Source organism: Saccopteryx bilineata, chromosome 5 (genome assembly GCF_036850765.1).
Source record: "Saccopteryx bilineata isolate mSacBil1 chromosome 5, mSacBil1_pri_phased_curated, whole genome shotgun sequence".
NCBI classification, from domain to species: Eukaryota; Metazoa; Chordata; class Mammalia; order Chiroptera; family Emballonuridae; genus Saccopteryx; species Saccopteryx bilineata.
Window position 1 is genome coordinate 226,985,649 of NC_089494.1, and position 72,089 is coordinate 227,057,737.

A 72,089-nucleotide genomic window follows, 5' to 3' on the forward strand; every position below is an offset into this window, starting at 1 on the left:
CCTGGCACGCCCACCAGGGGCAACGCTCTGCCCACCAGGGGGCGATGCTCTGCCCCTCCGGGGTGTCGCTCTGTCGCGACCAGAGCCACTCTAGCTCCTGGGGAAGAGGCCAAGGAGCCATTGCCAGCGCCCGGGCCATCTTTGCTCCAATGGAGCCTTGGCTGCGGAAGGGGAAGAGAGAGACAGAGAGGAAGGAGAGGGGGAGGGGTGGAGAAGCAGATGGGTGCTTCTCCTGTGTGCCCTGGCCAGGAATCGAACCCAGGACTTCTGCACGCCAGGCTGACGCTCTACCACTGAGCCAACCGGCCAGGGCCTCTCTCTCTCTCTCTTGATTAAAAATTATTTTTAAATGCAATCAATCAATTGATGTAAAATAAAAAAATATATGGACCAAACCCTGTATATCAAAACTTCTTTTTTTGTATATATGTGTGACAGAGACAGAGAGGACAGAGAGAGAGAGATAGACAGAAGGAAGGGAGAGAGATGAGAAGCATCAATTCTTTGTTGCGGCACCTTAGTTGTTCATTGATTGCTTTCTCATATGTGCCTTGACGGGGGGGGGGGGGAAGGGGGGCTACAGCAGACCGAATGACCCCTTGCTCAAGCCAGCGACCTTGGGTTCAAGCCAGTGAGCCTTGCTCAAACCAGATGAGCCCACACTCAAGCTGGCAACCTTGGGGTTTTGAATTTGGGTCCTCTCTTAATTCCACACTCTATCCACTGCACCACAGCCTGGTCAGGCCAGAACTTCTTCATATAGAATTTTACTAAGCCTTGGCCTGACCTGTGGAGGCACAGTGGATAAAGTGTTGACCTGGTATACTGAGGTTGCTGGTTTGAAACTCTGGGGCTTGCCAGGTTAAGGCACATACAAGAAGCAACTATTACGAGTTGAAGCTTCTAGCTGCTCCTCCATCTCTCTCTCTATCTTCCCTCTAAAATCAGTAAGTAAAATTTTTAAGAAATTTTTAAAAAAGTATTGCTTTAAAAATTTTTTTTAAGCCATTAATATATGTAAATGTAGAAGAAATGATATAAAGGAAAGAATATTGATGAATTTGAGTATAGTTATAAAGGAAAATATTGGATGCTGGAAGCAGAAAGTTTAGCAGAAAGCTCTCAGATATTGTCTCAGAGCTTATTTAGTCAAACACTTGGACTTCTGAGAAACTTCAAGGCTATCGTGCTTCCAGCAATCTCAGCAGAACCCTAAGGTGGAGAAATACGTATCTCAAAAAGATTTGTGGATGTGGGTTTTGACTAATAGAGTGAATATCAAGAAGAATTGTAGAACTACAAAGTTTTTAAGAGAATTATTATTACTATTATTATTATTTTTTTTTTCATTTTTCTGAAGCTGGAAATGGGGAGAGACAGTCAGACAGACTCCCGCATGCGCCCGACCGGGATCCACCCGGCACGCCCACCAGGGGCGACGCTCTGCCCACCAGGGGGCGATGCTCTGCCCATCCTGGGCGTGGCCATGTTGCGACCAGAGCCACTCTAGCGCCTGAGGTAGAGGCCACAGAGCCATCCCCAGCGCCCGGGCCATCTTTGCTCCAATGGAGCCTTGGCTGCGGGAGGGGAAGAGAGAGACAGAGAGGAAAGCGCGGCGGAGGGGTGGAGAAGCAAATGGGCGCTTCTCCTGTGTGCCCTGGCCGGAAATCAAACCCGGGTCCTCCGCACGCTAGGCCGACGCTCTACCGCTGAGCCAACCGGCCAGGGCCAGTTTTTAAGAGAATTATGTCAGCAGAAATATTATCCACTTAGACTGGTATCCACTTATTGTTCAAATTTCCTGATTGCTTCACAATTTTCTTTCCATTTTAGGGCACTGATTTGTGAGGTTAGAAAATGTAGACTTAATCCTGACTCTTTCATTTCTTAGTGATGTGGGCTGTCAAAAATGCTTACATTTTCTGAGCCTCATAGGATTATTTTGAAGAGAAAATGAGATAATATATAAGAGAATGTTTTCTACAGCAAGAGCTTAATACATTTTAACTTTTACCATAAATTATTATTGAGAACTTTTGACTTCTCATAGGTCAAGATCCTGTTTTAGTGCCACCATAAAACGCACGAGGAAGCAGGGAGAATTATAACTACTCCATGCTCTCTAAGCAGGAGAGAGAAGACCAAGCCCAGTTCACTTTTTCTTACTCAACTGGGCAAATGAAAGTGTTGAATATGGCCTTTAATAGCTTTCTAAAAATTCAAAATTTATTAACACATGTTTATTAAAGTTTAAAATATAAGTTATCAATTAAAATACTCAAAAACGTGAATATTGAGTAATAAATGAAATCTCTTCTATCCTCCCATTGTTGATCCTTCAAAGTAATTATTTTTAAGTTTCATGGGTGCCTTTCAAGAATTTGTTTCTGCATATATATATAAAAATTTATGATGCAGAAAATTTAAGTCATCCGTATTTCTCTCAGCAAGGAATGATCACGGTTAAATTCTGATGTGTATGTTTTTAGTTTATTTTCTGTACACAAATAAATATATACAGACATTTACAAACTTTTAGAAATAAAAGCTTATAAAGAATTTTAAGAATGGTTGTAGTTCTGGGATCCTCATTTTGGACTGTGAAGAATTCTTGTAACTAGATGTATGCGCTAGCTTTACATGTTACTTCATTTCGTTGGAATTGGTTTTTGACTTTGGGCGCTAGAAAGGGTGAAAGACAAAATCATGTACTACATTGATTTCAGCAGTGTTTCTAGATCAGAGAAACTGATTTAAATGATTCATCTTTCTTGAAATTCAATTTTGGTGTCTTCCTCCTTCCAAGCCTCCCCCAAGCAGTTCCTTCATCTGAAATGGCACTTAACAAAACGCATAACTCAGAAAAAAATGGGAGAGTTGTTTCAATAAACATAAAAGCTTATCTTCTATTTGAGGCTAAGGCCTGGGAAGCTATAAATCTTTCTATCAAAATGAATTGCTGTTACCAAACTGTTGACTTCAGACTCTTATTGCCTTGACATTTTCTTCAGCAGTAGATAGAAACATTTTATGCTATAAATATGAAATTGTCATTTGAAGTACTAGAGGTTGCTATAAGACCTTTATATTTTGTTAAATTTCTTGGGTGATACTGGTTAATAAAATTATATAGGTTTCAAGTGTACAGCTCCATAATATATCATCTGTATAGGGTAGTGTGTGTTCAGCACCTCGGCTCAAGTTTCCTTCTATCACCATTTACCGCCTCTACCCTCTTCCACTTGCCCCCACCCACTCCCTCTCTGGTTATAAGACCTTTTTACATTGTAGGTGTTCTTTTGAAAGACTCCTCCTGTATCATGTCAAATACATTAAAATGCACTCCTCACATTAAAGATATTTTTTTTGGTTGAAGAATATTTATAACTGTTTTAAAATAATTTTGAGTATGCTAAAAGTAAATTACTTTGTTCTTATGAGTTATACTTTTAAAATTTCTCACATATTTTTCATATTCTTTAGAAAGCTCACAGCGACTATAGTACAGAATGGATAAAATAGTCTTGAAGTTATAATGAGTGTTTTTTATTTCTCTGTTTTGAAAATATCTTTTTATTCTTATGAACAAGAGTTTAACAAGAGTTTAATGTGGTTAGAGTTACATTAAAACACACACACACACACATACACACACACACCTGTTGGTCAGGTTTTCCTCCCAGAGATTCAGATTTAATTGATGTAGGATACTGCCGGGTACCAGTATTTTTTCAAAACTCCCTAGACTCAGGAGATTTTAATGTATATCCAGGAGTGAGTACCACTGGCTTAACACTGATAAATAAATTTTCTAATTAATAAATAAAATAATAAAATAACTTTAAAATAAAAATAAAATAATAAATGCCTAATAAACCCTCTAATAAAAAACAAGAACAGTCCAGTACATCTAGTTCATAGGTAATACCTTTTAAACATCTAAAATTCTTGTGTTTTCATAGATATGTTGTAATTACCTTGTTACTGAAAAGAAAACGAACAATTTGCTGAGTGAATAAGGATTGCTCAGTAGTTTGCCACCTGTACTTAGGGACGAATCTCTGGCATTACAGTAGGTTTCTGAGCACAGAGTGTGGGACAAAACCTCATAGTGTTGACATTTTGGGAGGACTCTGTGGCAGTCACATGCTAGAAAAAATTCTATGTTGCTGTTGGGCAGATAAAATATATTATGCTCACTTTGTTAAAGACTGCGCTGCCCACAAGGAGGCTGCTGCCCAGGTGATATTAATGTGTGTCTCTGTGGGCAGGTAGAATCCTTGTAGCCTGGGGCTTGGTTTTGGGATTAGGCCTTTCCCACCCCATTTTGATGTGGGGCGGTACAATCCAATCATGCCTCAGAGAAGTGTCTTTGTATTAGAGACTTCCCTGTTTTGTATATTGGATTAAAGGTTTGAATTTCTACACTATAAAATGGGGGGCAGAACGAGAGCTTGCACTCTTGGTTCCTGGGATGATTAGCATGAGAGAGCAGAGGGAGCAGAACAGAGAGCAGAAAGAGGTCATGTGGCCAGGAGAAGCAGCCAAGATGGCGGAGTGCTGAGTGAGATACCAGTTTGTGCAGTTTGACGCTGGAGAAGGAAGGAGATGGGGAACAGAGGTGAATAAGGCTGGTGAGCTAGAAACCTTTGATTCTAGGAAACTCGGATAAGTCAGTGGCTTTGTGAGCACTGAATGTGAGTGGGTTTTGGAGCCCAGTGTGTATTTTTACTTGCCCGCCGGGTGCAAGCTAGAATTAAAGAAAATGGCCTATCAGTGTTTGGCTCCATTGTTTCTTTACTGACTGTCCGAATCCAATGCGAACCTGCACTGGCCAGGCTGCTCTGATGGTGGCCCTGGCCCTGGCTTCTGGCTTTACAGTTGCCAAGTGTGGTTGTAGAGAATCTTCTCAATACTTTTTCAAGATGTAAATAATCATGATTTGTCTTTAGTGGCTAATGACTTGTTGACTGAAAACAGGAGACTAGTTTGTATAATCTCTTGAGGGGCCCTACAGTTCTAAGAGTTCATCTCAGAAAAAGCAACATCAAGGAGTCAATGGACACACTGTCCCATAAGAATTATTGTCAGGAACAACTCCGATTATTACCCAACGTTTGTTTCTTATACTTTTGTTCTCTTATGATTATGAGCTGAAAGACATTAAACATTTGATATTGGAGATCAGGTCAGGAAGCAAAATATTGGGGACAGGAGGATAGTTTTGGCTGAAGTTATGAGATTGACTAATTCTCAAATATATGATTCTAGAAGTCTAGCCAAGAGATGGTCAGAACTTGGATGCTGGTTTAATATAAGAACAAAGTAGAAATAACAGATGTTAGTAAAGACTGAGTGATGCTCTGAATGAGAGGGCTGAAGGACAAAAAGTAGTTTTTTAGATTTTTTTTTTTTTTTACCAGGAAGTGTATTTTACAGAGAGATGAATCAACGTAAGAGTCTGCTTTAGAGTATTCGCTCAAATCCTGGCCCCACCCCACGGAAAGCTACATGGCCTGGGGCAAGTTACTTACACTCTAATCCTTAGTTTCCACATCTATCAAATGAGAATAATAATAGTTCATCCTTTATAGGTTGGTGGTGAAGATAAAGGGAGTAAACACATGTAAAATGCTTACAACAGGGCCCGTCACATGGTAACCCAAAAAATGTTAGTTATTGTTATAATGATACCAGTAGATGAAGAGGAAGTATTTCAGAGGAAGAATGAAAAAAAAAAAACTTGCCCTCAGGTAACTGGAAGTTTAGGAAAAATCATTATGAAAACTACACTGAACCTGCTTTCTAACTCACTATATAATGAGAAAGACAGACATGCATGCCCAAATTAATGTAATGGCATCATTCCTGCCTGCTCTATGGTCTGAATGTTTGTGTCTGTCTCCACACCCCTATTCATAAGTTGAAATCAAAAAGTGATGGTCATGGTAGGTAGCGCCTTCGGAAGATGCTTAGGTCATGAGGGTAAAGGCTCATGAATGGGATTAGTGCTTTTATGAAAGAGACCCAACAGAGCTCCCCAGCTTCTTTGGCCATCTGAGAATACAAGGAGAAATCTGCAGAAGAGGGCCCTAACTTGACCACACTGGCACCCTGATCTCAGACTCCCAGGCTCCAGAACTGTGAGAAATACTCTTCTGTTTGTTATCAGTCACCCCGTCTGCAGGGTCTCACTACAGCAGCCAGAACAGACTACGTCACTGCACTCTGGTAATTGATGTCGGAATAAGCAAATGAGATGAAAAATGTTTGCTAAAGACAAAAAGTCTTCTTCATTATTCCTCAAGAGCTTCTGGCAAAGGGTTTCCTCTTGCTTTGGACAGTGTGGTGTCAGGATGGACAGCCATTCATTTTGTACTATGAAGAGAGCCCGAGGGCCAGATTGAGAAGATCACAGAGAGAAATAACAGGATTATACAATGTGGTTCTGACCAAACTAGATGAAGCCAGCCTATAACGTACAGCAGCATGGTCTTATACATTTAAACCAACTCGAGTTGGTTTTTCTGTTGCTTAAGCCCCGAGGAATCCTGATTGTTGTATCAGTGAAGGAGTAATTCAAATGGGTAGAGTGGGAGGGTGAAGAGGGAGGAGATGTCTTAAGGCCTGGTTTCAAAGGAAGGCCAGCTTCTTCTAGGCAGGTATGGGAATAAAGTACATTCTAAAAAAAAAATACATGGAGCCTGAGACAAGAGAGTATAAAGCATTTTCTGTAAGTGGCAGTGGATCCTATACAGCTGGAATATTGAGCATCCATATGGTATACTGGAAGCTAAGCTGGACAATCGGGACATGGGCAAAGAATGAAGCCTTAGGATGAACCTCGTGTTTTAAGGAGATAACTTTGGCAACAGAGTGATAGAGAAATCAAAATATCATTCCAGGACAAAGGCAAAATGGTCATGAATGGAGGCAGACTGAAGAATGAAAATAGGGAGTGGTTACGAGAGATGTAAACAGTGCACACAAGATTGGATTTAGGTGGAAGGTAAAAGGCTGGAGAATAACAGGGCAGGAAGGTGTGGAGGATAAGCATCTAGAAGGACTCTGTGGATGAGAAGGCTAAAGGAGCCAGTGTACAAGTGAAAAAACAGAGTCTCGTTGGAGACACTTTGAACTTAAGAGATTGGTGGAACATACACAGAGTCTCGTTGGAGACACTTTGAACTTAAGAGATTGGTGGAACATACGCATGGAGATGTCCAGGAAGGGTGGCAGATTAGAGTCTGGAGCTATGGTAGGAAGTCAGAACTGAAAAGCACAATTTTGCCAGTTATCCCTACAAAGAAGATGGTTGGAGACACAAAGGAGAATGAGATTCTCAAGAAAATCATGAAAGAAGACAAAGAATGTCTTCTTTCCCTATGTTTAGGGTTGAGTAAAGAATCTTAAGCCACTGAAGGGCACTGGCCAAATAGGTATGTGGTTCAGCGTTATGAGTATTAAGCAGAGATTGAGCTTCAAGAAGGGTGGACAATGGGATGCAAGTTATAGAGACACTGGACAGTCAAGACTGGAAGAAGCTATTGTATTTGAGGAGACAAGGTGAAGGAGGAGGACTTCCCTTTCAAGACATTTTCTGATGAAGGAAAGGTAAAAGTAACAGACAACTAGGTAGATTTAGGGAGAAGCAAGGACAAGGTTTCTTAGACAAGGAAATGTGTTTTTGTATACAGTCCAAAGGCCAATTTTATTGTTTAATATTTTCGATGTGTTGCTTTGTTACTGGACTCATTTTCTCCACATCTGGAACTTCTATTGATATTATGTGGTCAGATGCATGAAATGACTCCCCTCTGGCTTTTCATCTGCCTATATCCAGCCTGACCAATTTTTGGATGATTATCAGTGAGATCTGAAGTTGTAGGTTTCATTTTATTTATAAATTTCTCTGTGTGAGGTGTTCTTTAGTGAATTGTTTTATTTGGTTTTATTATGTGCTCCAATGTAGTGAAGTATTAGAAATAAATGTTTAGAAACACTCCCAGAGAGAAAGGTTTTATTTGTGCCTCAGGGGACTTACTCACCAATGTTTTGGAAACTCTGGAGACTAAATTTATATACAAAATGCATAAAACTTTTCTGCTGTCATTGCCTAGCAATGCTGGTGAAACCCATTACTGGGGAACACTACCTTTATTATGTATAAATGTGAAAAACACTGCAAATGAATACAACTGAGCTAGAAATGTATATATATCTTTCTGTGAGAGATGAGTGACTGGTAACAATTTGCTTGGAAATGAGCATTTTTCTTTTTTCATTATTTGGTTCTTGGGAGAGATGATAAGGTTTTAAGAGGGGAGATAGTATTAATTCATTGGAAAATGCTTACAATCTGTAAAAGGCACAGACCTGAAGGTCAAGTCACACATTTCTTGTATAGCACATGCAAATCTTACAAATGCTCTTTTTCTTCTCCTTTCATTTACTCAAAATCAAAATCAACACTGCTTAGCAAATTAAGGACTCTTTCACTCTATGTCTGTGTTGCTTTTCTATAGTTCTATTTATTTCAACAAATTGCTCTCTGTAAAGACAATTGGGGTGGATACTCAAGAGGCATATGACTCTGGGAAGATGGAGGAGGCGGAGAGGAAGGAAAGAGCAGAAGAAAGGGAAATGACAAAAATTATTTGAAATTCATCAATGTCTTTAGAACTGAGTATCCACAGAGACTGTTAGGCACTGAAAACACAAATAATTTGACCTAATTTTGTCTTTTGAGGGAAAATCATTCATATAAACATATGACTATATTATCATATATCATCTATTATATTGTATAAATGCTATGTGTATATAAAAAAAGAAAAGTCATTTCCTAGCTCTATCAATAACAAAATAACACATATTAATTTTTCTAGGATAAAGTATAAATTCATTACAGTTCTGGATATATTTATTAAATGTGTAACAGTACAACAATGATCTAAATGTCAATTTAAGAATGGTCATGTAAAGTACATGATACATAGCTAGCACAAACATTTTTAACCCCCCAGTCTCTTTGATAATAGCTGTATTTAATTAGACATATCACACTAAGTCTATAGCATACAAAATACATTTTATTAAATAAGCATCATTAGCATGCATTTCACCACTCTTTTTATAACTTAACAACTGTCCTTCTAAACCCAATTACCTACTCAGGTAAGGTTTAAAATATCTGCCTATTTCTTCTGAAAGGGTCTTACTTGAAGAAGACAGCTGATTAAAAAGCTAAAGCAGGCCCTGGCCGGTTGGCTCAGTGGTAGAGCGTCGGCCTAGCGTGCGGAGGACCCGGGTTCGATTCCCAGCCAGGGCACACAGGAGAAGCGCACATTTGCTTCTCCACCCCTCCGCCGCGCCTTCCTCTCTGTCTCTCTCTTCCCCTCCCGCAGCCAAGGCTCCATTGGAGCAGAGATGGCCCGGGCGCTGGGGTATGGCTCTGTGGCCTCTGCCCCAGGCGCTAGAGTGGCTCTGGTCGCAACATGGCGACGCCCAGGGTGGGGCAGAACATCGTCCCCTGGTGGGCAGAGCTTCGCCCCTGGTGGGCGTGCCGGGTGGATCCCGGTCGGGCGCATGCGGGAGTCTGTCTGACTGTCTCTCCCCGTTTCCAGCTTCAGAAAAAGGAAAAAAAAAAAAAAAAAAAAGCTAAAACATATCACTTGGGAAGGGCATTGAGCTGGAGATTGAAAGATGAATTCAAGTTTTTCAGAAAAATAAAGGACAAAAATTAATCCTGGCAGAAAAGAAATCCCCCGAATGCCCAAGTAATTACGTGCAGAGGAGCAATTGCTTTTCTTCAGAGGAAAAGATCAGCACTGTAGGGGTTGGGTGGAAGGTGAAGATCCAGTCGGGTTGGGATTCCCGGGGTGGGGGGAGGGGAGATCTAATGACCTGCCTTTCATTCTTCCTTGGGCATTTGGCCCAGCGTGAGTCTCCTGAGTGACTTGATCTCCCATCCACCTAGGAAAGTGAAAGAGGCTGAGGAAGCTGATGGCGTCAATTCACTCAGCCTCCTCCTCTGAAAGAGACAAGTCTTCAACAAGAAACTGTATGTGCCAGTGGGGTCTGTCTGGAATGTTTTGTACCTTCTTTGCTGATTCCACCACTTACTTTGTAAACCTCATCTCGCCCCAGTCCCCCATGAGAATAATTACTGTATCTTCTTCGAGTCACTGTGAACATTAAAATAAGATAATCCAAAAAAAAAAAGTACCTGGCACATAAAATCTACTTATTATTATTAGTATTATTACTATTTTTAAAAAACAAAGTGTCTTCATTAGGATCATGTCATTAATTAATGGAGAGAAAACTATACATTAACTGTTCAAAAACAGATAAAACAACTTTTTATTTCGCAAGACTTTTAAGAAGGCAAAGGAACGTTCACTTAAATCAAGAAGAGATCATTTCTTTTCCTTACCCTCTTCCTCACTAAGAAGTGCTCACAGTGCTCCCTGCCCTCACGGGATGCTGTAGAATGAGGGAAGGGGTGAAGGGAAGCACTCATGAACAGCACCCCCTCAAAGGACATGCTCAGTGAGTGTTGGCTACTCTCACTTTCTAACATACTTTCCCGGTAGAGGGTGGATTTCTAGTTAATTACTTAAATTCCCTGCATGCTTCCCACATTTAAAACTTGTTCTATTTGTCCTTCTGTGAGACACAACAAGAAACTATATGGGAGAGTGTGTAGGAGAGCACCTGGGCATACATATTTCTAGTAACAGAGATTTCTCCTTTGCAGGTGGAAGTGATGAAGCTCTGTCTCATCTGCTTCAAAAAAAGGACGGAGAGTTTGTTTCATATTTATTAGAACGTAAGACTTTATATATAAAACCAAACACCGATAGACACACCCAAGGCAAGCCCGACTTCGTGGCGATGTAGCCTTCTTTTCCTTGAACATACAGATCCATTTTAAGTTTAAGTTAAAAATATAAATCACACAGAGAGTAAAGCAAACGTGGGCATGTAAGGAATGTGGATGATGAGAAAGAAAGGGTATGCTCATAATCTCTTAACGCATGATAGTCGTGAGTACACACCAGCTACGGAGTTTAGCCCACATCTGGCAAGGTAGTCGTGGGTTCTGGTAAGTTACAGCATAAATAAATATTGAAAACACTAAATGAAGTAAACATGAAAAAAAGAGAAAGTGTCAGGGGATTATGTAATCAACAAACGGCAATATTGGAAAATGTAGCAGCCACTAGAAGACAGAGTTGATCTTGATTTATACGTTTTTGTAAAAGTAACAGTTCTTGTTTTGACAAAATGTTATAAAAATGTATGAAGTCAAAAGTGCCAGTTCTCATCCACCAGCCTCTCTGCTTCAATCATTTCCCAGAGGTGAGGTATTATACTAGACCAGGCATCACTTTAATTAGGGTTTCTGAAAACAAAAAAAAAATTTTATCATGGAAAAGCATGTAAAAGTAGACAGAATAGTAAAAATAAACCCTTATGTACTCATATTTCAACTTCCACAATTATTAACCTTTGCTCACTTTCATATTTACTCTTTAAGATCTGAAGTCCAAAATATTGCTGGCAATGGAACCAGATTACAGAGTGTAATTTGTGCAGTGTGCTCTGGTGAGATGAACAATGCATATTTTGTGTACATAAAGCCCTGAGCAGAGCTATTGTGAAGACTGCTCATTTATGCTCTCATTGCCTTTGTTTTTACCATTGTAACCTCAGTTCTTAATACAGTGCCTAGCACATAGTAGGTGCTCAAAAACTGTTGTGGAATGAAGGAGCCTTATTAGCAGTCTCGGTCATGGCAGCAGGATGGAGACCATGCATTGCAGTGTAACTCTGCAGAATACTTCTTAATGTGTATAGGGTACTTAATGTGCGCTAGGCATCTGTGCTTACCAGATGATAGGTCCAGTCTAAGTGCCTTACGTGCACTAAATCACTTAATTGTTGCAAAAACTCTATTGAAAAGCACTATTTATAATTTTTTGTGTTTTTTTTTATAGATATGCAACCAGTAAGTAATTGGAGACCACATGGATAGTAAGGGGTTAATCTGAGAGTCAAGCCCAGGCAGTGTGGCCCTAGAGTCTGTCAACCCAGCACCACACTGTTCTCACCCCCCCACACCCCAATGTGTCTGAGTACCATCTATGGAGCATTGAACACACTTGTGCACTTTGATAGCTGGTGGTCATATGTGTACTGACAGATTAACTCATAAAATCACTCCTCTGTAGTGGTGTCTGATAAGGAAGGGTGTTGAATATGGAACAGGTTTTTCTGTTTGTTTTGTTTTCTGTTTTTTAAACAGACTTTGTCATTTTTCCTGAACATAAGGCACTTCTGAATGCTGTGTGGGAGGGACTGTGGTAGACTGATTTCATTGAGACCCTGCCAAATTCTGGTCTTGCGGCCATCAAAGACACATCATTTCCTTCCAAGACTTCTAAAGGGGGCTATTACCATGGCCTGCAGGTTCTGGTTTGCATTCGGAGGAGACACTATCTTCTTAAGTGAGACGTGGAAAAGGAAGTGTCATGATTTGTAAATAAGGCAGGGAGAAGAATTGTTCGGAGATAGAGATGGAGAAAAGTTGTCTTCTCCAAATCAGGTTCCATCTTTCTCCCCCTCATCCAAATTTGCCAGAGCCCATCCTGTTTTCTTTGCTAAGTTTACTAGCAGGAAGCGAGGAGTTTCTTTAAGGATACTCCTGCCCCTGACAAATAAATAACTCATAGATTAGATATTAGCACATGTATATAGTGAAAACCATGCCTCTATTAAAAATAACAAGATGGGGGCTGAGGGTTGATGTAGAATGACCCAGAAGTTATATTTTATTTTATTTTAATTTTTGTTTTTTACAGGAACAGAGAGAGAGTCAGAGAGAGGGATAGATAGGGACAGACAGGAACGGAGAGAGATGAGAAGCATCAATCATCAGCTTTTCGTTGTGACACCTTAGTTGTTCATTGATTGCTTTCTCATATGTGCCTTGACCACGGGCCTTCAGCAGACCGAGTAACCCCTTGCTCAAGCCAGAGACCTTGGGTCCAAGGTGATGAGCTTTTTTTTCCCCTCAAGCCAGATGAGCCCGCGCTCAAGCTGGCGACCTCAGGGTCTCGAACCTGGGTTCTTCCGCATCCCAGTCCGATACTCTATCCACTGCGCCACCGCCTGGTCAGACCACAAGTTATATTTTAAAGTGAAAAAAGCCAACACACAAACAGTATTTATACCAAGACTACTCTTTGTGGACAGAGGAGAATGATATAGCTATACTTACACATGCATAGAATTTGCTTAGAAAAAAAAAAAAGGAAAGGTAAAAATGCTTGCTTCTGCCTAAGGAAAGGCTTTTCATTCTAACCCTTTTTATATTAAAAAAAATTTAACGATATACATGCGTTATATTTCAGGGTTAAAGTATTTCGATTGTTAACCTGTCAAAGTAGGAGAGTTATTACAGTAAAATATTTTTTAAAATAGTGAAACAAAAGCAATAGTTTACATTAATTGTGTATTTCAGTAGGAGAGGTTTGGACTAGTTAGAAATAATAATTCTACCTCTTCCTCTCCGGGAAGGACTGTCCTTTTGTCATTCAAAAACACCTGAGAAGTAGGAGACAGTGATCTGGAAGATCCGTATTTAATGAGGTTAGAAGACATCTGATGTCATTCTCCACATGTGGGGAGAAATGGAGAGAAGAAAAGAAGGAACACCTGTGGTTAGAAAGGAATCTTGAGTTTTCTACCTAATAGCGCCACAAGGAGTCTACACATGCGGAGAGGGTTGTGAGGTTTGGCCCACACTGTTCTGGATGCCCAGGGGCTGGGAGCTCCTGCTTCACTGCTTCTCCAGAGAAGCTGGCAGCTGGGCCTCAGTCCCCTCTGCCTAAGGCACTCTTGTCTGGAAGCTGTGCTTTGAAAAGGGGCCTGGCCTAAGACCTAAGAAGTGTCACACTAGTGGCTCCTTGTAGGGTGGCATGGTGCACAAAAGTCCTTTCTCAAGGAAAGCCCCACGGGGCGGGGCGGGTGACCCTCAAGCCCTTTACCTGTCCGCCACAGCCCTGGTACCTCTAGGTTTTCGACGAAAGCAACATAATGGAAGGGGTGTGTGTGTGTGTGTGTGCGTGTGTGTGTGTGTGTGTCAAATTTAAATGCCGGCTAGGCAGGTAACTGTTAGGCAGGTAACTTAAAAACAGTTGAAGCCTCCAGGTAGAAGAGAAATAGCGGGAACGTTGGAGAACCGAGCAAGTACCTGTAGTCGCTAAAGGCATTCAGATTCGGATTTTTACTGTACGACTGTGCTGGCCAACCAAACACCCGCGCTGGCCGCAGTCACGGGCAGACTGCGCCCCTGCGTTCGCTTCGCTCAGCGTCCGCTTCTCCCTAGTGGCTTCAACCTGCTGCGCATCCTCAACCTGTCCCCCAGCCACTCGAGGCTCGCGTGGTGACGAAGACCGTCCCAAACTTGGGCGCGCGTCCCGAAGGCCATGGTGTTGAGCTCAACAAGAGTGTGAGCTCCCAGCACTGCTCCCCAACATCTCGGTGATTCAGCAACCCATTGAACCTCGGAGTAGCTCAGAACCTGTTACGAGCTGCATTTTATTCCTACCAGAAACAGGCTGGTTGCGCCTGAGACGTCTCCCTCCAGCGACTCGGGGCCAGGAGAGGTTCCTGGCCAAGCGGAGGGATAAGATATAATGGGCTTCGGGAGCCTGCGATCCAGGCTGGGCACCGTCGGCGGGGCGGGGCCGGCAGCAGGCGTGGGAGCCCCGCCCCGGCCCCGCCCCGCCCCGCCCCCGGGCTGAAGAGTTGCGGCCGCGCTCCCCCCCTGCACTGAGTCCCGGGACCCCGGGCGAGAGAGGCTTGTATGGTTGCGTCCCCTCTGCCCGCGCGGGCATCACTCGCGCGGTACAAAAAGTCCAGAGCTGTCCCGCAGCCGGGACATCCTCTCCTGCCGGGACCCTCAGACGCCTTCGCAGCCGCGCCGGGAGCCGAGGCGCCCTCGCCCTGCGCGACCCGGAGTCCTGCGCTGCAGCGCGCGTTCCACCTCCACTCCCTCTTTGCGGGGCCGGCCCGGGCAGAAAGAACCCGGGCTCGAGTTCCGGGCACCGTGCCCGGCGTGAGGGGCAGGATGGAGCGCAAGGCGCTGCTGGCCATCGCTCTGTGGCTCTGCGCGGAGACCCGGGCCGCCTCTGTGGGTAAGGAGCCCACCTCCCAGAAGGAAGGCGGAGAGGTCGGGGCCGGGGAGAGATGGGGATGCGGAGAGGACCTGCAGGCGGGATCTAACTCGGAATCGTAGAGCTGCGGGGTTGAAAGTGACCTGACACTGTGTGTTCTTTCATTTGCCAGCGAGGAAACTGAGGCTCAGCTACTAGCCCAAGATTACCTGGCGAGTTGGTAGTCACCTGATCCCTGTTCCCTGTTCACGACTCGGACAGGGGCCTCTGCTGGGCCGTGCCCGGCGGACCCGAGGCACCCTGGGGCTCTCCGGAGGCGGGGGTGGGAAGGCGCCCCAGGCCGGCAGGCGGGAGGGGCCCCCGCGGGCGGGACCGGGCGGTGGAACGCTGTGCCGCTGCTCGCACCATCCTCGCCCGGCGCGGAGAAGGAAGCCTTGCCGGGAGCGCGAGCCAGCTCGCTGGGATCGCAGAGGGCACTCGGTTCTGCCTCAGTAGGAGTCGAGCGGTGACCCGGGTCTGCTCTTCCCTTTTGGCTCGAACTCACATACACCCCCCACCCCCATATGAGCTGGGGTCCGGAGGGAGAAAAACGGTTTTTCCCTTCTTGGTGCAGGATGCGGCTTTCCTTGCAGAAAGAAGGGGGTAATTGGGACGGGACTTGGATCCGGGACTTTGACAGCTTCCCAAAGTGTCTCCAAGTAACAGACACCTTCCTCTGAAAAACAATTTCAACATCTTTCCAAGCCAAGCGCTTTGGTCCTTGCCCTAAGCGCATGGTCAGAAGTTCCCGTTCTGAAAACGAACACTGCGGGACTTGGTACCTAGATTTAGCGCCACCCAGCACTCTCCTTGCCAACAAATATCTATCTCCTTCAAGATTAGGAACACATATGCTCTTGATGCAATCAGTTCTCTTTTCTCTTCTTCTTTCCCCCACCTCTCCTCCCTTTCTGTTTTCTGTAGCCACAGATAGCTGATTTCCAGAGTTGCACCCTTTGGAGGGCGAGAAAGGCGAGAGGGTGGAGACCATGGGAAAAGGGTAAAGTAACTCAGGGAAAAATGCCTTCTATCAATAGAAAAGAATCAGGTCTTTAAAAAAGACACACACATAAAGTAAGAAGATCATCTGTCTATAGTTATTGAATTTTCTTAATGATTTAGTTCATCAGGGCCAGCTCCACCATGGACATTCATTTGTCCCTGACAAGCTCTCTCTCTCTCTCTCTTCCCTGTTATGGGGATAGAATGAAGGTCTGGAACATGTGGTTGTTCTGTATCCCACAAAGAAGTGGGTTGCTTTAAAGCCTGGGGTGTTTCATAGCGCAGCAGTAGTAAACTAATCGGGTTGCACTGAATATAATGATGAGGTTGCCCTTTTGGAGTGTGTGACTTGCTTAATTGGATTGGACTATAATTGGTGCCATCAAATTTTAGAGACAGAGGCACTGTTGTTTTTCCTTCCTGTCTTTGGAAGGGTAACAGTGCACAAATTAATTAATTTTGGTTATGGGATTTGAACATAGAAGGGCTTTTTATTGAGCAGTAGCATATGTACTTCTTATAGTTATTTATTTAGAACTTTCTGAAGAGTAGTAGCACTTGAACTTGCACTGAGAATGAATGAAGCTTAATGGAGCAAAAAAAAATAATAATAAATTGAGCATTGGTGTACAGATATGAACTGAAAGCTACCATTTTTGATAGCCTTGTTATATAGTTTTTTGTTGTTGATATGTCTCTAGAATAGCATGGTGTTGTTTTGGCTTTCCACAAAGAATAACATTTTTTTTTTCTAACATAGGAAAGTACATCTAGAGTGTGAGATAATCTGTTGCAATAATTTATGAAGATATTCAAGAATCTCTTATTTTGTTAGTGGGTGGACAGAGCCACCATTTCTCTTTTCTCGCATAAATGTGCCCAAATAATGGGTTCTTTCTCTTTTGGATCATTGTGTGAAATAGATTGTTATACTGCTTTTGAAATGTTTCTAGTGTTTTTCAGTAGAGTTTGGTATCTATGCTTATCCAAATGACTTGTTTTCATTTTCCTTTTCTTAGACAAAGTGCGATTCCATTATTGAAAGGCTTTTCTTTTGCTTTTAAACATTTTGCTTTATTGTCTACTTTGGGGGTGGTTATTTCCTTCATATTGAAAAGTGCAGTGCTAATTAATCGAATATGACCATCCAAGATCAATAGTTGTCCAAGAGTGGTTCATAGACCATATGATCAAGTCACCTGAAATGCTTGTTAAAATGTAGATTTGTAGGCCCAGGGATATTCTGACACATTCTAAAGTCTAAGAACCTTTGCCTGAAACACAAGTTGGTACAAATGCCAATTATTTTCTGAGATTTGTTGATATAAGTTGATTTCCAGGTTTTAACAGATTTTAAAAACTATTTTTTATTATGTTACTTATCAACAAATCTACAGTTATATCAATCAGTAGCCTATTTTGCACATTTGAGTGAGTGTGTGAGAATGTGTGATGAGTTGCTTATTTTGTCTGCAGCTGTTCACCTTGGCATCCATACATTCAATGCATTGAATATTTGCACTGAACATTTTTTCATACTGTGTTTACTCATACTCTCTCCTATTTGCTAATACCCCCTTATTTGTCCAACAAAGTCTTTGCCAGTTTAGGCCTAGACAGTCATTTGTACTTAGTTGAGGTGAGTTAACAATCATATTAAGTTTGGGTGCTTACCAAGCACTAATCTTGTCTTAAGGTGGTGTTTTGAAGATCTGAATATCAGTTAAGACCATAGCATCATGGACAGTTTTTCTTTCTCTGATACTTTTTCAACATCTGGTCGCTGGTTGTATTTAGTTGATGAAGAACTGTTTTCTTGCTGTGGAATAATCTAACCCATGGTGGAGAGTTTGTCCCAAGGTATTTTTAGGTAAAGTTAGATTTCTTGTGTTCCAAGCTAGTAGGGACTCGGAGCTTTGATTATTATGTTGAGATTCCCCAACTGTAATTCATTAGCATTACACTTCTTCTAATCCCATTCTCTGAGAAAAAGTATATTAACAGGCATATTATATGACATTGGAAAATGTTTTCTTTAACTCAGTTCTCCTCAACTAGTTTTAATGTAGTCTTTCAAACTTGGCCGTTCAGTTACCAGAGGAAGTACACTAGAAAATGGATAAAGGAAAATGAGTCGAGGTCATGGATATTCCTAATCCCTTTAGGGTACATATGAACTATATAGAACTCTTTCTAAGTGGTATTCATTAATCAGCAATTTAGTCAAATGTGTGCATCCTACGTTTTATAAGAAATGTCAGTGGGTCCTTTTCCAAGGGAGTGAGATCATCAGATGAAGGTTCATTTGGTTTCAATGTCCCATATCCTTTTGTAAGACCTTGAAGTTGGCAATGCGGGAAAACAGGAACTCCACCCTAGCTTCATGAATTGCAGAACTGTTGTGCTGGTTTATGACCATCTGCCCATTCTTCCTGTTATGACACAGCTTATGAACTTTTACTGGGAATGGTGAAAAGTAAATTCACAGTTTTATACAATGATTTTCTGAAGAGGTCTTTGAAAGTTATGGAGTGTGCATTGTTTATAGAAGGTGTTTCCTATTGGGTCTGACTCAGTGGCAACTGCATTCATTTACTTAATTTGTTTCTAGGTTTGCCTACTGTTTCCTTTGATCCACCCAGGCTCAGCATACAAAAAGACATCCTTACGATTATGGCTAATACAACTCTTCAGATAACTTGCAGGTAAAGATTGATTTTAGATATATATTTCCTAAGTTAAGTAACTTGTTATTGAGTGAAAAATAATTTCCATACAGCATAATTGTAATAGATTTATAGTAATTGTTTATAAGTAGTGAGGTTTCTCAGAAATGATGTAATAATGAAAAAATGAGAAAGGTGTTCTCCCAAAAATTCTGCCCGATTTTGCTGGTATTTTTTTTTCTACTGCCTTCTGCCAACACACACACATCAATAACCAGTATAGTACTTGGCATATAGTATATAATAGACACTCAATAAATATTGAATGAATAAATGAAACTGAGGATAGGATACACCTTTGGGATAGAGTTGAAGAAGTATGGGGCCATATTTATAATACTCAGAGTGGTTCTTGGGCACCTGTTGAACTTTTTTCAAGAACTTTATTTCATGATAAAATTCTGACTAGATTCACAGTTAAATATTTAGCCCTTCATATTACTGAGCGCCTGTTCTGCACAGGTAATGAACTTCCACACTCTGGCTCGATATTCTGGAATGCCTCTCTTCTCACTTGCTAGCAAGAAGCCACGCAATTATTGATTTTTCCTAACTGGGGAAACAGCCTCTGTGCCAAGAAGAAGAGGCCTTTAAATTTTGCCTTTCAGCCCCTTCCCAGTAGGAAAAGTAGAAGACCCTTGGGTTTAATGTAGTGATTGTGCAGAAGCTTGTCAGGACCAGTGTGTTTTTGGCAGAACGATGGGTGGAGGTAGTGTTGCCCTCTGAGAAGAGTGCTGGAAGGCCACCAAGAGCCTTGGGCAGCTTATTGCCATTGTTTATGATCATTGAGTATCAAGTGTTCAACACAATGACACAGATCTATTTTAGACTGCAGAGTGTAAAGGATACCCTAGTACATTATCACTAATACTCAGCCCTTGGGGGGAAAAAAGCACACTAACAGGTGCTGCTTCTCTAGCTTTGCTATTTCAAGATACATTTCTCAGTAGATTTTCCTCTTACCCTCAACAAAAAAGAATATTTAAAGTCCTCAAAGATTTCATACTCCCTTTTTGAACTCTGAGTAAACATTTTTTTTATGTTCTGAAAAAGCTATGAAGTGTGTTAAAAGTAACTTCGTGACTGTAGCTGCAACTTTGTGGAAATTTCAAGTTCTTTGAAAGAAGGGTCGATGATGTTACTTTCTTTTTAACATTGACTCTCTTCCTTGGGACTTTGTAGAGAAAATGCTGCAATAAAAGCAATCTGTGTTTTAATGCACTCCTTACAAGGTTCTACGAGGCTCTCAAACATTTGCACCCCCTTCCTTCCTAACCTCACTTCTTACGTTCCTGCTTGATCGCTCTTATCTGGCCATTCATGCTTCCTTGTCATTCCACTAATACTTCAGATATGTACCCATCCCAAGGCCGTTACACTTGTGTTCCATCTGCCCAGAATGCTATTCCTTCCAATGTCCATAGGACCGACTTCGTTAAGTCCCTTCCTCCCAGAACTCTTCCCTTTCATTTTTGTATCATCTATATTTTGTCTATAGTACTAATCACTATTGTTTAAAAAAATACAACTTAAGTACTTTTTTAAAATTTTTCTGCTTTATTTACTTTATTTACTTTTTTTATTGCTTGTCTCCTCCAACTAGACTGAGATTCCATAACAGCATTGATTTTTGTCTGGTTTGTTCACTGCTGTGGCTCCAGTTTTTAGTAATGTTGGGCACATAGCACATACCTAATAAGTATTTGTTGAAAGTATGAATTAATTAATTAAAATAAAAAACCACAGGAATCTCTATAAGTGATTGCTGAAGCGAAGTCTATGACATTTTGTCATTTGTTGATATAACCTGTTATTGTTAATAGAAGTCCGTGTGACTCTGTTGAGGAGCCTATAGAAGTTTGAGAACTGGACCTTCTTAGTTTTTTTTTGTTTGTTTTTATAGAAACAGTCTCATAGTATGGCATTTTGTGTTAATATTTTCCTGGAATTAATTTTCAGGGGACAGAGGGACTTGAACTGGCTCTGGCCCAATAATCAGAGTAGCTCTGAGAAAAGAGTGGAGGTGACTGACTGCAGTGACAGCTTCTTCTGTAAGACACTTACAATTACGAAAGTGATAGGAAATGATACGGGAGCCTACAAGTGTTTCTACCAGGACATGGAGGTGGTGGCCTCGGTTGTTTATGTCTACGTTCAAGGTAAGTGGTTAAAAGAGATTCATTTCCCACATTGGTTTACCAGCCATAAAACACAATAGGCACAAATTAAAATCGGAGCACAACAAAAGGCTCACCCTAAAGGCTCTTGGCCAACAGGAATATACAAAACTCTTCTCTCCAAGGCATCGTCTGAGAATACGGCGTGTTGATTTGGTTTGGAGCTTGCGCTCTGCTCCGTCTCTTTTGCCCAGTTGGTTTCATTCTGATCTTTTTTATAGGGACAATCTGTGTTCATAATTGGCTGTGGAGATTTATATAAAACCTTCTGATGGTTGAGAAAAAAAAACCTCAGAAATACTTGAAAAGGAAGATTCAGAGTGAATTATGGAGAGGTTTCTGTGGAGAGATAGGTTATCTAGATCAGTGAGAGATTTTCTCAAGAATGCACAGGGAGACAGCCCCAGAAGCAGGAGTTTTTGTACACAGGGACGTTCCTTTTCCCTCTCAGACTTTGTAATAAACAATTCCCATACTCGGGTGCAGTGAAGGTGCTGCCTGGAAGGGCCTTTGAGGACAGTGTTGTTTTCCATTGTTCGTGTGGTCTGAGATCTCGGATAATAGGCCACATCTTTCTAGAGTTTACAATTTGGGATTGACACTGTGGAGGCCAATCTAACATCCGTGTCAGATAAAATACAATGTTACACGTGTCCAGTATTTATTATATAAATTATCCTTTCTTTTGTTGTTTCAAAAATCTTCAACTACCCGAATTTTCCCTGTGAAATCTTGATTTGACTAATGAGATATCGATGATCATAATCTAGAGGAATGTGTTATATAGTATTTTGCTTGGATGTACTAAATACCTCTTTTTCAGTGAAAATGAGCTTTTTAGACATTTTATTTATAACATTTATATACCTCTTTAAATTCCCAAGGATTTGAGGTAGGCGAAAATGGGTTCGACTATTTTCCCAGAAGCATCTTTTACAGAACAGGAATTTTGTCATCTTTGGGAAACATACTTGCGTATCTCCACTTACAGTGGAAAAGTGGAGACTGTATCAGAATAACAAATGTCACTTCTGGGCTGTAGAATATTCGAGAACTCTTGTTGTCCAGGATCGTCGCAATCCGAGGTAGACCTCTGTGCCCTCCTCCGCCCCTCTGCAGAGCTAGAAAGAGACAGTCTCAGTCAGCTCTTCGACAATTTCTGGCTCCTTTTGATCTGGCAGTGTTGGGAGCCCAGGCTTTCTCAGAAGATTGCGAGGATTTCCTGCTTTCAGCCTGTCTGGAAATAGACTACAAGATGAACCTCTCCCATAATATCTCCTTATTTCCTTCTCCCTGGAGTCAGGAAACCTGGAGACATGTGAAAATTCATTTCATGAGTTTCAGTAAATATTTTATTTTGAGAGGATGGGTGGTTGTTTGGGTTTCTTTTGTTTATTTCCTTTTCATAGGATACTGAAATAGAATTGATTTACTGAATAGTTTTAGTCTTACGTCAAAGGGGTTAATGTAGCTTCCAAAAGTTTCTGTAAAACAAGCAAAAAGGCTTGCTCTGCAAGCAAGCTATTTAACATTTCCTAACATATGGATGAAAAGTAGGTAATATTGAGAAGTAACAAGCCCTAGCACTGTTTATTTATATATTGCTCATCTTTGGTATACCATCAAATTTTGCTTCCTGCCTAAGAGGTAAGCTATTCAAGATTTTGGTCATAAAGCTTAACAATGGGAAAGAAAACACTGAAGTATTCCCTATGGACAGCCCTTTAATAGCCCCTCTGGTCCCTACCTTGCTTCCCTAGCCTTCTGACCCCATTCCCTCCAGCAATGGATGGAGCCAAGAAGTGGGTCCTGGCCTTGCAAGATAATGGCTGTGGCATGTGGCAGGCTGGATTGGCTGCCTTTCTGTGCTTTCCAGCTGGGAAGGAAATCAAACTTCTCTTTCAGAGAATTAGTTGCTTTTGTCCTCTTTGGTTTAATTAACTCTTCCTTCACGTGAACCAACCATCATGAAGAGCATCGAAAATGCTAAGTCAGGTGTGTTGGTCATAGCAGTTTGAACCATTATTTCCCTTGAAGTTTCAAGCATGACTTCACACCACATCAACTCTATCTCTGCAGCATGGAGGAGTTTCCCAGCAGTGTATTAACATTGTATGAACGATGTTCGGATGATATTGAAATCTCTATTGTTTTCTCCTTACTCTTTGCCATGATAGATTTTTTTCAAGTTTTTGTCACTGAAGATATTAATGACTGCTAAATATTAAACTAAATGCAATAACATTAAACATTATTTTATTAAAAACTCACCCCTAGTCTTCACAATTTTAAAATACCCACATAAAACAATTCAAAATTGTTAGTTATTTCTTGTTTATTTTAAAGGTCTTTTTTTGGACCCATTAATATATTTTCATTATTTGCTCCAAGAAAGAAAGCATAAAAAATTTTAACCTCAATAAAACTCAGTAGGTAAAGTATAAAGACTTAACTTTAAATTTACTTGAAAATTTATATATAAAAAATATGTATGTATATGAAAACAGCTAATGAAAAATAAAGAAGTATGCTCCTTCATTTTGAAAAATTATAATGATCAGTCTGCTTAAATGTGGTTCCTATAAAATATACTAGATTGATGATCCTTGTGACAAGAGGCAATCCCATTCTGAGAGCTTTCTTTTATATTTTCATGCACACACACACACACACACACATGCACACCCCCTCTAGGGTATACTTGGAGCCTGATATCTGCCAGCAGACTGACTATGGATTCCTTTGCCAAGTGTGAAGTGTCATTCCCAATCATTTACTTCTCAGGTCAGAGTTTATGAACCTGAAAGATAACCAACATTTTTAGTAAATGTCCTTAACTAAAAGAAATTAATTTTTTTTTTTTTAGATTATAGATCTCCATTTATTGCTTCTGTTAGCGACCAACATGGAGTTGTGTACATCATGGAGAACAAAAACAAAACTGTGGTGATTCCATGCCTTGGGTCCATTTCAAACCTCAACGTGTCACTTTGTGCAGTAAGTTACATCTTCAATCATCTCTTATGTTTCCATCATTTAAGCTAATATTAAGATGGCTAGTGCCTGACCAGGCGGTGGTGCAGTGGATAGAGCATTGAACTGGGATGCAGAGGACCCAGGCTCGAAACCCCGAGGTTGCTAGCTTGAGTGCAGGTTCATCTGGTTTGAGCAAAGCTCACCAGCTTGGATCCAAGGTCACTGGCTTGAGCAAGGGGTCACTCAGTCTGCTGTAGCCCCCCAGTCAAGGCACATATGAGAAGGCAATCAATGAATAACTAAGGAACCACAGCAGAGAATTGATACTTCTCATCTCTCTCGCTTCCTGTCTGTCTGTTCCTATCTTTCCTTCTCTCTGACTCTCTCTCTATCTCGATCAAAAAAAAAAAAAATGAGTAGCTTAACATCAACAATGAGATGTAAAGATCCTTTAGGAAAAATCAAAATGACAATAAATAAAACCAATATGTATTCTTAAAAATGTCCATTTTTTAAAGACATCATTTCACATGATTTCACTTCTGGATAGCACTTGATTAAATATTTAATATTCCTTTTTCTACCTAGAGATATCCAGAGAAGAGGTTTGTTCCTGATGGTAACAGAATTTTCTGGGACAGCAAGAAAGGTTTTACTATTCCCAGCTACATGATCAGCTATGCCGGCATGGTCTTCTGTGAAGCAAAAATTAACGATGAAAGTTACCAGTCTATTATGTACATAGTTGTGGTTGTAGGTAAGAGGACAGTTCCTTCCTACATCATTATTATCAAATAATAAAGATTCTTGTATTAATAGCCTGCAGATTAAGGCTTAGGGTGAAGGACAGGGATTTGAAAAATGTATTAACTCAGGACATGGTGTGGGACAACTCATTATCTCTACTCTTTTTTTTTTTTTTGTATTTTTCTGAAGCTGGAAACAGGGAGAGACAGTCAGATAGACTCTCGCATGCGCCCGACCGGGATCCACCTGGCACGCCCACCAGGGGCGATGCTCTGCCCACCAGGGGGCGATGTTCTGCCCCTCCAGGGGGTGGGGGGGTCGCTCTGCCGCAACCAGGGCCACTCTAGCGCCTGGGGCAGAGGCCAAGGAGCCATCCCCAGCGCCCGGGCCATCTTTGCTCCAATGGAGCCTTGGCTGCGGGAGGGGAAGAGAGAGACAGAGAGGAAGGAGGGGGGGGGGCGTGGAGAAGCAAATGGGTGCTTCTCCTATGTGCCCTGGCCGGGAATCGAACCCGGGTCCCCCGCACACCAGGCCGACGCTCTACCGCTGAGCCAACCGGCCAGGGCCTCTACTCTTTTTTAAAATCAAATAAACCTATGTGCTTACAAGGTTTTCTCTTTTCTTGCCATGACCAAGGATGAAAAGAATACTATTAACTGAAGCATATTTTATGGAATATTGAATGTTCAGAACATTGGTTGGCATTGATTATTTTAATTATACCTATTTTATGGAAATAACAGCAGTTTACTAAAATTGGCCCCATTGGCTATTGTCTACTCAAATTTTATTACTTTTCTCTGCACTGGGCTCCACCATCTTTGAGAGCCCTGCAGGTCTGCTTTGTAAATACCTATAGCCATTTTTCTGGGAGTTCCCAAGTTTGGGAAAACCTTCAGGGAAAGATGATATGACACGTTTTAAAGTTGCATCATTTTGGGAAAAACTTGTGCCAAGTCATAGATTTGGTTTTTCTCTCACTTTCTGTTTTTTCAATTTACTTGAAAAAATCCAGGGTCCAAGATTTATGATGTAGTTCTGAGCCCCCCTCACAGAGTTGAGCTGTCTGTTGGCGAGAAGCTTGTTTTAAATTGTACAGCGAGGACTGAACTGAATGTGGGGATTTACTTCAAGTGGGAATACCCTTCTTTGAAGGTAACACTAACAATTTAAAACCAGATCTGTAAATGCTTTGATGATCAGCCCCAATGGAGTTTGCTTGAGAGAGATAGGGACCTGTCTAGCCAGATAAAATGTAAATGCCTTAATGCGTGCGCGCGCACACACACACACACACACACACTTTAAGAGAACTGTAGAACAGACCGCATTAATGGAAAAGAAGATGCAATGCCAAGAACTGTGTTCACTCTGCTGCAGTCAGGCTGTGAAGACTAGTTTTCTCTGGGGTATTACATCTTCCCAGGGTGCATTATTTCTCTGTTTGGCAAAGTCCTTGATCTATTTTTCTTTTAGGGAAATTTCTCTTCAAGATGTGGCATGAGGCACACTTCTTCTTAAACAGTGGCTCTATTTACCTGTGTTTCTGCAATTCACACCCGTCTCATTCTCACTATGTGAAGTTTAAAAAAAAAAATCCCAATTCACTTATTTCCATTTATTTCTCCTGGAACCAAATATATTTGTTGTCTACATATGTTAAAGGTTTTGATGCCTCTATTATTAGCATTAAATAGTGTTGCCAAAGGGCCAAGACTTGGTGTTCTGGGTATCTAGAAGCTACTGGGTAATGTTATGCTGGACTTTGGACTGTTTTTCAGCATCAGCATAAGAAACCTGTAAACCGGGATCTGAAAACCCAGACTGAGAGTGACACGAAGAAATTTTTAAGCACTTTGACTATAGATGGGGTAACCCGGAGTGACCAAGGGACATACACCTGTGAGGCTTCCAGTGGGCTGATGACCAAGAAGAATAGCACATTTGTCAGGGTCCATGGTAAGCTAACATCTCCTTTGGAATTATGCTGTGCTTTGGAAAGTGAGATAATTTAAATGAACTTGGGTCAGCTAGTGATTTCTATTTTGTTCATTCAGCAGATATATGTGAACTCTTGCTAGAGATGTGTCATGACCTAGAGGTCAAGGGCATATCTTGGGTTCAAATCCCAACCTTAATGATAAAATGAGACAGTAACTATATCACTAATGTTCACTAAATAGTACCTGTAGTTGTTGTTGCTATTATTGCTATAATAAACAGAGGGTTGTTATCTAAGATAGTTTTTAAATTTTTATTTTATTGCAAGGTTGAGAGTTCTACCTGAGTAGGCATGGGCTTTGCAGTTGGAGAAACTTGGACTGAATTACTTTCCGTGAAGCTTTGGGCAAATAACTTAATTTCTCATTTATTTTATTTATTTATTTTTAATGAGAACGACAGAAGGAGGGACAGATAGGGACAGATAGGAAGGGAGAGAGATGAGAATCATCAATTCTTCATTGCAGCACCTTAGTTGTTCATTGATTACTTTCTCATATGTGCCTTGACTGGGGGGTTACAGCTGATCCAGTGACCCCTTGCTCAAGCCAGTGACCTTGGGCTCAAGCCAGTGACCTTGGGCTTTAAGCCAGTGACCTTTGGGTTCATTTCTATGATCCCATGCTCAAGCCAGTGACTCTGTGCTCAAGCTGGTGAACCTGCATTCAAGCCAGATGTGGAATACTTTAGGAAAGTAAGGCCAGAAGTTAGGAGGCTAATTGCAGTAGTCCAGGTTACAGCTGATGGGTGGCTTGGACAAAGTGGTAGAAGTAGAAGTGAGAAAGGACCTGATTTGGATATACTATGGAAGTTAGAGCCAATAGGGTCTGCTTGTTGATTTGCTGGCTCTGGGAGGTAAGAGGAAAATAATGGAGGATGACTTCTGAGTTTTTATCATGAGCAACTGAGTGAATAGTGATTTTACTTACTGAGACAGGGAAGATTGAGAGAGGGGTAAGTAGAAACAGGATTGGGTTTGATCTTTTGGAGAAGTCCATCAACCATCCAAAGGAGGTATTTAGTTTATAACCTGGAACACAGAAAGCCATTCATTTAGGAGCATGTGAATGGAACCTGTGCCTGAGCGTAGAGGACAGGGTAGACTGAGAAGAGGCCCGAGGACTGAGTCCTAGGGACAAGGAGGGTACGTTTGAGGTATCACGGGAGCAGAGGAGAAGGAGCCCCCAACTGTCCTTGGGGAGCACAGAGTGAGCTTCACAAGGGAAAATCTCCTTGAATTGCGACTTGAGCACATGGTAGGCTTACAGAGTGCACTTGGGGAGAGAGAAAAGCCAGCGCAAAGCCTGGAGGTGTGGGAGGGGCTGGAATGTGGCCTTTAGCAAGATAGTGTGGGGAATATGTGAACTTAGACATCCAGGCCTTTGACTCTTCATTTGAAATGAAATAATAAGCTGGATGACCAGGTATAGACATTTATAAAAATTATATTGTTTTTATCTTATTTCAGAAAAACCTTTTGTGGCTTTTGATAGTGGCATGGACTCTTTGGTGGAAGCCACAGTGGGAGGCCGTGTCCGAATCCCTGTGAAGTTCCTTGGTTACCCCACCCCAGAAATAAAATGGTAACTCCTGAAAATCCGTGCAAAACATTGTTCCACATGAAAGAAAATCTTTAGATTGTATAACTTCTGGGTTTTTTTTCCCCCCATAGGTATAAAAATGGAAGACCCATTGAGTCCAATCATACCATTAAAGTGGGGCATGTACTGACTATTATGGAAGTGAGTGAAAAGGACACAGGAAATTATACTGTTGTCCTTACCAATCCCATTTCGAAAGAGAAACAGAGCCACATGATATCTCTGGTTGTGAATGGTGAGTCCACGCATTTTCCCTTCTCCACCCGAAAGTTATTATGAAGGGGATGACTATGTTTTCCTGAAGAGCCAGGCCGCCATTCCATTGCCTCCTGCTGCTTCACTCGCCTCATGAGTAGGCTTCTGTGTATAAGAATGGTCCAGGCCCTGGCCGGTTGGCTCAGCGGTAGAGCGTCGGCCTAGCGTGCAGAGGACCCGGGTTCGATTCCCGGCCAGGGCACACAGGAGAAGCGCCCATTTGCTTCTCCACCGCTCCTCCGCGTTTTCCTCTCTGTCTCTCTCTTCCCCTCCCGCAGCCAAGGCTCCATTGGAGCAAAGATGGCCCGGGCGCTGGGGATGGCTCTGTGGCCTCTGCCTCAGGCGCTGGAGTGGCTCTGGTCGCAATATGGCGACGCCCAGGATGGGCAGAGCATCGCCCCCTGGTGGGCAGAGCGTTGCCCCATGGTGGGCGTGCCGGGTGGATCCCTGTCGGGCGCATGCGGGAGTCTGTCTGACTGTCTCTCCCCGTTTCCAGCTTCAGAAAAATGAAAAAAAAAAAAAAAAAAAAAGAATGATCCAGAGCAGTCAAGGTGAAATGAGGTGTAGGAGAGTGTGCTCTGGACATGCTTGTTTAAGAGGCCATGCAAATGAACTGTTTGGTGGTCAAATGACAGGTTAATGTAGATGGTACCCTCAATGGCTAAATGCTGAGAATGCCCGCGGGGCTGGCTGAGAAACTTAACCTGCACCACGTTGCTCCCATCTCACAGAATTGCGCACCTGGCGTTGCAAATGTGTAAGGCTCCTCTTGCATTTTGTGGGAAGCTTCCAGTTTGACTCTGTGGTTGATGTATTAGTGTTGCCCAGGCTGGTTGGAAGCTTTTCAAATTTTGTTTGTTTTTTATTTTTAAACGGGAGCCTAGGATCTGACTCTGAGGCTGTAAAGAGAAGATATTTGTTTTTTTTTATTTAAGGATGATTTGAACTTTGTTTTCTCAAACTGAAAGATGCAAATAAGTGCTCTGGGTGGAGGAAAAAAGGGGTGTCATGGTCGAGTAAGTGCGGGTGATCTAAGGTGATGTCAAACAGTTGTCTTTATTGCAAGACTTCTCAGGACCTTTAATATGAGAATGTACATTGCCATTCTCCAAGGGAGAGACATAGAGGCTTCAAGGTTTACCAAACTTATTTGACGAAAGCATCCCTCCCCCAGTAAATTCATTAATACCATGCTCCAAACACAGTTTGGGAAATACATCTCTGTTGTAAATTCTTTGTCCTCCTTATTGGTGTGCATATTAAAACTCCAGGATCTTCTCATGTGACAGTAAGGTGTCTCCCCCTGTATCTACCACCTCCCTGTATGTTTGCTGAGGTTGGCTTTATTTCTTTGCTGGGACATCAGCTTGAGGGAGTATTTTAAAGATAACAGTTTCAAGCAATGTTCCTCAGCGGCCACTTGGGAGTAGGGGATTGAGGAGTGGCGAGAAGTTGAGAAGCTGAGAAGTGAGGTGGGGAGAAGGAAATAAACAGGGAAACCTATAAAAAAATGGACGGTGAATAATCCTACCTCATTAATTCATGAAGTCATTGAACATTTTTGACTCGCCCTAGTATCATATTTACCCGGCTGTATAATAAAAAAGCACTCAACTTTTGAAAGTATAATCTAAGGCTTTAAGTTAAAAGTGATGAGGAAAGAGTTTCAAATGAATGAGTTTAGAGCCAAAAAAGAAAGAAAGAAAAAAGAGAGAGAAGGAGGGAGCGAGGGAGGAAGAGAAGGAGGAGAAGGAAAGGGAGGTGAAGTGGGAGGAGAGGTGAGTAACTTTGGGCAAGTCATTCGTGTTTCTGATGTTTCATTTTTCTCGTGTGTAAAATAGAGAAAAACAATAGTGGTTGTGTGGATTAAATGAACCAATCAGTGTAAAACAGCCAGAACAGTGCTTGTTGCATAATACGTACATATATTTATGGTACTATATTATTCACAACCATTTTCTTTCTGTCTGTCTGTCTTGGTTTGTGAGAATGGAAGGATGAAGAGAACTATTCTATAATGTAGATGAGAAAAGCTGAGTAACAAGGGGGTGAGATTTGCACAGTCATTCAGCTTTAATAAGTGGTATTATTAGTAGTGATAGTAATTTTTTAGTAGCAGCAGCAGCAGCAGCAGCAGCAGTGGTAGTACTGTCACTAGAAGTCAGGTCTTCTGTTTCCTAGTCTAGATGTTCTTTGACAAACCAAAAATCATTTGCTTAGAAAAATGTAGGCTTTAGTTGCTGAATACTTCTATTTTCTACTTTTGCAAAGCTGATTGATAACTCACAAGTTATTTTTCCCATCTCTAGTCCCACCCCAGATTGGTGAGAAATCTTTGATCTCTCCTGTGGACTCTTACAAGTATGGCACCACCCACACGTTGACTTGCACCGTCTACGCGGTTCCTCCCCCAAGTTGCATCCTCTGGTATTGGCAGCGGGAGGAAGAGTGCACCTACAGGCCCACGTAAGTAGGGCCATGCCCTCCTTTTTCCTGCCGTTTTGCATTTCTTATCGCCAAGCTCTGCTCTGACTCCATGCGAAGCTAAGAAGGCTGTCTCTGATGAGATAGTTATTCCTCAGGCTGTGTTCGTAACCTCCTTCTACCTTTCCTGGTCTTACATATTAGATGTCTTTCCTTGGGGTACCCTGCTTGGAGATTAGCTTGCTCTCTCTTCATAGGTTAGCCCAGATGTACACCTCTCCAAATGCAGGTTCTTGGCTCACTTTGCTAATTGCCAGTCTTTGGTTTTTCCGGTTATACCAATTAACTGGTGAACACCACATCTCTTCTCCTTATCTGTGAGAAGGTTCATCTCAGGGAAGGCCTGCTGGATTCAGGGGAGCAGTAGACCTCACTGCACCCAGCCCTCAGAGGCTCAGGCCAGCTTATCAGGTTCTAACACAAGTCCAGACATCCTTAGGAAAAAAAAAAACCCACAACAACAAGCCACCTAAGTGAACCACCACCCTAAGCAGTTCACTTCCTGTTGTTGTTTTTGAGATGGCCACTACTAGATTCTTCCTCAGATGCTGACCATTTCCTACACAAAGGCCACAGTCCCACAGAGAGTACTTTAAGGAGCCCAGTGGTTTCTTAGTTTCCTTGCCTTCCTTTGAACTAAATTAACTTGAATTGTCTTGTCGATCCAATTTATGAATGGAGGTTTGTTCCCAGAATAGCTGCTTCCCTCCTGTATCCTGAATGAATCTACCTAGAACCTCTTCCCTAATTGCTGAGGCCTATTTTTAATTGGCACCAAGTCTTGTAACAAGGCGTGCATTGAAAGTCATTTCTAAGAACATGGTAGCCCAAATCTGACTCCTTTTCTTACTACTGATGTAAATTAAAGAAAAATTTAATCATAATATGATCTGTTATCGCTTTCTTATAGTCAAGCTGTCTTAACGACAAATGCATACACCTGTAAAGAATGGAGGAATGTGGAGGACTTCCAGGGGGGAAATAAAATTGAAGTCAACAAAAATCAATTTGCCCTGATTGAAGGGAAAAACAAAGTGAGTTTGAAGTTCTTTCATTTGAAAATCTGTCTCTTTCTCTCTTTCATGGCAGGATGGAAGGATGGCATGGAAGCAGGGTATTAATATTATGTGAGGAATATTGGATATTGATAATCAAATAAATCAAATGATAAAATACTGGCGGCTAAGTCAGTTTGAAAACACCATTGATTTTTAGAAGCACCATTGACTTGTTAGTAGCTTACATTACAGTAAGGTAAAACACACATGCCACTAAATCAATACATCTATTGCGAGGTGATTCTGATTTTATAATTATGAAAATAAGAAAATATATTATATTAAAACACTAGGTTTCCAAAGCCCATTTTCTGTAACGTGATCGAAACCAGCATAATGAAACCTGCATGAACTTGAGAGTGGTCAGTGCAGTGGTATGAATGCAGTAGGCATGTCAGAGCAGTTGTGGGGTGGCTGAATTTAGTCCGAATGCATGCGCGTAAACACAACCTCCATTGTTGATGGCCTGGGATTTGTTTTTTCCACAGACTGTAAGTACCCTTGTTATCCAGGCGGCAAATGTGTCAGCTTTGTACAAATGTGAAGCGGTCAACAAAGCCGGGAGAGGAGAGAGGGTTATCTCCTTTCACGTGACCAGTAAGTGCTGCTGTCCACGGGTGGGCTGGGTCTCTCCAAGCCTGTGCTAAGCTGTCTGATACTCTCTAGCCCTTGCTAGTCCTCTGAGTGCCATGGCGTTTAAGGAGAGGACTTGGGTTGCTGATTGTGCTTTTGTTTATAAATTGAGACTCCTCAGGTAGCGGCTCATGAGAAGTAGGTACATCCAGCTTCACTGGAGAGATAACAGTTTTATACCTTTATTATATCACAATTCCTGCATCATATTTATGTCTTTGTCATCAGAGCCTAGCACAATGCTGGGCTAATGGTTGGTTCCGTGAATTCTGGTGGCTTGCTGCTGACCAGTTGATAAGGCTGGGTTTTCTGGAGGCGGTTGTAATGACACACCAGCAGTGTCATCCAAATGCTGCTGTTTTTGTCTGTTCCGCTTAGTTTTCTGGCTAAGCTTTAGTTGATACTTGATAGATATTTGTAAAAATTTATTTACATTTTCAAATAATATCTTTTGGTGAAATAATATTTTTTGAAACCTAAATTGTCCAGTTTGGTTGTCTCCTTGTATTATTACATTGTCTGGGATTGCTAGAGCTTCACTCTTCTTGGTGCTTTATGTCAGTCTGAAGGCAACAGGAATACAATAGTGTGATGCCCAAGTTGAATCACTGTCTTCTAACCGCGGGTCTTACATTTCAGAGGGTCCTGAAATCACGGTGCAGCCTGGCGGCCAGCCCACCGAGCAGGAGAGCGTGTCTTTGTGGTGCAGTGCAGACAGAACGACCTTTGAGAACCTCACGTGGTACAGACTTGGCCCACAGGCTCTCCCCGCGTCTGTCTGCAAGAACTTGGATGCTCTTTGGAAAATGAACGCCACCATGTTCTCTAATAGCACAAATGACATTTTGATCCTGGAGCTCCAGAATGCATCCTTGCAGGATCAAGGAGACTACGTCTGCTTTGCTCAGGACAGGAGGACTAAGAAGAGACATTGCGTGGTCAGGCAGCTCACAGTCTTAGGTAGGGGAGGCAACTCTGGATCATCCGGAGGCTGTCGGAATGCCTTAAATGTAGTGCTTTCTGGGGCTGAATGAAGATTACTTCCTGCTAGGAGCTTATACAGTCAACTGGTGCATGCTTATCTTATTCACTGGAAGTCCTCGAGGCAGAAAGAAGCTAATAATGGTAAAGTGATGGGTTAAAAGGAGAAAACAGCTTGGTTCTTTCCAAGCCTGATGATAAAATAACTTACTAGTATCTGCAAGGGATTAGCCTGACCCAGGGAAATTTCTGCCTTATTCTTGAGCATTCGTTTATTTGAATAGGCACATATTTGTGAAATGTCTAGTATGCGTTAGGAGGATGACAGAACTTCACAGGGGTGAATAGGTGGACAGGATGAGAATACAGATAACCACTGGGCAGTCTTAGTACAGTGAGGTCTCTGTGTCTGTGAGGACAGGAATTGTTTTCTATTTTACTTCTGGCTATGCTTCGGTCACTGAACGCAGTGACACAGGCTGAGAGATCTGCGGCGTGAACAGTGTGATGGACAGGTTGTTTAGGACCCGTGAGAGCCTATGTGAGGGCCGCTACACTCAATGCCTATACCTTTGCCTCATGCCATGTGGCCCAGAGTAGTTCAAGGCCCCTGAGATGATCATTTTAGTGAGTAGATAGCTTTGTGAATCCCCGTGAAGCCACTGTGTACACCTCATCCAGCCTTGATCTTTGTACAATATCCGTGCAGCCACGGTTCTGTTTCTGGGGAGATCAGGCAAATTTGGTGAGCTTCGCCTTGTGCTAGCTCCCTCCATTTTCTCGTCTCCTTAGTGTCCCTTCCCAGTTTCTAAGATGCATGGTTTAAAAAACTTTTTTTATTGTTAGGAAGTGGAGCTCTCCAGGTTAACTCATCTATATTAAAGTTTTAATACCTCAGAGGCCTTATTTTGGGCATATTTGAAGAGATATCTTTAGACAGACACAGATGGCTTTTGCTAGTGTTAATTAAGACTCAGGTGTCAAAAGAAGAGATATTTTTGGGTGATGTCATCCCAGGGCCCTTCAAAACACACCACATGTCATGGTTTCTATTCACTTTGGTGACTGGCCTGGTTTTAAGCCACTGGAAGAATTCAGAAAAAGATGCGAAGGAGGCTCCCAGCCTTGCCACGCCCAGGAAATATGTGCTCACAATGAGCTGGATTGACTCCCTAGGGATTCCCAAGTTGTCTCCCAAAAATTATACTAAGAAACTGACTAGAGGCCAGGATATTTGCTTAAACCTCAATACAGTTTACTATGGAGGTAATCTCATTTTGCTAACCGTTGAAACAGATTCTTTCAGCAAGATTCCTTTCAATGTTCGATTGGCTTGGAAAAAATATTTCCATAGCACGTTAGTGACTTATAAGAAAAAGGTAGATCTAAAGTTTTGCTGATGGAAATAAACACCCATGGGCTTACTTTTCTTTAAACTTTGACTTTCCTTAGAGTGTTGTTTTGTTCGTGTTTTAGTGGAAACAGCATTGGACTGGACTATTCAGCTCAATATTTTACTTAGTTCTAAAGACTTGGGCAAATTGTTTAGCCCCCTGAATTGCAATTATTTCATCGGTAAAATAAGGCTAATACTCCCGTCCTCTCTGTCATAGGACTGATAATGAACAACAGAAGTAGTATAAATGAGTTTTGTAAAGAGTACTAAGTAAATATACGGCATTCTTTGTTGAACTGCACTAAAGGTTTCTACTTTTTAAGAGAAACATGGTGGAATTCTAGGTTGTCACAGGTTAGAACTTTATGGGAAGAAGCCATGTCTGATTAGAGAAAAAAATCCATAAAGGTGACAACCTTTATTTTGTAATGTGATTTCCACATCACATTCACTAATATGAATGTTCACAGAGATGCCATAACCTGTCTAAACTGTCTGACTTAGTGACTTCATTTCACTACTCAGTGACCCACGGTACTGTTATCAACCTCTGTGTGTTTTCAGCTTAGTAAAACAACAATGTACTGTTTGCTAAGTTTAAACAGTCTAACAGTTTACTGATAGTCAAACCGTTTCAAAAGTTATGCCTAAATATTCTATTTTCTCTCTATGTGTGTAGAGCGCCTGGCACCCGCAATGACGGTAAACCTGGAGAATCAGACGACAAATATCGGTGAAACCATTGAGGTTTCATGCACAGCGTCTGGGAATCCCCCTCCACAGATTTCCTGGTTTAAAGATAATGAGACACTTGTGGAAGACTCAGGTGAATAGAATTTTCCTGGGCACGTTGTCTAAAATCCATGTTATTTCTTGATATAGTTGAGGTAGAAAAAAAATAACAGTCTAAGGGCCCGTGGTTTGGCTCATTTCATAGAATTGGAATCAAGATTATTCAGTGCCTTGTTGAATTCTCATGGAAGCCAGGGGTGATGAGTCAGCAGTTGATTCTATAAAACTCTTTGGAGTTAGATAATAGCCCAAGATAAAGGGCAACGTTTTTATTTAAAATTTTTTTTCCTGAAAAACTTTACCAGACCATATCATAAGTAAAAATTATCATTTTCTTCCTCTCCTAGGCATCGTACTGAAAGATGGGAACCAGAACCTAACTATCCGCAGGGTGAGGAAGGAGGACGAAGGCCTCTACACCTGCCAGGCTTGCAATGTTCTTGGATGCGCAAAAGTGGAAGCATTTTTCATAATAGAAGGTCAGTGGGAGTTTACTGACAAAACTGATGGTTTTAAAAAATTAGTTTGTGTCTTATACATACTCATACACTTTGGGTGGGAAGATTATAGGTGACTTTTAAAATATTTTTTGTACTTTGTAAATTTTCTATAATGAGTAGATATTATTTTAACCAGAGAACATAATTCCTGTTACTTTCTTTTTTTTTTTTACAGAGACAGAGAGAGAGAGAGAGTGAGGGATAGACAGGGACAGACAGACAGGAACAGAGAGATGAGAAGCATCAATCATTAGTTTTTCGTTGTGACACCTTAGTTGTTCATTGATTGCTTTCTCATATGTGCCTTGACTGTGGGCCTTCAGCAGACTGAGTAACCCCTTGCTTGAGCCAGCGACCTTGGGTCCAAGCTGGTGAGCTTTGCTCAAACCAGATGAGCCCTCGCTCAAGCTGGCGACCTCAGGGTCTCGAACCTGGGTCCTCCGCATCCCAGTCCGACTCTATCCACCCCGCCACCGGCTGGTCAGGCATTATTTTCATTTTGTTTGCATCACATTTCTACCCCTACAGTTCTTATTGTGGAAAAATGCTTAGCCAGGCAGACAGGATATCCGCCTTTCCCTGATTCTTTCTTTATTTGAATAGCTCAGTGAACTTGTTATGGAATTATACCTCTATATTTATTTAGAAAATCATTAGTATTTCTGCCTAGTCATGAAAATCGGTGCTATCCACATATTCACAAATGTTCATAGTTTTCATTGAACTAAAGAAAATTAAGATTCATTTGTGAACAATAGACCATTGCTTCTCTGAACTGAAATATTTGGGTTTCTTATCTAAACATGAAAGGAAACTTGTATGTGTGATCAGGAATGATTTGAGATCTGGCATTTTCTCAGATGGGAAAGGTAATTTGTGACAGAATATTTTATCTTCAGGAGTGTATTCCTATGTCTTTTTGTTAATAACCCATCAGGGAGACAACGAAAGTGTATTATGCAGGCGAAGGAGTGGTATGCGAGGGGAAGAAAGAAGGTGGTGACAGATGGAGCACTTGATGGATTTCTATGAACTCATCCTAACTTGTCTCTCAAAGTCTAGATTGTAGTCCCTTTAATCTGTCAAATCTTTGTTGCCACGTATTGCATCTTGATATCTTGACTTGTTTTCAAATCTGTAGACTTATTATCATTTCATAAACTGTGCTTGCAAATAAAGCTTTCAAGTGCATGAAATAAATAAAGATTTCAAGTGACATGGTAGTTTTGTCACTTCCAAAGTGCTTCATGTTTGGGGGCTAATCCTAAACAAGACATTCATTTCTCTCCTCCACTCTGCCTGGCCTCCATTAGCTGTCTGCCGCTGGTTACCAATAGCTAATTAGGTAACATTGGCACAGGGATTAGATTTACCTCTTCCCCAAAGAAAATACTAAGAAAGGAAGAGGTACATGTTTAATTTTCCTGTTAGGTTCCCAAATATTATTACGGGATTATTAATACACAAACCTATACAGACAATTAAATCTTTGAACTTTTTACCGTGTATAAATGGACTTTTAAATCTCTGTGTAAATAGAGAATTACTTCAGTATGACCATCAGAGAAACAAAATCTGCTTCCAAGCATCCTAGATGCTTGTCTCTCAACTATGTATATTAACGCTTATTTTGCTAACTAATTAATTACCTGTCTCTCTGCCTTCGTGAAGCTGCTAGAGGCCACTCACAGCTTGTGGCCGGTTTGATTCACCCAGCCCTCGTCCACTGGAGACCCTAAGTGACAACTGCTTTCTCATCGCCTCCCAGCTATTCACTCTTCGTGGAAAGAGTCCTCTCTGGCCTTAATTTCTCCCACTCAGAGCTGTCCTCACAGCCCTGCGCTTCTGCAGCTTTCCTTGGTGACCTCTAGCTTTTTCTCTTCTCTTTTCTTTCCTGGAAGTTTAAAAAATTATTTTATTTCACAATGACAGTTGACATAGAATATTGTATTAGTTTCTGGTGTACAACATACTGATTAGACATTGATATAATATATGCAGTGATCACCTCAGTAAGTCTAGTATCATCTGACGCCTCACTGAGTTATTACAACATTACCGATTGTGTTCCCTATGCTGTGCTTTATATCCTGTGATTGTTTTTATAACTGGCAGTTTGTAGATCTTTATTCCCTTCACCTTTTTCATCCATTTTTGCCAACCTCCTCCCGTCTGGCAAACATCAAAATATTCTCTATGAGTTTGTATCTATTTTGTTTGGTTGTTGTTGATCTTTCTCAACTACTATACAGAGCAAAACATGACTATCAGAGTAAAACCAGGCATTTATTTTTCCTCATCAGAAATATACTTTTTTTCTCTATATAACCCGATCTGTTTTCTTTTCATCAGTCTTCTCTTCTTTTACTTTCTACGGTTGTCTTTGAAGACTATATTTCTATCCTTAATTACTTTAGAATTTTATTGTTGGAAATTTTCATGAGCAAATTTTGCAAATTTTATTATCCGTTAAGAATATTATAGACTCCATCCACGTCAGAGGTGTGTGATGTTTTATTTAGGATATTTTCCTGTTGGTAAGCTTGAGATCTTGCTTTAGTGTTGAACTTTGTCATCTTGTTTCAAAAGGTATGAGCTTCCAACTGTTGATACTCGTTCGCTTGTGTCTTTCCAGGTGCCCAGGAAAAGACCAACTTGGAAGTCATTATTCTAGTAGGCACTGCAGTGATTGCCATGTTCTTCTGGCTACTTCTCGTCATTGTTCTACGGACTGTTAAGCGGGTAACCAAATAATTACTCTTCCATCCCATGCATGGTGGTTTTCATGATTAATGAAAGCTGATTGGGGCTCTTTGAGTTGTTTCTTCCCATTGTTATTGGCTCAGTGGGCACAGTTTATTTTAATACAATAACATTCTTGCCCACTTTCTTTTGGCTGGACCACTGGGCTTTAATTGATAGAAGCCACAAAAGGGAAAAGGGCTTGGACTGTCTAGTGTAATTAAGATTTAAGAACTTAATTCTGAGCTCATTTGGGAGTTGAGGGGACACTGGAAACAGAATGATAATAGGACTACTCTCAAACTCCATGAGTTTTATTTAAAAATGAGACATCAGGAATGGCCTGCTATCAAAACAATAACAAGCATACCAAACAATAGCCAAACAACAGAGTGTGTGAGACTTAAAGGAGCAATGTTTTCTAGGCCAATGAAGGGGAGCTGAAGACCGGCTACTTGTCCATCGTCATGGACCCAGATGAGCTCCCCTTGGATGAGCACTGTGAACGCCTGCCTTACGATGCCAGCAAGTGGGAGTTCCCCAGAGACCGGCTGAAACTAGGTGTGCTTTTAAGTGACATTAATTTGATACTGGATTTATTAGGATTTATCAGGCCGTATCTTCTTTCTTTAGGATGATGACAAATCTAATCCATGTGAGGGTTGGATTATAGTTCAGAAATATTCATTTCATCTCTTGAATTTGAATGTAGTGTCCCTTATAATCATCCAAAGCAGGACATTTGGGGAGTGAAGTGGGGAGATACTAAACAATGAAGCTAGGACAGAATGTAAACTGAACTATTCATGTTAAACTGGGATGAGTGGTCATCCTACCTAGCTGGAATCTCTGCATATCTCTTTGGTGGTGTAATAATCCAAGTCTGTTTTGTTGCCGCTCTCATTGCTGCTTGTAGGTAAGCCTCTTGGTCGTGGTGCCTTTGGCCAAGTGATTGAAGCAGATGCCTTTGGAATCGACAAGACAGCAACTTGCAAGACAGTGGCCGTCAAAATGTTGAAAGGTAAAAGCAAAATTGTAGGGTGATGGAACAGTCTGTTTCATCTGGTCTTTATACATGATGAAAGGCTCGTATAAGTGGCTCTGTGGTTAGGTGGGCCCACTAGCCAAGCCTGCAGTCAACCTATGTACCTTTGTGCAAATTGGAAAGAGAGCTCCTCTTTTATAGCCTCATGCCAGGGTGCACAGCTAGGCAGGCCAAGCTGGGGGTGGGTCTCAGTTGCCCATTGCATTGAATGGCCTGGCTATAGGGGAGAAAAACCCACCTTGTTATGTAAAAATTCTTTCTTACTAGATTATGGTTCTTTAGTAAGATAATTATAGACCATTTGGAAACATGATAAGAAATTTGATATAATAAGTAAAAATAGTAGAGTATAAAAACAGCATGTTCCCTAGAATTGAAATATATAAAAGATAATATGAAAAATAAGAATGGTTGTGCTAGGGAAAAAGGATGATGGGCGAGATTTAAAAACAATTGAAAGCTTTGTGAACAGTTGTTAATCCTAATAGTAGTGGAATTCTAGTCTTGCCATTTTATTTGGGGAGGTGATGCATACAAAACTTTGCTCCAACTGTGATGTATTTTTATTGATGGAGCGATGCTACCCACCCATTGCTGATAGGTCTTGTGCATGTCAAAACCATCTCACTCCTTTTGCCAGTTGTCTCTCATAGCCATGGGCTTTGTAATTTTGAGGTGGCTCATCAGGACCTGAGGTGTGGACCATGTCTGTGAATCACAGGGAAGTGTACGGGTCAGCACTAGGGCCAAACTCAGTCTTAGCCTCATCATTCTCGTATGCCACTGGCCTTGCCAGCTGACCCTTGTTAAGTTTCCTGCTTAGCACAGACTGGCGGGAACTTCAGCATAGCCCTGAACACGGGAGGATGTTTAATACATGGTATTGCTTCCTTATGCGGAAGCCCTGAAATTACCAGGCCTCAAGAAGCATGGCAAACCTGGTATCGGAAACTCTAGTTTTCTAAAAGAAGAAAGCCTGGGTGTGATTTTATTTGGAGATGTAGTCTCCGCTTTGCAAAAGACTTCACAGTGGATTCCTGTAAATCTCAAACATTCTGAGTGCACTTAGAGGAAAAAAATTGATTTGGAATTAGAAAATATAATTTATACTTAACTTTTAGGAGAATGACCAAGTCTGTAAATTGGGCTGCCGTTGTGCATCAGTCGGATGCATCAATCTTCCTAAGGCGATGCCCATGTTAATGATTTCCCTCTTGGCCCTGTGTTTGTAGAAGGAGCAACACACAGTGAACACCGAGCCCTCATGTCAGAACTCAAGATCCTCATTCACATTGGCCATCATCTCAATGTGGTCAACCTCCTAGGAGCCTGTACCAAGCCAGGGGGTGAGTAGCTGTGGATGGTTCTGGTCGCCAGGTTAGAGCATATGCGTCTCTGCCGGTGTTTGAGGGAAACCATGCAAATCTCATGATTTCCTTCACTCAGGATACTTTGCCAGATTTCCAGATGCATGTAAACGTATTTCATGGAGGTTAAATGGATACTCTGAATTATGCTAGATCCTCCTGTGAGTTAAAATATGTCACATCACTATAATACAGTTTCTACTTGTGCTATAAGTGTTCAAATGAGAAAAATAAACTTCCCCCAAAACTTGAAAACAAAGCACATTAATAGTAGTTCCCCCTAAAATGGACTCATCTTAGGTGATTGTGTCAAAAAGCAAGTGGATGTGTATTCTTTCCAAATTTTTGTCAGTCTTGTAGAAGTGCCTTTTGGAAAAAGCAAAGCTACAATATTAAGGGGATTATGACCAGCTGATTTCTATGATCCGGTCCCCAATGGAAGATTGCAGCCTTTCTATGACATTTTCTGGTTCAAAAATATATTATACACTTAGAAACATGAATGAAAACATATTTTCCTTGCTTGACACACTGCTGTCCACAGGCCCACTCATGGTGATTGTGGAATTCTGCAAGTTTGGAAACCTATCAACTTACTTAAGAAGCAAGAGAAATGAATTTGTCCCCTACAAGGTATGTCATTTCCTAACTCAACTCTGGCTACATTGTAAAATAAAGGAAAAGTCAAAGTGGTACCGGTTAATTTTTTGGTTAAAATTCTGTGAAAAACTTGTGAGGAATCTTCTCACTTCCCCTCTTGGATGTCATAACGTCCTCTTTGACCTTTTGGGGGATGTAGGCTTCTGCTCTTCTATTTTTGTGACTTTTATCTATTGATTCATTATGGATGGAGACTAAGGAGGGGAGAAAGTAGGCGTGGTTAAAGCAAGAAGCGACAGCTCTGCGTTTGTCTCTCCCCGGACACATTTGACCCTGTCAAGTGGAAATCCCTCTGGAAGGAGTACCCTAATGCTGGAAGTGCATCTGAGTGAAACTTGAAACAAGGCATTTATCTCTGTGAGCTGTAGAAGGAGGGAGCTAGGCTTTATGGAAGAAAATCTTTATTATGTAGAATGCTAGTCCAGAATCTTAGCCCAGAGACTGCACAATCCTGACACTGATGTCCTTCTGGTCTGCTTTTTAACAGTTACAATTGTTTCCAAAGCTGACTATATTTTAGAGATCAGTTTTGTAGTCAAGGAGTTTGTTTGTTCGTGTGCTTTTTTACAGACCAAAGGGGCCCGGTTCCGTCAAGGGAAAGAATACGTTGGGGAACTCACCCTGGATCCCAAACGCCGCCTGGACAGCATCACCAGCAGCCAGAGCTCAGCCAGCTCTGGGTTTGTGGAGGAGAAATCCCTCAGTGACGTGGAGGAGGAGGAAGGTACCTGCCGCCGCCTGCTGCACATTCACGCATGCTCTTGTAGGAACAGACAAGGTGACAGGGTGTTACGAGAAATCATGCCACAGGAGAAATCTAATGCTGCCTGATATGCAAGACCTGAATTTCTAGACTGGCTCCCTTTCGTCTCCCCAAAGGTGAAGTGTGGAGGCTCTAAAAAAAGCAGTGGGCGAGGCTATAAGACAAAGCCGGGCGGGCTGGAGAAATCGCGAACCCCAGGACAGCTAAGCCATTGGCTGCTATGAAACCAATGCTTTTAAAATATTGGTTCAGCATTTATTAGCAGGAGAGGCTCAGAGCTATGTTCCAGAAGGGCAAAGAGGGCTCTCTGGTGGCTGATCCGCCCCCCCATTGCCAAAGCAGTTCAGGCCCACATTGCTTACTTCACCTGCACAGCAGAAGTCATTCAGCTCATACCCAACCTTCTCCAAGATGGGGTAGTGGCCATCTGTTGTTTCTACCCAACCCTCAGTGGCTTATCAAGTTTTCCTTCCAACCATACTTCCTCAGAGGAGTCTTGGTAAACACACTTTCCTTTGTCCAGTTATGTGTCCAGTGATATTTTAGGGTTCTTTGTGAGTGGCACTGTGTTCCCAGCCTAACTTCCAGGACTTCTTCCACCTCCAGGATATGCTGTGTGTCTGCTTCCCTCAGAAGGAGCAGAGAGAGCTCCATGGATATAGAGACAGGCTTCTTGATATCTGGCTCCTCTTGGCACATGAGTTTAAAATGATCCGATCATGAAGTAATAGAAGATATTCCCTTCTATATATATCCCTTGACATGAGGCCATAGATAGTACTGAAATCTGACTTCTTTCCCTGAGAAGCCTAATAGGCAGTGTGAGGCTAGACCGTGGTCTGGAAGAGTTTTGGAGGTTGTTTAGACCTCATATAATTGGACCTGCCCCAAATGGAGCCATCTCCTCCCTAGCCTTCTCTCTCACAATGATCCATGAGCTAGAAACCCAGGGGATTGAGGTAGTCAGTTGGAGCAGGAGTGTTGGCCTGGAATTTTGCCTCCATTTCTTCATTTGGAAAATGAAGGGGCTTCCCTCATTATTCACCAAGTGCCCTATAGCCCTAAGCATCAAAGGTCATTGAGAAAACGGTTCAGAGCCTTTCCAATACTTGCAAGTTTATTATAACTGAGTTTTCATTTACTGTGATATTTGTCTCCAGGAAAGAAACCGTGTCTTATCTGACTAAAGTTGATCATGTTGAAACACCCATTAATGCTTGAGTGTTTATTTGTACCAGTTGCACAAAAGTAAATACCACCAATTTAAGTAAATTCAACATTTCTCTTCATGGTCCTGTCAACTCTCATTCATACCCTTGAAGGAACAAAGCATCCTCGCAGGGGAGATTTATTATGTTTATAGCATTTTCTCATCCTGAAAGTGAGAGAAGAAAATGTATTTCTGGTATTTTTAGTTGTCCGTTGTAGATTATAATTTGACCTTTGTCCTTTGTCCCAGGACAAAGCCTGGAGAGAAAAGAGTCAGTGACCCTGAATATTGTTGTTTTATTTTTAGAGTTCTTGATATAAAACTATTGTTTATCCCTCCGGGTACATTTAAAAAAAAAAAAAACCATTTAAAACATAAATTTGAAAGAGTCCTCTTTCACCCTGTTATCTCTGCCAATTTTACCTCCACTCCATCTTGTGGATTTGCTGGTTCAATTGGGCTGACATGGAAAAACTAATATTTTCACTAAGGGGGAATCATGAAGGCTAATCATACTGGTATTCAGCAATTTTACAGAAGATAGGGGCATTTTTTTTTTCCTGCTGTATTTCCTGAAATTTAACTCCCAAGTTATAAAATGAAGACTACTCCAACACACTTACAAACAACACACAATTTCTGGTGGAAATACTGATCTCCGTCCTCCTGCATCTTCCGACAGTTTCTGAAGATCTGTACAAGAACTTCCTAACCCTGGAGCATCTCATCTGTTACAGCTTCCAAGTGGCTAAGGGCATGGAGTTTTTGGCATCTCGGAAGGTAAGACAGCTCAAGGAGGGACAAAGTGTCTCCTCAGATCACAGATCTGGAAATAAGATCTCCAGTACCAGGCATTGCTGCTTGTTTGGAACTGTCGTTCATTCGCCATTCGTGGGACGATTCAAAGAACTCTATCGGGGAGGCCCCCTGTTTCAGCTCGACTGGCTTGGGGGGGGTGTGTGTGATAAGGATTTCTTGAAATTAATTTATGTGATTTTTGAGTCTTTGATTACTGAGCATCTACTAAGCGCCAAGGATACTGTGTGAGCAAACAGGAAAAGCTCTCCAGCATCATGGAGTTTACATTCTAGTGGGTGGAACACACAGTCAACATGAACAAGTCCAATCCATAGTAGGTTAGCCGGAAGTTAGTGCTAGGGGGGAAAAGTAAGCAGGAAAGGCTATGGAGTGTATAGGAGTGGTATGTTTGGCGTGCACATGCTCTTATGTTTGTATATGTCCATTTTAAACAAAGTGGACAAGGAAGGCTTTATAAGAAGGTGACATTTGAGCAATGACCTGGAAGAGGTGAGGGACGGAGCTTGCAGATCTGTTGGTTATAGGTCTATTTTTAATTTATTTTACATTCATCACCATCCCTGAAAAAAAAAAAGTATTTGTTAGTAGTATAATTAGAAACCAGGAAGGACAGGCTTCAGATGAGAGAGATTAAAAGAGCTAAAATTAGAAAAGTAGGCCAAACAAAGGCTGAGATGGGGATGTGACGAGTTACAAATATTCCGCAGGTTGTAAACACCGCCGAGGGAGCCAGGTTGGTTGAAGTCACCCCTCTGGGAAAGGGGTTGACATGAAACAAGAAAAATTCAAATTAAGTTTTCAGAAAACTGTTGATTGATAAAATGTGTTTGCTGAAGCCAACCAACCGGGGGGAAGAAAGACTTGACATTTTGGGTTTGTCTGCTTGTTGTTGCTTTTCCTAAACTAGAGTGAGATCCTTAACCCATTTATATTTCTAAAGTTTAAAGCTCATCACAGCCTTCAGAGCTTCAGGATTCCTGGTGTTTGTGCCAGGAGACCTTGTTGTCTGTCTCTCACCGGCAAGGGAGAGAAGGAGGGTCCTCTAGGATGTTCCCAGAGAGAAAGGCCCTTTGCCCTTCTTAGAGATTCTGATTTTCTTAAATGACTTTTTCCAAGTCCGGAGCCTGCCGTTGAGCCAGGGTTCCTGTCCGTGCTGGGAAGGGAATGGGGAGGAGAGAGAGCCGTAAGCTTCCCATGCATCCACCCAGGGAATTATTGAAAACGACCTGGTCGTCCCGGTTAAAAATAGACGCTCTTAGTTTGGAAAGAAGGTGGGAAAGGCTGTCTGTCTTTTTGGAATCTCCTGCCTTGCTCAACCATGCTAGACAATGTGCTTTTAAATCTGTCTCATTCAGAGCGAAGTGCTACACAGATGTGAGGTGTGGGCTTGTCAGTTACGTGGTCACTTCTACACTGACCTAAGAGTTCTCATCTAAGCCTTCATTCATTTAAAAATGTTCCCTTTAACTCTTACGCTCTCTGAGATCTACCAGGTAGAGCTAAACCTGCTTAGTAGGAGGAAGCTAGATAAAGTTGGAGAATATAGAGAAGAGAGAAATGGGAGCTGGAAATAATAGAAGGAAGGCCAAGGAGAGTTGGTTTTTCTTTTTAGTGCACCAGCGAATGCACCTGACTAGTGAGAAGCTGAAATTGCTTTCATAGACCTTTCTGATAATCCTACACTTTGAAAACAGGATGAGCCCCACTGGGAACTGTTTATCAGAGTTACATAGGCAATGGGGAAACCAACAAAAGGCACCAAACCAGCGAGAGCCCCTCGTTTCTGGTTTCCGGGCATTCATTCAGAATAACCCCATTCTGGGGCGTCCCTTAGAATAACATGTTTCGACTGTGTATGGGGCAGGCAAAAGGGATGTGTGGATGTGACCAGAAACACATTCTTAATTGTGTCCGAGAAAAGTCTATTTATGACTCCTTCATCATACTATAACTTAATTATTTAACTCCAAAGTCTGGGGCCGTTTATGGAATAAGCAGATGTGCGTCTCAACAAAACTCAGATTTTTTTCCCTGAAGTGTTGATAAAAGATATTAAACCGGTGCTTGTTAATCAGTTGGTTTTCTGATGTGGGGTTTTTTTTTTTTTTAAGCATGAGGTCACAACAGATGTAGAAAAGATCAGCTGTGCTGAGACCTAATGTACACATGATTCTTTTTGCAGTGTATCCACAGGGACCTGGCAGCACGGAACATCCTCTTGTCGGAGAAGAACGTGGTTAAAATCTGTGACTTTGGTTTGGCCCGGGATATTTATAAAGACCCAGATTATGTCAGAAAAGGAGATGTAAGTTTCAAAGTTGAATGCAGTGACCTGTTAAGTTACAGAATTCATACTCTTTGTAGCAAACTTCAGGACCTGTGTTCAGGAGTAAAGGAAGTAAGTGTCTCTCTTCAGAAACTTGCTAAATTGATTCTGATTGTCTTCTACCCTCTTAGGCACGCCTCCCTTTGAAATGGATGGCCCCAGAAACTATTTTTGACAGAGTGTATACAATTCAGAGTGATGTGTGGTCTTTTGGTGTCTTGCTCTGGGAAATATTTTCCTTGGGTAAGTCACTTCTCTTGGTACTTCCATCCGGACTCCAAATAGAATGATAAAAGTCAGTGGTCCCCAATACACCTTTCCCTGTCTTGTATTCGACCTTTATTGGATGAAACTTACTTGCAAGCTTTGTATTGGAATACATATATATGAAAAAATATCTAGGTTGATGAGTGTATTAAGAATCAGATTTGTGGCTTTCTGTAAGAGAAAATCAAATCAAATAACCAACGTCCCATTCCTGTTTTATTCCAGGGGCTTCCCCCTATCCTGGAGTGAAGATAGATGAGGAATTTTGTAGGCGACTGAAAGAAGGAACTCGAATGAGGGCCCCTGATTATACCACCCCAGAAATGTAAGACTTTGAAAGTATCTTTTTATTCTCTTGCTTCACTCACAAAGTTCTCCCTGCCTAGACTTGCCATTATATACATCTCATCTCCTTTGTGGCCCAGTTTATGTCCTGTATTTTTCTTTCAGTCCTTCCTTAATCATCTCAAGCACAGATCCATCTCTTCTCAAAATGACAGTGATTTATCTATTCCATCCAATTGGTTTTTTTTTATTAACTGTTGATCTCTACTTCTCTTCTATGTACTCACTTGATGCTCCAAGTGTGGGGAAGCATCACGTGTCTTCTGTATCCCTGTTCAGCATATTGGCTCCTGGCGGATTCTTTGTAAATGTTTACTTATCCAAGTGCTTCTTTTCAGCGTCAGGTCTGAAGGAAGGAGGCAATTAATGACATCAGTGTTTGCTTCTCTAGGTACCAGACCATGCTTGACTGCTGGCACGGGGATCCCAACCAGAGACCCACGTTTTCAGAACTGGTGGAACATTTGGGAAATCTGTTACAAGCTAACGCTCAGCAGGTTTGTGACCTCCATCCATAAAGCTTCTTTAAAGAGTACTTAGGTGTCAGGGACTCCTCTGCTCCTTAGACCTTGTTGGGGTCACCATGTTATACTCTCAGCCACTGAATGAGAAGCTGTATTCTTCCAGATCTGAGCAGTAGTGATTTTCTAAAAGCTGTGATTACCCTTTTAGACAGAACGAGATCTTAACTCATAACCTGGGAGTGGGGGCACTCTTACTCCTACCAGTGTATCTTTCTAAGTCTTCAGATGCTCTTTAAAATAAAAACAACAACAGCAAACTCGTTGCTCCGAAGAAGATCAACAGTCGACGGAATTTCAAGGAATGTTTAATATATTCTGCAGGTAGAAACACACCCGAACCCTGTGGGCTTCAAACTAGAAGGCTTTACTTTATTCCCGGTAAAATTCCAAATTCCCATGACATCCACAGGAAGATTTTAGATTTGTAGCCTTTACTGCAAGAACATTATTTAATCTCTAGTCAACACTTCTTTCGACAGTGAATGGAAGCCAATTTCCTCCTGCTTTTCTTCCGAACAGCTGGGGGACAATGGGTCAAATCTGTTTTTATCATAAACCTTCCAAACACTTAAAGGTATCATCTTGCCCTTTATATCTTCCTTTTGATGAAATAATGTTAAATCGTGTAACCTTTTTTTTTAGAAGACCCATTTCCCTGCACATTTATTGCTTTTCTCTCGACTGTCATCAGTTTTTCCACTGCTTTGATACGTAGAGGCTAACATTGAATGACACATTCTTTTAAGGACCCAGCTTGTGTGGATCCGGGCTTTGCGAGGAACTGGTTTCTCAGCTCGGCAGAGCTGTGTGTGTTCTGCTGCTGCGTCTGTGATCCCAGCCTGCTTGGTCACCGTTCTCTGTGCCCTTTACCCAGCTCCTGATTCATGAACTCCTTTACTGTGCTCTCACAGACACACCTCTTTCAAGTGCCCATTTGTGTTTGACAAGCCATTTTCAATGTGGTCTTAAAGTTTTACAGTTGAGATATGAAGGCAACATACCCCATCACCCAAAAGCCCCCTTGGCTGGTTGGTTTTTTATGAAAAAGCCCTTGAAGGACTGAAGCCATAACAATAGCACTCTGTGTTTATTGTTTCAGGATGGCAAAGACTACATTGTTCTTCCAATCTCAGAGACTTTGAGCATGGAAGAGGATTCTGGACTCTCTCTGCCTACCTCACCTGTTTCCTGTATGGAGGAAGAGGAAGTGTGTGACCCCAAATTCCATTATGACAACACAGCAGGAATCAGGTACTGTATATGGCCAACATCCCTGGGGGTGGGGTGGGGGCGGGGCACTTCAAGGCTATCTTGGAAAGGGGGGTGGTGGAAGAAAGACATTTTATAAAGCGTCTGCACCTCACTTCCACGTTCAACCATAGCTCTGAGATTAATCTAGAGAGAAGTACTCCTTGAAGAGGGCCTGGGTAGGTGTGTTTCCTCCCATCTGTAGCCCACATTGCTGCCGTAGCTCTGCCTTTCAGAATTCTAAGCCCTGCAGCTGCAAATAGCTGGAATGCCACAGTTTGTTAATCTCCAGAAAAAGAGACCAATTTTACAAAGACATCTGTATTTAAATTATCCCCATGTACTCTTTTATTAACGTGAATTAAATGGCTCAGGAAAGAGTCAGGAAGGAAGAGTTCTATGCATATAGGAAAACACACTTATGCCTCTGGGGCTAGGACACAGTCTGCCAGGGGGGTGTGCCTTGCCTTAGACTGGACAGCACGTCTCCTGAAGCCCCTCCCCGGTCTGATTTTCAGGATTGTATTTGCATAATGAGACTTCTGGGCTTATTTAAAACACATGCACTGCAGTCCTTCCTTGATTTGTAAAGAGGTTCTGCAGGCAGCTTTCTTTTTTCTTTCTCCCAGCACCTGTGCAGAAGGAAAAGGTTGATATTAAAATTGCCTTATGCTCAGCCTGGGACTACTTCTCTTTGCTCTGTTTCTTTTCTTACCTGTTCGGGTTTGTTCCTCCTGTGACTGGATCCCCTGACAGCTCGGGCCCAAGCTGCTCTCTTGAGTGTGCTTTGACTACAGGGAGGGGCGTGAGCCTTTAAAAGCTTGGCCAGGTTGTCATGTAGCAGGTGAGGAGGCACCCTGAGCAGCTTGTGCAAACGGACTCACACGGGGCAGCAGGAACTCCGTTATGAGAGAGGAGAAAGCTCAGAGTGGTTGGGAGCCAACAAGCGAACTGCCTGCTCCGTTCTGTCGAACTTTTGGCATTTTGCAAACAGCTTTTCCTTATATCGTCAGGTTTTCCACTCATGATAACTCTCAGAGTTTAAGGCAAGATAGAAAGTATAATCTCTTTTTTTTTTTTTAAAGATTTTTTTTTAAATTTTATTTTATTTATTCATTTTAGAGAGGAGAGAGAAAGGAAGAGAGAGAGGGAGAGAGAGAGGAGAGAGACAGAGAGAGAAGGTGGGGAGGAGCTGGAAGCATCAACTCCCATGTGTGCCTTGACCAGGCAAGCCCAGGGTTTTGAACCGGCGACCTCAGCATTTCCAGGTCGACGCCTTATCCACTGCACCACCACAGGTCAGGCCAGTATAATCTCTTTTGATGGAGATGTCGAATGTGAGGCTCAGAGTGATTTTCGGGGGGGGAATACACTATAGTGATTCGAGATCCAGATTTTGAGTCAGATAGAAGTGGTTTGGACTCCCAGGTCAGCCTCTTAGCAACTGTGTCACCTAGCTCAGGTCATCACTGCGACCCAGGGGGTGGTCACTGGTGTTGTGTGCAAATGATTGTTTTGAGAATTACTGACATGATGTATTTCTAAGGGCCTGACCCTTAGGGAGCACTCAGTAAATGATAGCTCTTACGTGAGCCGTTCAGAGTCCCACCCCCAGGATGAATCCAGTTTCTCTGATGTTGAACTCAGTGCCGTTTCCTCCCACGCTGAGGAGGGGCTCTCGGAGAGAAAGAGTAATGGAACGAAAGCCTATATAGTTCCACTCCTCTGTTTAAAAAAGTCCTCGTTCAAGTCCAGCTGGCCTTCTGGCATGGTAATTATTCCCGCAACACTATTGCCTTCCCGTTTATCGGAAAGCCATTTGATCACGAACTCCACTCCTTGGGATTGCTGCGACCAGGTGGAGCGAGGACCCCAGCGGCAGCGTCTTGGCTCGCTGGGGCACTTTGCATATGGTGCTGAGCACTGATGAAGTCATGTTTGTGTAATGGGAGTGCCAAATGCGATGCTGGATCTAAGACAGGGCTGCTAACATTTATCCCCAGAAGCGTGGACAAATGTGACACCACACCCTGAACACAGGCCTGGCTCCTATTTTCTGCCTAGGGTTTTTGAATTGGTTTTTCCAGTTCAGTTTCTCTTTTATCCAGCCATAATTTAAAAAATAAAATGAAAATTGGAATCTTTTGTCCGTATCCCCTCCCAACCGCCTCTGCCTTTTCTCCTTTTATAAAAAATAAGACTCCACGGTCACATTTTAATCACCTGGGCTAAAAGAAAGGTGGAATCAAGGCGTCTGTGCAGGGCACACCTCATTGTGATGCTCTCTGTGGTTCCGCTCCCCTGGGGGGAGCGAGACGAGGCCGGGGTCCCTCTCGGCAGACTGTGTTCTCCTCTGCCACGTTTGCAGTCTAGTAGAGAAGCCGAGGAAGCTCTCTCCCTTGCTTCCGTCTCCTAATTTTCAATTCCTTTGCATTTTAAATAGAGCTGGACAGAGACATCACTGTGGGAGCCAACCTCGTGTTTGTTGCCTGGTTAAAAAAATATGTGTTCAGCATTTATTTAAAGAGAGGCTGAGAGGTGTGTGGGGGAAGGGCGGGGAGGAAGGACCACCAGTGTCTAGACTTAGTTCTCCCCTGCGGAGCAGCTCTGGCCTCAAGTTTGCATGCTTCCTGCAAGAAAACACATATTAATTGCGCTCATCTCTCTTTGAAGGCAGTTGGGAGGCCATCTGCGGTTGCTCCGTCGTTTCTCTACAGAGCTTCATCTCCCACTCCAACCAGCTTATCAAAGATTTCTTTTCAGTTTTCTGCTAGAGAAAGGTCTTGGCACATAGTGTTTTCTTCATTTTGGTTAATTGTTGGTGATAATTAAATGCTCCTTGTAGATTGATGCTTGGGACAGCCCGTTGGCTAGAGGTTCCTGAATTTGGCTCTGATATTAGACAGCTTGAAATGAAACTGTCTTTTCTCCATCTTTGGTCAGTCTCACACCCCATATAGCTCTTCTCCTCACCACCTTTTATCACACAGGTCACATATGGGAGAGGGCAGTGCTGTGCACATACTAGGTGCTTAATAAAAACTTGAACAAGCATATCTACTATTCTCTTCTTCTTTTTCCTCCCTCATACTTTTCTAAGGGAGTCAGTGTAGGGTAGGGTAAAACAAAACAAACAAGACAAAACAAAACAAAATCCCAACAAAAAGAAGAACAACAGAAAACACACGCATGGGTTTTAGTGTCTAAAACCACAGTTTGAGTCCCAGTTGTAGCCATTTTCTCCCTATGGGATCTGCTTCCTCATCTCCAAATGGGAAATAAAACACACACATACACACAAAACCTATTTTGGGGAGGAGGAGATGCAGCAATATCCATGGACATACCTTTTTAACTGTGAAGGGCCACGTGACGTTTGGAATTATTGGGCTCAGAGGTCAAGGAACTGTCCTTTCTAAGGTAGCTCCACTATTGCCCAAGATTGCCAATTTTAATTGATTCTATATCCTGCAATATTTCTCCACCCTGTCTACTTCTCCAGACCCTGTGAGCATCACCTCTCTTTAGTCAGGCTGCCCTTCTTTCTCCCGGATGGGTGGAGAAAGGCTTCCCCTCACTGGTCTCACTGGCTCTGGTCTTACCCTCCTCAACCCAGAGTCATCTTTCTAAAGGACATATCTGAGCTGGTCAGTTCATACTTAAAATTATTCAGTGGTTTTTCATTATTCTCAAAATGATATTCTAGATATTTCAGTTATGTGATTTTGGACAAATGTCTTAACCTTTCTATGCCTCAGTTTGTCATCTGAAGTTGGGACAATAATACCCTCCCCTAGAGAGGTATCGTTTGTGAAGATGCCACCAGGCAGTGGTTGAGGAGCGTTTAGCACAGTGCCTGGTACAGGGAAGGGATTCCTGAATGAGAAAGTGAAGGAATGATTGACTATGTTGCCATTAGTTTTTTGTGTTTTCTTTTCTTTTCCAAGTAAGAGGAGAGGAGATAGACAGACTCCCACATGTGCCCTAACCAGGATCTACCTGGCAACCACTGTCTGGGGCTGATGCTCTACCCATCTGGGGCTATGCTACAACCAAACTATTTTTGGCACCTGAGCCAGAGGCTCCATGGAGCTATCCTCAGTGCCCTGGGCCAATGTGCTTGAACCAATCAAGTCATGGCTGTGGGAAGGGAAAAGAGAGAGAGAGAGAGAGAGAGAGAAAGGGAGAGAGAGGGGTTGCTTCTCCTGTGTGCCCTGACCGGGAAACAAACCCAGGACTTCCACATGCCAGGCCAACGCTCTACCACTGAGCCAACCAGGAAGCGCCCCAACAGTTTTTATTTATTTTTAATTTTCCCATTGATTTTAAGGGGGGAGAGAGAAAGAGAGAGAAAGAGAAACATCAGTTCATTGTACCACTTAGTTGTTTCATTAGTTGTGTACTCATTGATTGCTTCTCATATGTGCTGTGACTGGGGATTGAACCCATGACCTTGGCACACCGGGGTGACACTCTATGCACTGAGCCCCTTGGATGAAGCACTACCAATAATTTTTAGCAACTGCCACTTTTAGGGGCTGAACTTAGGAAAAGGAGGCTTTTTCTCTCTCTTTGGGTATCATGCCTTGTTTCCTGAGTGAGGATGTCACTGGTGAACTTTATTGGCTCCTCTCTGTGGGAGGAGGAGCCAGCCTCTTGGGGTAGGGAAGGAGACTCAGTTTCCATTCTCTTCTTTTGGCTCAAGTGAGTCCTCACTCCACTCTTTCACAGAAAATACAGGGAGACATAAGTACACTGGGAAAAGAGTGAAGAATGAATTTGCTCTCCCTTCCTTAGAAGAAGATTTTCCTGCTCTCTACTTGAGCAGTCAGTGATTTTAACCAGATCAGTCAGAGTCACCCAAAGTCACAGGGCAAGGGAAGAGCACCCCCTGGACACAGGACTTGTCTGGCAAGTCCTGTTCATTGGATTTCTGAAGTAAACTGGCACTCTTTGAATACAAAGGAGGAAAACAAGCTTTGATTGATAGAACATCATTCTTTTCAAGAACACTTAACCACCTACCATTTATTTATCACCTTATTCATCTTCTTCCTTTATCCTTCTGACTGAGAGAGGGAAAGTTATAGCCAATAAATGTTAAAGATGAGACAACCGAGGCATAGAAATATTTATGACTTCCCCAAGTTTGTGTGGACTTTGAAATAGACAAATACCTCATAGACTTGCACCACTGCCCTTTCATAAGACCAGCAACTCCGTGGGCTGAAAATAGGGAACCCCCCCCCCCCCCCCCCCCCCCCCCCCCCCCCCCCCGCCTATCTACACACTAAGCCTCTATTCCCTGGAGATGGAAGAGACTGTCTTCAGCCTCCTGTAGTGAAATTCAGTGAGACCTGCGGGTGTTCCCTTTACCCATCTTCATTGGATGCTTGCTCAGAGGGCATCATCTAGGAAAACTTGCCTAAGAGATGGCCAGGAAGATGTGAAACAAGCAGGAATATGTCGAGAACTCAACGGGGGAGTTGCCTGTAATTGGGAAGCCAAGCAGAGGCAGTCGATCTCTCGGTTTGCTGTTGTTGTCTTCAATCCAGCCCTGGACCTCAGACGTGTGATTCAAAGGAACAGGGGCTCATCTAGGCCCCTCAGTGATATTATACTTTCAAATGGACTTTCACAGGAAATTAAGCCTCCAAATGTGTGCTAGCAGAGAAGGATTTTTGTTTTGTTTTTCTTTTTCCAAAGGATGTTTTGAAGGTCACCATTAAACTTGTGGTTGAAAGATAATGAACTTAGGTGTCACTTGTGGTATCTGCAGCCAAATATACCACCACTAAAATATAAATATTTGTTCTTTTTGCAGTCAGTATCTGCAGAACAGTAAGCGAAAGAGCCGGCCTGTGAGTGTAAAAACATTTGAAGATATCCCGTTGGAAGAACCAGAAATAAAAGTAATCCCAGATGTAAGTACCACTTTTAAAAATAGTCTTCGAAATGATACAAAGAAGGAAACATTAGCTAGATAAATATTAGCCTAAGCATTAGAGTCTTGGAAGCTCATTATAAGACCTTAAGTGTCTGTGTCATGGGGTTGCTACTGAAATGAAATGTATCAGGCCCCCTTGCTTTTTCCATAAATAAAGCCCCTAGTTCAAGGTTCAGGGTACTCTACCTTCATGCCCAATTCCACTTCAGTGAGGATAGTATTAGTAGGAGAAGAGGGATGGAAATGGGTCTCTCAGCTTCTTCCTAGTTTCCTCTTCTTCCCAAGTCCCTTTCCTCCCTGGCCTGGTGTCTATTTCTAGGCAGCGATTGCTCCCTCTTGCAGCTTGCCCAGTTTCTGGCTAGGACACCTTTACCTCCCTCTGCAGAACATTGGAATGTGTTGTCTGATAGATGAGTTAAGGAATCAGTGTAATTAAGTAGTTGGTCAGTGTACACACTCAATCAACGGTGCCGTCTCATTATCTCTTAAAAAGGACAACCAGACGGACAGTGGTATGGTTCTTGCATCAGAAGAGCTGAAAACCTTGGAAGACAGAACCAAATTAGCTCCATCTTTCAGGTAAGGCTCAGCCAAATAGAAAGACAAATTTCAACAGGAAGTTCTGGAAGGAATTTAGGACTTAAATAGAGATGCAGTGTTTTCGCGCAGTGTCTTTTTTTGTTGCGCAAATTTGCATCAACATAACTAATAAGGAGCTTAAACATTCTAACAATTAAATTAAGTGGCGAGTCTTAAAGAGAAGTTGAAATAAATTAGATCTTTATAAGATCTGTCTAATACTAGCTAAATAACAAAGTGGTCATTGGGTGTGATCCCTAAAGCAATTGAGATGATTAAAATCTTTGTGGACACTGAAGAATTTTCAAACCTGTACATAAATGATGCATCTGCCCTTAAGAAGTATGATATATAAACAAGCCTATATCTATTTGTTTAAGATACTTAGATATTATTGGCCGGGTTATTAGTTACTTAATTGTGGGGGAAATGCTAAGTTTTGTTTTGAATACCATTGTCTCCATGTGATTTTGTAGGAATTTGTAGTTGTTTTGAATAGATGTACTAGCTTTTGACCTAACAAATAAACAAAAATCTGTATTTATAAGAATAATATAATGTAGAGTAGTTATTTATTTGCTAGTGGGTTCACTCTAGGTAAGAGTAGAGAAGATTTTGAACTACTTATAATCTAAGTGTTGTATAAAATAGGGATACCTATGGGTTATTAAGGGATGTCCATGTTGAAAACAAACATTAAAATGCGCCATCATGCCATTTTGTTTGCCTGAGGCCCAAGGTCAGAAATCGTGAGAGCCAATCATGTTTTATTCACTGACTCAAAATATATTTATTTAGTAATCACTGTGTGCCAGTTACCATGCTACTGTCTGAGACACTAAACTTATTTTATTGGGGTTGGATTGAAAGGAAAGTTACATTTCAGGTGATTTGAAGTGATTTTAAAACCATAGATGAGCATAGAGTTAATAAGATCCTTTCTGCAGTTTTTAATATGAATAATTTGGTAAAGCATTAATTAAGGGGGAACCCCCCCATCTTAGAATGGCTTGAGAAATGGAAATCCTGAAGTTTTAGATCAACACAGCCTACAATTCTAAGCTTTGACATGATTACCATCTGTCATGACTCCACACCAGTAATCTAGGTTCTCAGTCCTTCCAAAGTATGTGATTTTGTTGAGTAGAAAAGCAGTTTCTCACATGTCTGGCTTGATTACACATACACACACACACTCCAACTTATTAAAGTTTCCATTGCTTGAGAACTTCATTGACACCATACACAGCCTTGTAATCCCCTCATTGACAGTGTGTGGGGAAAGCACAAGTGGACTTTTAAGACATCTCCATTTCCCTTCATGGCATGAAAGAATCCTTTTGGCTCCTATCATTACATACACACTTGTCACTGCACAAGGCCATAAAAATGCTCTATTGGTTGGAGCCTTTGCATAACTCAGGACAACTGCCTTTCATCTTGTTTCAGGCTTGAAAGACTTGGACTTGAATAAGAGGACTTATCTGAAAGGACAGATTCATACTAGGACCTGAAAATAGACATTGTCTGAGAAAACCTGATATGTTGATTAACAAGTGGGAGAGATACGGGCTGGCGTCTCCAGGGAGATTACAGCCCACATGGGTTTGGGAATGGGGTTAGAATAAGAAGCAAAAGAACAGCCTGCTCTCCATCAACTCATGTGGTTGCCATTTTTTTTCTGCAGTGGACTGATGCCCAGCAAAAGCAAGGAGTCTGTGGCATCTGAAGGCTCCAACCAGACCAGTGGCTACCAGTCTGGATATCACTCCGATGACACGGACACCACTGTGTACTCCAGTGAGGAGGCAGAACTTTTAAAGCTGATGGAGACTGGACCGCAGGCTGGCAGTGCAGCCCAGGTTCTGCAGCCCAATTCTGGGACCTCGTTGAGCTCTCCGCCTTCTTAAAAGGAGCTACCCAAGTCCCTCACTCCTGGAAATCATATGAGAGGTGCTGCTCAGATTTTCAAGTGTTGTTCTTTCCACCACCAGGAAGTAGCCACATTTGATTTTCATTTCAAAAAAATAAAAATAAAAAAGGAAAAGAAAAAAAAAAGAACCTCAGACTATAGGGAGCCAGTCTCCCAGGCATTTCCTGACAAGATGCTTGTGACCCAAGAATGTGTCTGTGTCTTCCCCCCATGATGTCCTTATTGTCTTTTTCATTCATTTAAAAATCATGTATGATGCTCCCTATTGTGGGTCTCCCCACAGGTTATAACAACAGAAGTTCAAGAAATTGCTTCATTCTCCATTAAGTAGCACTACCTGGGGCATTGACACCTCTGTGAAACTAGAAGATAATCCAGGCAATGGAAGTGCTTTTGGTGTGGAAGATGGGAAAGACATTTAGCACTGAGACCATCAAAGAAGCTTTGTTTAAGATGTGGGTCCTGAGCCAAGTCTTATGTGTGGAGTTTGGACTGATAGAAAGGAAGATGGCGGCTTGCTTTGAGAGCATCCTGGAGCCTGCAGATGCATTGTGTTGGCTCTGGTGGAGGTGGGCCTGGGGTCGGTGAGGGAATATAAAGGCTTCAGACAAGGTTATTGGTTTTAGACGGTTGCGTGCTCTTCCTGGTTGGGCTAAATGAGAGTTCCTTGTGCCGTTTCCGACTCCTAATGAGAGTTCCTTCCAGACTCTTACGTGTCTCCTGGCCAAGCCCCAGGAAGGAAATGATGCAGCTCGAGCTCCTTGTCTCCCAGGCTGATCCTTTATTCAGACATCACAAAGAAAGGACGTTCAGACAGAGGCTCCCTGTTGTGTTGAAGAATTCCGACTGGACAAACCAGCTTCTGGTTTCTTCTGGATGAATACCCACATATCTGTCCTGATGTGATATGTCTGAGCCTGAACGCAGGAGTTTCAGCATCAAGCTGTGGTGGCGAGACTTTAGGAAGGAGTTCACTCTTTGTTCCTTCGCTCCTCCCTGTGCCACCCGCCCTTCCTCCCCTCAACTAGTCAGTATTTTAGTGATTTGGCCTCTCTACATCCTAGAAAAAGCTGATTTGGTTTGTTCACTCTGAATAATTATTAGTCAGATTTTGAAATTATTTTATAGCTAAAGTTATAACAACATCTATTGTATTGTGTAGACTTTTAACATGTAAAGCTATTTCTACTGGTTTCTGCCATTGTTCTTTCCTTTTTAAAAGACAAAATGTATTTTTCGTTTGGTACCATAGTGTGAGATGCTGGGAACCATGACTATAAAACATGCTATGGCACATATATTTATAGTCTGTTTTATGTAGAAACAAATGTAATATATTAAAACCTTATATTATATATAATGAACTTTGTACTATTCACATTTTGTATCAGTATACGTAGCATAACAAAGATCATAATGCTCTTTCAGCAACTGATGCCATTTTATTAAAAAAAAACTGGAAAACTTGAAAGAATCCTTTTGCAAGACTGTGCCTCTCATTTCTCTCACTTTTAAAATGAAGGCGGGGAACGAGACATAGTTTCCCTGTGGTGGTTTTTCATTTTGACACGTTCCTATATTCTTCTTATAAAGAATATTTTCATAAAATGTTTATATACTTTATAAACCAATAAATGTATTCTTAGTAAAAAAAAAATACAATGGTATAATATGATCCTAGCTATTTTGAGGGTACCTACTTCTGGCTTGAAGTAGAATTGCTGCTCTCCCTCCTCCTCTTCTTCAGAACACAAATAATTCACCCACATCTGCAATCTCATTATATCCCTGGCATTTTGGGGAGTGTTAAAACATGGGCTGAGAGATATGTGGTAAGTTCTCTAACAGGATTTGTGGCCTTCCAGGAAGCCCCATGCCTGTTAGAATCGCCAACCACGAGAAAGCCTGAGACAGGCGGCCAGAGCCAGGCAGTGCAGGAAAGTGTGGAGCATATTGATAATTTTCCATAATATTTTATTTTATACTTACAGTGTCAGAACAGCAGATCCAGTGATGCCATTTTCAGTGATTACTGTTGCCTGAATTCAGTGAGTAGAATTATCTAACATGTCAGTGACTACCTAACAAATCATTGACACCACTGAGTGGCCCTTCTCTTTGTGATATTTTTTGCACAAGATTTTGCAATGTTTAGATAGTCAAAGATGCCTATCTTTATTCCCCCCTATGGCTTCTAGGTTTTTTAACCTTATTGTGTAAGGTCTTCCCAACTCTAAAATAATCCCAAATTCTAAAATTTCTTATTTTTTCTTTACATTTATATCAACTTAAGATTTCTTTTTGTATATGGAGTGAGATAGGGGTCTAGCTTTGTTTTCTTCAAGCAGTTGTCAATCATGGCAGCACCACTTATTAAATATACCTCTTCCCCCTTTCCTCCTCCATGGTTAAGAAGCTATATACATGGTATCATTTTTCAAACCCTATCATCTCCCTGAGACATTCTGCACAGCTTTATGGTAAAAAGGGTGGCTATGGGTGTGTGTTGTTTCTGGAGACATCACTTACAGATTGGCCATTGTCTGGGATTAGTGGACTGGGGTCTTCTGACCGATGCTGTTAAGCTACAGGTCAGGGCTGGCCTCCCCTGTCTCATTGTTACCGCGCATCCAGCAAATGAACAGGAGAAGAATCTAAGTTACTCAAGATAGAGAAGACCTCGTAGAAACACAGAATTTTCTTCGTTTTAGGAAAAAAGAGATTTTGTTTCTCATGAGCAGCCCCTGACACTGTTTCCAACGCCAGGAATTTGGATTCAGTTAGCACTTCACACTTTATAAAGAAATACTTTCAGCACCTCAGGCAGAATGATTAAGAAGTGAGGCGTGGCCCACCCCTTCCTCTCTTTTCTGTCCTCCATTCCCCTGTTCTTAGCTCCTTTTCTCTTCTCATTTGCCCCTGGATTGAAGAGAACTTTGTGGCTCTAAGTATCAATATTTCCTGGACAGGGTCTTATTTTTAAAGCTTTAATTGGAGGCTTTTGTTGTGCTTTAGATGAAGCCCCGGCTGTCTGCCCTGGGCTCCTGCCCTCTGTCCTTCCTCCCTTCCCCTCCTCTGAAAGTCCCCCGTCCCTTCCCCTTGGGCTTCTCCCTTTGCACTGTTCTCCTCCCCTGCACCCCGCCCCACCGCCAGCAGCCTTTCTGCTCAACCACATCAACAGGGAAGACAACAGTTGTGGGAGGACCAAGTTTTCCTGTTATGTACATTTTTTTTTTGTTCTCCTCAGTGAGGGAAAGTAGAAAAGTAAAAATCTCAAACCCACAACTTTGTAGTTAATGGAACCCAATTTTCCCGTTTCCCCTGGCATATCTTTCTTTTTGCTTCTTACTCAGATAGTTTCACTGAGATGATACAACGTAGGCAAACTCAGAAAGCAAAAAGCCTTTGAGAGCATCGCTTTCCATACAGAGCTTTCCACATTCGCGTGCCCTTTCCCCTCAGTGGCAGTAGTCATGCCATGTTCATGCCTCCCCAGGTAGGTAGTGAGCATGGCTCAAAGGGGGTTCTAATCTGTTCCTACCAAGTTGCATTTGCTACAGGAATGTCTTCCATGTAAGGGCTTAGACATAAGTGAAAATCGGAACAGTCTTTGTAACAACGATTTTAAGTCCATATTTGGAGGGGAAGTGGAGGGGGGGGAGTTACAGAATGATCTTAGGTGGTAAAGAGATTAAAAAGGTAAAATAAATTTACCTATTCTGTTTTGAATGGGAGGAGCAACCCAGAGAGAAATTGAACACCCAAGTTGGCCTGACATTCTAGAGCAAGTCTTAGAACATACCAGCCCCAGCAGGGGTCTCACTCAGAGATAAAGACTCTGAGTTAGAAAAAATGTTTCCCGAGTAAAAGGAAGACTGCTGATAAGGCAAGGGTTACAGTAAACTGTGATTGATATCAGTTGAGTGCTAGTGAGAAGGCCTCTAATTGCACCTTTCTTTATAACACAACATACAAACTTTATGTAACTTCGAGTCACCTGTAAATCAATTCGATTTTTTTTTCTTTGTTTAAAAGTGAAAGAATGAAAATATGGTTTTTTAAAATTTTATTTCAGCCTCACTTGTCATTTATTCCAGGTACTTTAGAACCTATGCTCAGTGTACTTACCAATAACTGGTGACAGTGGACTTTCATACCTTAATTGTTTGATACGCTCAACTCTTAGATACATTGTAATAGAAAAATAGCAGGGAATAAGAGAACTGGACTTTGCACTTGTTTTGATTCATTCTTTATTCTGCTTATGCTCTCCCTTTCTCCCCAATGGCATTTGGGGGAAATAAATTCAGGAAAGTGGGTTCATTCTCTTCTTGCCTATGCAGCTAACAGGATATGGGGCGTGGAATGACTCATCGGGAGTCCTCTCTCAGCTGCTGTTACCAGGAGAAGTTTAATGAGAGCCTGGTGCTATGCTGTGTGGGTGATCCCTTTAAGCTGTAATGATTTATCCTGACAATCGAATTGAAAACATTCCATGCATTGCCACAGAGAGAACATACGTGGAAATGAAAACCCAGATGCAAAATAGAGAATTCAAGCTAAGTATACAGTGACTCAAAATATCCCATATTCCTTCCCCAGGTCAACAAGACATTTAGCAGACAGTGTCCTGCAACACATATTGAGAAAAAGCAAGGCCTCCATAGAATCAAGTACCAAAGATTCAGCCCTTCATAGAAACTTTGAGTAACATTTTATTTGATTGTTGTTTGTTGATATTTAACTGTACTTATAAAATACTTATTATGTACCAGATACTCTTTTTAAAAGTTTACTAATATCAACTCAGTTAATTAATAGGTACCTATTAATTGATGGTTTTCACAAGTGTTCATTAGTCATTTACTATGTGCTAGGTAGCTTAGCAGGCAGTGGTCAAAACTATTTCTTTAGCTGCATGGGTTAAGGGTTAGCAACAGAACCATAGAGAGGAGAAACTCTCTATGTATTATTATGGTCTTACTTTAATGAATTGAGTACAGTTCTTATTATTGACTCATTCTTTATTCAGTCATTCTTTTTCTTTTTTTAAGAGAGAGAGACAGGTAGGAAGGGAGAGGGATGATGAAAAGCATCAACTCACTGTTGCATTACTTTAGCTGATCATTCATTGTTTCTCATACGTGCCTTGACTGGGGGGCTCAAGCCAAACCAGCAACCCCTTGCTCAAGCCAGCAACCTTGGGCTCAAGTCAGCAACCTTAGGCTTCAAGTCAGTGACCTTTGGGTTTAAGCCAGCGACCATAGGATCCTGTCGATGATCTCATACTCAAGCTGGTGACCCTACGCTCAAGCTGGCAAGCCTGCACTCAAGCTAGATGAGCCTGCACTAAAGCCAGCGACCATGGGGTTTCAAACCTGGTATCCCAGGTCGATGCTCTATTTGCTGGGTCACCACCTGTCAGGCATATTCAGTCGTTCTTGAATAATGGCCTGAGGCCAAGAACCCTTCTAGGTTTTATAATACATAGATTCCACCATGGGAGTACTTAACCTAACTTTAGAGTCAGGATGTTCATGGGAACAACCAAGTAAGAAAGATAAGGAAATAAGGCATACTTTTGTCTGGCTTGCCTCATGCTGCAAAATTCACTTTTCACTTGTAAAGCGAGATGAGCCTCTGAGAATGCTCCAGAGAGTTTCACGTTGGCGGGCATTGTATGGCAACACAAAAAGAACCTTTAGTTTTACTGTAAGCAACACAGTGTTGTCCTTTATATTATAATTCTTTTACATTTGAAACTTTTTCCAGTGGCTGCAAACCCAAAGTACAGAAAGTAAATTCCATCCTTGTCATTAGTTTCACTAAGAAATCTTCAGCAGGAATTGGTTTATATAATGACTTCTCCTAGGTCATTTAAAAATATTATCATGTATTGTGCAACATTTCTTCAATACATCAGTTTCACAATTCCAAAGTAATCTTGTGTAAACCACTGTGAGAATCTTTTAAGTAGCCTGCACTTCAAATCAATAGAAATGAATTTTCTTTTAGTTCAATCATCATGGATAAATCATGATATATTGCTGTGCCCCCCCCCCATCCCCTGTCTAATATGGCTGGCAAATTGCCTTGAGGACCTGTCATGAAGAGAGAAAAGGATCCTCATTCTTCCCTTATCACCTTATCAGTGAACTTCAGTGTTCTGGCCAGCTCTCATTCCCCTGGTCCTTTGTTCTGGAGGAGAGCTGATTGCTTCTTTAACTGAGGAGCATGACAGGAGGATGTCATGCCAGAAACCATCCCTGAGTCCGATCTTACAAAACTAGTTCATAATTTTCACTTAAAAACAAAACAAAACAAGTACCAGTGAGTATTAATTTTGGATGGTATATATGAGAGCAGGCTTAATCACAACATAAAAGAGTTTTTTAGTTAAATATATGCTATGACTTTAGCTTTCACTATGTTTCTAAATCTCATGGTGGCGGGCACTGCAGGTAGCTATGTAGTCACTGAGACCTGAGCAGCTCAAAGGCAGAGAACTAATGATCATTTACGACATGCCGCACACTGAACGACGTACTCCTCACATATTAGCTCATTAAATTGGAGATAATATATGGGGACTGCATCGTTCAGTTTGAAACTTACTGCTCTCCCTGGTTCATTAAGTTAAAAGAATTGCGTAGGACTTCTCTTAGCATGACAAACAAAGTGCTAGATGGCATGGGCCTGGGAACTCTGTAGTGTGACAGAGTGGGGATTCAGAAAGAGCTCTTGTGTGCATTGCTGGTGGGATTGTAGCCACTGCAGAAAACACTGTGGAGTTTCTGCATAAAACTAAAAATAAAACTATCATATAACCCAGCAATCCCACTTCTGGGTGTCTATCTGAGGAAAACAAAAACACTAATTTGAAAAGATATATGCACCCCTCTGTTCACTAGAGTATTCACAATAGTCAAGCAACCTGTGTTTATTGATAGATAACTGGATAAAGAATATGTGATACACACACACAATGGACTATTACTCAACCATAGAAAAGAATGAAATCTTGCCACTTGTAACAGTATGGATGGATCTAGAGGGTACTATGGTAAGTAAAGTAAGTCAGACATAAATAAATATTGTATTATTTCACTTATATGTGAAATTTTAAAAAACAAACAAAACGAAACAGGAACAGACTCATAGATACAGAGAATAAACTGATGGTGAGAGGATGGGAGAAAAAGGTAAAGAGGAATAAGAAACACACACTTCCAGTCATAAAATGAGAAAGTGACAGGGATGGAATGTCCAGCACAGGGTATGTAGTCAATAGTATTGTAATAACTTTGTGCAGTGACAGATGGTTACTGGATTTATCAAGTGATCACTTTGCAAGGTACATAAATGTTGAATAACTATGTTGTACACTGGAAAATCATATAATAGTATACATTAACTATACTGTAATACAAAAAAAGGAAAGAGCTCACTAATCAAGACTCAAAGGCTGACTCGAACTTATTTGATTTTTCTGCACAAATTTTGGAATGGGGCACCATGGCTTTAGCAATGGCTTTAAATGAACAATGTCTGTTTGTCAAAATCAGACAATGACCAATTTGCTAAAAATCAGTTTATCAAATGATCAGTTTGCCCAATGATTAATTCATCAAATTCAATTAATCAATAAGCCCAAATCTTTAAGAAGCATTTATAAACATTACAACAATTTGTATTGAAGTTTTCTGTGAAATTGTAACGAACTATTTCTCCATGTATCTTCTAAGCAGAATTTTATGGAATGTTCAATTTTTCAAAAGGCTTAAATCTCTCATGAATATATTTAATCATTTTCAATGATTCATTCAAACTCATCAATTTCAGCATGCGATTAGATTAGATATTTGCCATTAATATGGAAATTATGCAAAGGGATCCAGACTAATCACATCAATATGAAATGGTGAATTTTTCTTACCAATTGCTAGAAATATAAAATTAAGGCTTATCTGCCATTTGGGGCATTGTTGAAATGACAGTCAGAGAAATCAGAACTCAAAAGTGTCTGGAGCAACTCCATTATATGAGGAATGCAAATTCCATCAAGACAGGAATTTTGTATATTTTGTTCACCCTTTCTTTCCAGCGCCTAGTCATACCTGACAATGGTAGGCACTCAATGTCTGGAGACAGTAAAATTGGTCATTTGGCAAATAAAATTTCAGCCAATTGCCTCTCAGCAAATTGATTTTTGTCATTTTAGCCTACTCTCCTATGCACCAGCAAGAACACAAAAAAACTCAGGGGCTTTTGTTGACTGTGTTTTCAGGGTATCCTGGTGTTTCCAAAGAGGTGAGGGAAATTTTAAGCTATATAACTAGATAAATATGTGAAGATCAAGAGAGAGAGATGTCCCACTGTCTTCAAGACTGGTCAGACCCCCTGGAATTCCATCACTCCATTCTTATAACCACATTTAAGAGACAACTTGACAAACTGCAGCATACCCGAAGGGTGACCACATGGTTTTACATAAAGAATGGTGAGGAGACTAGAAATAGACTAGAGAAGATTTAAGACATATGCAAGGGCTCTGTTTTAATAAATAAAGAGGCTTCCATGGAAAGTACTAGGACTTTATTTTGTCTTCCCAAAGAGCAATTTAGGTCAATGGATAGAAACCATGAGCATGGCAGACCCTGGATCATCCGATTCCTAATTACATGCTCTCGCTGTTGTGGCTCATGGGTTCCCCCTTCTGCAGAGTAAGTAGAGATTGTTCTGTAAGGGTTGTTGGAGAGGAGTTGAGACGTTGTAAGGAGTTAAGGAATCAGAGCACCAGTCAGACCAGGTGGTCTCCAAGTTCCCTCTCAGCCCAGCATGTTAGAGGTCAAGAAGCTGGCTCTTGGGTAAGACATACTCATGTCTGAATCCATGTTTGGAGCTGTGTGATCATGTGCAAGTTACCTGACCTCTCTAAACCTCAGCTTCTCCATTCATAAAATGGAGATAATAACAGTACATACCTCATAAGGTTGTTGTAGGCCCTCCTCGAGCCTGCAGACTGAGTAGGAAAGTCGGGGACCATCAGGACCCTGTGCAGGCCCTCCCATACCTGACCTGCCATGCGCAGTGCCTGGGACAGTGCACTCAACAAATGTCTTACCTAGGGGTCCCCAAACTACGGCCTGTGGGCCACATGCGGCCCCCTGAGGCCATTTATCCGGCCCCCGCCCCACTTCCGGAAGGGGCACCTCTTTCATTGGTGGTCAGTGAGAGGAGCATAGTTCCCATTGAAATACTGGTCAGTTTGTTGATTTAAATTTACTTGTTCTTTATTTTAAATATTGTATTTGTTCCCGTTTTGTTTTTTTACTTTAAACTAAGATATGTGCAGTGTGCATAGGGATTTGTTCATAATTTTTTTTTATAGTCCGGCCTTCCAACGGTCTGAGGGACAGTGAACTGGTCCCCTGTGTAAAAAGTTTGGGGACCCCTGATCTTACCTGTTATTATCATGAGTTCATTAAAAGGAATGTACTATGTGTACTCTTCTTTTTTCGAGAGGCGATAGCAAGCTTTCAGGCTCAAATGGTTAAACTAAGCACTTCTAAGAGCTCACCAGGTTATTCTGAGGGCAGGGAAGTTATTTTTTTCTTTTCAAAATTGCTGCTTCCACAGATGACACCCAAGTATATACACAGCACTTCAGTCCTTGCTGTGGACTCCGGACTTCTGCTTTGTTCAGGGGTCTGGGCGGAATGGAGACAGGAAGAGGCACTGAGACACCGCGGCCCGGGAGCTGGAGTCCAGGCTGGGTTAGGCAGGGAAGTTCCTCCGTGAGTCATAGGCTGGAAAGCTCTGGCAGGGCCCCTCTGGCTCTGGGCTCCTCACACTGGGAGACATTTCCTGCTCTTTGCACTCCACGGCCCCTCCTCCCAGGAGTTCCTTAAAACAAGGTCTTTCACTGAATTGTTGCAACCCAAGGGAAGGAATATTTTTAGTGTCTGCCAAAGCTGGGAATCTCACAGGCCTTGAGAAAATTGTGTGTGAGGCAAGCTGGTTCTCCTGTTCGGGCCTACGTTGTCATTTTAGCCAAAGGAAGCCAGTAGCACGGATCTGTTTCCTCGGGGGTTGGAGGGGCATAGCTAAGCGTGTGAGTTAGAAAGGGAAGCGGTACTACCAAAACAGCCCTTTCTCAGGTCCCCTGGAGAGACTTCACTTTGACTTTGGATAAGGAGCCCCAGACGCTGGGATCTGCACGCTCACGCTCCACGATGCGTGGAGGTCAACAAAGGAAGCCCTGGTCACCTGGGAAAGGAGATGACGTGAGTCATCCCTGTCCAGACTCAGCCTCTGACAGGTTTATGGAGGATGGAAGGCAGAGAGAACCACCTCCCCTGGCTTTGGCCTCTGGGTCAGGTCAGGTTGGGGCTCAGTACAGGCCCTCCTAAAGCTTGCAGACTGATTAGACCCCAGACTTTCCTGGGGCCATTTGGACCCATGTGCAGGCCCTCTAACACATGGCCCAGATAAGAATCTCCCTCTCTGAGATAAGGAGCTGTTTAAGGGGATCTGAGGAAGCCCCGAGTTTGTTTCTGTAAAGCTGCACAATGTAAAGTGTAATCCCGGCACACATGTAATTAGCTGTTAAACATATTAAGTCACGAGGAAGGGGTGATCTGCCAGTTCATAAATTACTGTGAATTTGCCCCAGGAGAACTGAAGGCAGGCATCTCTTCCTGCAAGATCATTAGAATGGCCACTGATGATGGATAAAGAGGCTGAGCTTATGGTAGTGTCAGCAACCCTTAGGCTGCAAAGGAAGAAAAACCTTTGGGGAAGCCACAGCCATAAATGACCAAAGGCCCCTTGGTCTTTTGTTTCCTTGATATAAGGAAGGGGCAAGAGGGTAGTCTCTAAGAAAGGCTTTGAAGAAGTCACATCAAGGCCCAATATGGCAACCAGCTCACTTAGTGCTCTCTGCTAACGCAGGGTTCAACACTGTGGTCAGTTGCAGGTGATCTTGGTGAAGGCTGAGTACCCCTTCAAAACCACCAGGTGGGTGCCTGGCAAGGCCAATACAGCTGTCATCTGTCAAAAGGAAGGGGGCTCTCCGTCTCATTTCTGGCCAAGTAACTACTAAATGGCCCTCACTTTATGTGTCAGGGGTGCCTCCATATTCCTTTCATTGATGTAATAGAAATAATAACAACAATAACAATAACAATAAAAATGGATAGCTTATTAAGAGCTTGCTCTGTGCTAGGCAGAGTACTACAGTTTTATATATATACATATATATGTGTATATATATATATTCTTTAATGTATGTCTCATAATGTATGTCTATGAGCTAGGTACTACTATGATCACCAATTCCCAGATGAGAAAACTAAAGTTCAGACAGTTTAATTTATTTTACAAAATTATACAGTTATTAAGTAGTGACTCCATTTTAATTCCAGAAACTGATTTAAGAGTTTAAACTCATAGTAAATTTGGTAGGGCTCATTAGAAATATCTCTTCATAAGCCTTGTGGAGAAATCTGCCGTTCCTGACTCAAGCTGGTATCAAGGTCAAGCAGAAGTAGAACGTACTGGATAAATATGTCGGTAGAGCCTATAATGATATATCTTTTTATATCTTCTCTCATTGCCTGCCTGGTAGAGCCCAAGCTTCAGAAACTCATTTGGGTTTTTCTGTCACTGCTGACTTGATGTCGTTTGGGAATTTCTTGAGATGGTGAAAGAATAAAGCAATCGGTGAACAGCATTTGTGGTCATGCCTTTGAGCATCTTCAGATTTATTTATTTTATTTTATTTTTTGTGACAGAGACAGAGAGAGACAGAGAAAGGGACAGATAGGGACAGACAGACAGGAAGGGAGAGAGAGATGAGAAGCATTAATTCTTCATTGTGGCTCTTTACTTATTCAGTGATTGCTTTCTCATATGTGCCTTGACTGGGGGGGGGGGCTACAGCAGACTGAGTGACACCCTCTTGCTCTATCCAGCAACCTTGGGGTCCAGCTGGTGAGCCTTGCTCAAACCTGATGAGCCAGCACTGAAGCTGGCGACCTCGTGGTTTCAAATCTGGGTCCTCTGCGTCCCAGTCCGACGCTCTATCCACAGCATCACTGCCTGGTCAGGCTTCAAATTTTTTGGATTCAGGGTTTTCCAGGCAAATAACCAATAGTTGGAGTGGGATGCCGGGGCAACCACTGCAAATTAAAATTTGAGGATTTTTTTTTTGTGTGTGTGTGTGGGGGAGAAGAGAACCTTAGCTGTTTTTTTCTATTTTAATTTTTAATTAGAGTTGAAACTCATTATTTTATATTAGTTTCAGATGAACCCTTATGCTTAGACATTTATTTAATTTATGAAGTGCTCTCCCGATAAGTCCAGTACCCACCTGGCACCGTACATAGTTTTTACAATTTTATTAACTATATTTCCTATGCTGTACTTTAAATCTCTGGAATTATTTTGTAATTACCAATTTGTATTTCTTAATCCCTCCCCCTTTCTAACCTAGCCTCCCTCCCACCTAGCAACCATCAGTTCTCTTTATGAGTCTGTTTCTGTTTTGTTTGTTCATTTATAAGTTCCACGTGTAAGTGAAATCATATGGTATTTGTCTGTCTCTGACTTATTTCATTTAGCATAATACTCTCTCAGGGATCCCCAAACTCTTTACACAGGGGCCAGTTCACTGTCCCTCAGACCGTTGGAGGGCCGCCACATACAGTGCTCCTCTCACTGACCACCAATGAAAGAGGTGCCCCTTCCGGAAGTGCGGCGGAGGGAGGGCGGGCGGATCAATGGCCTCAGGGGGCCACATGCGGCCCGTGGGGCCGTAGTTTGAGGACACCTGCTAGGTCCATTTATGTTGTCATAAATGGCAACAGTTTATAATTTCTCATCATTGAATAATATTCCCTTATATATACCGATATATGTACTGCATCTTCTTTATCCAATTGTCTATTGAAAGGTACTTAGGTTAATTTCACATTTTGGCTATTGGAAATAATGTTGCAATGAACATATAAAGAACTTATACACCTTAACACTAAACCCCTTCCCAAACAATACAATAAAAAAATGGGCCGAAAACCCAAATGTTCTAAGAGGACATGCAGAAGGCAATAGACATGAAAAGATGCTCAACGTCACTAATTATTAGAGAAATGCAATTTAAAACCACAAGGAGATGTCACCTCACATCTGTCAGAATGGCTACCTACCATCAATAAATCAACAAACAACAGGTGTTGGTGAGGATGTGGAGAAAAGAGGACCCTTGTGCAATGTTGGTGGGAATGAGATTGGTGCTGTAACTATGGAAAACAGCACAGAGGCTTCTAAAAATAATTAAAAATAGAACTATGTTATGATCCAGCAGTTCTACTTCTGGGTATTTATCTGAGACATACAAAACACTAATTTGAAAAGATATATGTACCCCTGTGTCCAAATTTGAGGTTTTCAAACAAAATCTGGAGAATGTCTCTTCTTTGAATTGGCCAGCAAGCACTGCAATGATCAGGCTTTAAGAGTTTGTGTGTCCAGGCAGGACAAGAGGCTTGTGTGTGGGGTGGCACGCGGCTTTTGTGGGAATTGACATTTTCTTTCTTTTTCTGGTCTTGTATGCATCTCCCAATCAGAAATACTTGAACACGGGAAACGTCTGATCTGAGATTCCAATTGACATTCACTGCAGAGGCAAATTGTAATGTGACTGCCAAGCGATGTAACTGCTCTTCTTCAGATGTCAGTTGGATCCTTGATCCACTG

The 72,089-nt window shown here is 41.9% G+C and overlaps 1 protein-coding gene across 1 annotated transcript; it reads left to right on the forward strand.

The window, feature by feature from the left end:
* Positions 1-14,833: 14,833 nt before the first annotated feature.
* KDR (kinase insert domain receptor) lies at positions 14,834-58,459 on the forward strand. The gene is made up of 30 exons (XM_066279400.1): positions 14,834-15,209; positions 18,841-18,934; positions 20,915-21,114; positions 23,999-24,129; positions 24,697-24,865; positions 25,871-26,010; positions 26,637-26,814; positions 28,325-28,439; positions 28,529-28,692; positions 31,022-31,178; positions 32,107-32,230; positions 32,743-32,851; positions 33,527-33,847; positions 35,944-36,090; positions 36,404-36,535; positions 39,192-39,298; positions 39,724-39,859; positions 40,215-40,319; positions 41,576-41,689; positions 42,255-42,343; positions 42,941-43,094; positions 45,026-45,123; positions 47,345-47,467; positions 47,620-47,731; positions 47,981-48,080; positions 48,492-48,597; positions 49,724-49,875; positions 55,697-55,796; positions 56,313-56,398; positions 58,086-58,459. The coding sequence occupies exons 1-30, from the start codon at positions 14,879-14,881 to the stop codon at positions 58,306-58,308; spliced, it is 4,317 nt and encodes a 1,438-aa protein (XP_066135497.1). The 5' UTR covers positions 14,834-14,878; the 3' UTR covers positions 58,309-58,459.
* The last annotated feature ends 13,630 nt before the right edge of the window (positions 58,460-72,089 follow it).

What these genes read in the sequence shown, in the direction of transcription:
- KDR (XM_066279400.1), top strand. Translation starts at nt 14,879, where the DNA reads ATGGTTGCGTCCCCTCTGCCCGCGCGGGCATCACTCGCGCGGTACAAA. An exon ending in TGACGTGGAGGAGGAGGAAG is followed by an intron (nt 43,095 to 45,025) that starts GTACCTGCCGCC and finishes ATCTTCCGACAG; the next exon opens with TTTCTGAAGATCTGTACAAG. An exon ending in AAATTAGCTCCATCTTTCAG is followed by an intron (nt 56,399 to 58,085) that starts GTAAGGCTCAGC and finishes TTTTTTCTGCAG; the next exon opens with TGGACTGATGCCCAGCAAAA.